Source organism: Lampris incognitus, chromosome 4, assembly GCF_029633865.1.
Source record: "Lampris incognitus isolate fLamInc1 chromosome 4, fLamInc1.hap2, whole genome shotgun sequence".
In the NCBI taxonomy this organism is placed as follows: domain Eukaryota; kingdom Metazoa; phylum Chordata; class Actinopteri; order Lampriformes; family Lampridae; genus Lampris; species Lampris incognitus.
This window is the reverse complement of record NC_079214.1, coordinates 11,428,371-11,497,926: the sequence shown is the minus strand read 5'-3', so window position 1 is coordinate 11,497,926 and position 69,556 is coordinate 11,428,371. Positions and strand designations below refer to the sequence as shown.

Sequence of the window (69,556 nt, the reverse complement as noted above, 5' to 3'; positions counted from 1 at the left end):
CTTCGAGCAGTCGACACACAATTTTCTCCACCTATAGCTGGTTGTCCCCACTGCCAGGAGACGTACACCGCCATTCTTATATGTTGTTTTCAGAAGGTCGAGAGCGCTGCTGTCATGGCTATGGACGTGTTAACCGGAATTAAAAACTGTCAATCATGTTTTTTCTGCCAACAGACGCAGTACAAACCTAACTAGTTGGAAGATACCCCCCGACCACCTCCTCTAGACAACCACTCTGTACTTGAAAATAACAATTTATTCTCTCTCAAAGCCAACGGGGTCTCATTTTCCCCCTCTCATCTTGATTAATTAAACGGGGCTGAAAACAACTGAACCGTTCTCCTCCATCCCTTTCTTCACTACACTCAGATTACAGAAGTCAAATGAAGGTGATATAACTCAACAGGAAACCAAAGCTGAGTTCCTTATCTAGTGCTGGAAACGTTATGATTGCCCCAACCCAATGCATATTTAATCACATCAAGCACTACCTTACTATCACCTCTGGTTTTTGGAGGGTCAAGTGCAAAATCCAATTTTTATTTGTGTTTGATACGGACCTGCTCAGTGACTGAAGTCTCTGTGGATAATGCCCCCCCCACACACACACACACACACCTCACAGCGGTGTGGAGAGAGGGTGCAGAATTCAGACACAACATTCATTTGCATTTTGGTTATATTTTCGTTTGACACACATACCTCGTCATTACTGAATTTAACGCTCGGTGGATGCATACGAATAACGCTCATGGCAAGTTTCGTTTGGGTTAGGGTCTCTAAACAATTAAAGCGTCACATTTTTTCCCCTTCAAATGGCCTGAAGTGATGTCGTCACGAGGGGGGTAAACACCGCTTTTATGCGGCCTCGGCCACTTGTGCTCTTTCAGTAAATTGTGCTTGGCTAATATAAACTGCCTGCAATTATTAGCGTTTGGGAAAGGTCGGAGGCTATTAGGGATTTCCATGTGAACAGTAAATTGATTCAGTGACAGGAACGGTGCTGCAGGAAAAAACCCCAGGGACTTTATGATGGTGGCTGATGTCTTACAGCTGTCAAGCTGAACCGTTACAAAGCTGGGACTGTTTTCGTCATCCGGGAGAAGTTTTATGGTAAGCATGTCTCTAGACAGTAAATAGTTTGACAGATGCCATTTTCGAGGGAACTAAAGGTTAATGAACTCGTGGAAAATGGACTAACAACTCGGGTGATCCAGCCTTGCATCATATCCGCGGGTTCGGGTAGTCAAGAAGTGACATGTGGTAGGTGGGGGGCAGTTTCTGAAGCCCTGTCGGTCTTGCTGGTGGCAACACGAGAAGATAAGGATCCTTAGTTACTGCAGCTATGTTTCAGAGTCCTCGTCCCCCCCCCCCCCCCCGGTATTGTCATTATGCATTGACCTCTGAGGAGGGTTGCGTTTTCTATTAACATTATCCGTAGAAAATATTTCAGGGTTTACAATGTGATGACCTTCTGAAACGGTGTCTTTAGTCTTTGTGCGTTATATTAGTATGCAGCAACACAGCCTCTTCAGTGCACATTTAAAAAAAAAAGTCTATTTCATTTTACTTGTACCCCGAGTTGTCATTTCCTGCAGCAAATTGTTGTTCCGAACCAAAAAAGAGCAGGTTTAACTGCTCAACGCATGAAATGGACATTTGACAGGGTACGTGCGTCATTCACATGCTATTTATGGCATCTCACTGAGAGCATAATCGTTCTTACATTTCAGACCAATCAGACAGGAAGCCGGAGATCTATGACGATTTTTTCTGAAAGAAGCAGCAAACATGCAGCGACAAAACGACTCATAATTTCAAGTTTTAGCGTCATCTTTGGAGACAGAGGCTAATGGAAAAGGCCTTTCCTCCGATTGCATTAGTGCCACTCAACGGTGACTGTGTTTTGCAAATATTACTCCCACTCTGCTGCCGTGATTTGATGTAGTGCCTAAAAAAAGTGACCATTCATCAGACGGCTTGTCGGTTTCTTACTAAAAGTTGCATGTTCTTTGGTGACGATGTGCAACACTGCCTTTCAATACACTTTCATTATCAATGAGCAATGCTCATTACCAACTCAGGCACAACCACAGTCTCTGTGGTTGATGAATGTTTTACCAAGAATCCCTCAGATTATTTCTTTGTCAAAGGGCAGAACGAATCGGGATGAAGGAAGTGGGAACAGCACCAGAGGGTCAAAGCTTCAGCTACTGGTCGATAGAGCGGTCACACAAGACTCTTAAGACCAGACAGACCAACCTGAGCACAGTCTGGATGACTACAAGAAAGCCTACGATTCAATGCCCGACACATGGTTGCTGGAGCGCTTGGCACTATACAAAGCCAACGGGACACCAATAGCCCGCATCAAGAACTCAATGTAGCAGTGGAAAACAACACTAGAGGCCAACTCAAAGACAACCACACAGGTAACCATCAAACGAGGCATATATCAAGGTGATGCACTATCCCCACGGCTGTTCTGCATAGGCCTGAACCCCCTCAGTCAGATCATCACATAGAGTGGATATGGATACAGGTTCAGAAGTGGAGTTACCATCAGCCACCTCCTATACATGGATGACATCAAGCTGTATGCCAGAAATGAGAGAGACATTGCCTCACTGATTCACCTCAACAGGATCCACAGCGAGGACATGGGCAGCACGGTGGCCCAGTAGTTAGCACTGTTGCGACGATGATGCGATGATGATGCTGATGTAAGGGTCTAAGGACAGGATGTTGCGTTGCTGTAAAGCCCCTTGAGGCAGATTTGTAATTTGTGATATTGGGCTATACAAATAAAATTGACTTGACTTGACTGTTGCTTCACAGCAAGAAGGTCCTGGGTTCGAACCCCGGGCCATCCCAGGTCCTTTCTGTGTAGCGTTTGCATGTTCTCCCCATGTCTGTTTGGGTTTGCTCCAGTTTCCTCCCACCATCGAAGACGTGCATGTTAGAGTTAATACTCCTGTCTGTGCCCCTGACCGAGGCGACGGCGACAAGAACAGGAGTTGGTCCCCGGGTGCTGCACAGCGGCTGCCCACTGCTTCCAGTGCGTTGTGGGATGGGTTAAATGCAGAGGATGAACTTCCCCACAGGGATTAACAAAAGCACATCCTCTTAAATATCTTAAAAGTTTCCTTCATGAATTTCTATCTTCCCATTTATTCAGAATCTATTTCCTCCACTGAGTGACGGAGAAATGTGAGCGAGGAGAGGTTCGGTGCACTCTTTAACAGGAGAGGTAAGACTGCATGACAAAGATGAAGTGTCCTGCATGTACATCTACTTCCTGGCTTCAGTCTGCTCCCTCTGCCTTGACATTTAATATCATTATGCTGCTGGTAGACGTTTCAGTTACTGTTAAAAGAGAGTCAAAGTGTTAACATTTTAGAGAAAGAATTCATTTCACAGGGATAGCGTAGTGGTCTATTCTGTTGCCTACCAGCACGGGGATCGCCGGTTCAAATCCCTGTGTTACCCCCGGCTTAGTCGGGCGTCCCTACAGACACAACTGGCCGTGTCTGCGGGTGGGAAGCCGGATGTGGGTATGTGTCCTGGTCGCTGCACTAGCGCCGCCTCTGGTCGGTCGGGGCACCTCTTCAGAGGGGAGGGGGAACTGGGGGAAATAGCGTGATCCTCCCACGTGCTACGTCCTCCTGGTGAAACTCCTCACAGTCAGGTGAAAAGAAGCAGCTGGCGACTCCACATGTATCGGAGGAGGCACGTGGTAGTCTGCAGCCCTCCCCAGATCGGCAGTGGGGGTGGGGCAGCAACCGGGACGGCTCAGAAGAGTGGGGTAATTGGCAGGGTACAATTGGGGAGAAAAAGGGGCAAAAAACTATTTAAAAAAAACATAATAATAAGAATAATAAGAATAATTTCATGCATTTGGCAAGAAACGGAAAAATAATCAGAATAAAAAATGCCGTGTAAATGTTTCTTCATATGTTTTTTTCTGATTTATGACAGCATCGAGACAGCTAGGCGTCGAGTTACTGTACATCTACTGTACCTTTCCTTCAAACCGGCAGTTATAAAACAGCAGCATACTGACTGAATTAAAATGTTGCACGTAGTAAACTCTCAACCGACCCACGCACACGATGTGCAGTGCCAAATAAACATTACCGAACTCCCGTCTGGGCAGCAACACATGCCTGACCAGATTCCTCCAACACAAACACAGATAAATTAAATATGGAGCTACGTATGTGCTGTGTGTGCATGTGCAATGCATACTATATGCATATATGCAGACACAAAGGCATGCACACATAAGGCATGCACAACCCCCCCCCCCCCCACCACCACCACCACCACCACACACGCACACATACACAACATTTATTACAGGGAAAAAAAAAACAATTACTGCAACTGTCAAAGTCATCGTGTTACAGACGCTTTGCAGGGACTCGTATTGTACAACTGGGCTGCCAAGGCGTTTCGTGTCAGATGATCAGGGTCACTGGTTTAATGTAACAATACCATGGGTACAACCAGTCACAAGTGAAAGAACTAGCCCACACACACACACACACACACACACGCACACACACAGAGTCCACCTACACTTAAGTGTTTCACAGAAGAGAGAGTACAGCAAGTGGGCTCTGACAGAGATTCATGAGCTTTTAGCAGTGTGGGATGTGATCTAACGTTCTTGCGTGGGCAGCCTCACCGTAAGAGGTTGTAAAACACGAAGAGATGAAAAGCACAAAAGCAAAGGGAGAAGAAATGAGAAGGAGAGAGCGAGAGAGAGAGAGAGAGAGAGAGAGAGCGAGAGAGAGAGAGAGAGAGGGAAAAAACAGTCTGGAACACAGTTTTTCCATCGACAAAAGCCCTTTGACCCCTTGACCGACTGCCTGTCATGTTCAGCACACAGGCCTGGGCAGGCTAAACCTCCCCGAGGAGCTGGACTGTCAGAGGCTTCAGCGTGATGGGCAGTCCCTGGAAGAACAGTTCCCAGAGCACCGCAGTCTTTAGGATTTAGATGTTTAGCTCAGTCGCTCAGTTTGCAACAATGTGCTTGAAGTTTTGCCAGCCAGCTACTCTCAGATTTCTAGTAAATCCAGTTATCCCCTCCCCGCCATTGACCCTCGCAGTGTAACAAACACCCTGTTACAAACACGAGAAAACACAAATACATGCATCAAAGAACTTTGAATCAGTTCGTCTGGATACAATGTTTATTGTCAATTTGTATCAAGATGAACTGATTCATTGAATCAATTCATCTGGATACAATGTTTACTGTCAATTTGTATCCAGATGAACTGATTCAATGAATCAGTTCATCTGGATACGACATTTATTGTCAATAAACATTGTATTCAGATGAACTGATTCAACCTTCTTTGATTTTATTATCTGGATTATCGAGCATGCATCAAGACACAAACGCATGCAACTATGCAAAATAACGCCAAGGAAGTGCAAAACGACACTGACGCACAACGCGGTCTGTCAAATCTCAGCTTCATACGTGAAATAGACATAATTAATGCAGTTGAAATGAACAGTCACGCGTAATGCTGTTACGTTGCTGGCAAAACAGCAGATGAACTCGCTCGCGGAGTTTGTGTCCTTGACAGCTGCAGAATTGAGAGGCTGGAGGTTTGAGAGCGTGACTGAGGGAGCCGGCGGTGTGGGAGGATACGTTGTGTTCTTCCACCGACCCAGTAGAAAATGCAAGGTCCCAAATACGAGGAAAAAGTGGTTGTTTTTTTTTTATCAACCAATGGCCGGAGGCTTTTTTCAATCTCGCTTTAATCAGCCTTGCGCTTCTAAAAATACTGCAATATCGTGGAAAAACATGCGCTTTCTGCTTTAATCTGATAGAACCGCAGATGTGGGTCTTTCTAATTTGACAAGCCCACAAATAGCAATGGCTCACGGGATGTGACAGTTGTAATACTGCCAATCATTATTTTATAATAATGGACGTGCTTATCTCTCAACGGACGAGAGCCCCCATAAACACTAAGTGGATGGAAAGAATCCGAGGGCGAGCCATTTAAGCGGCAGCTGCAGCGGGGGTTTGTTACTGTAAGGGACGCTGGCCGGCCGGCGCTGAAGGCCTGCCGACGACCGCTTTTTTACGCCCCAGCGCTTTCCAGCCACCGTGGCTGAGGGCCGGCCAGACATGTGACCTATTGAACAGTGACGGGAAAGCTTTGCAAGAGGTGCTGTCAACACCAGGACATAAATACAGCTAAAGATAGGGCAACGCAGCCACAGCCTGGCTTTCTGGTCAGCCGGAGCTTTTTATAGAAACCCTCCGGTTTATAAAAGGCTAACGGGCTATTTTTGACCCTGTGTGGTCGGGGGGATCGGGGGTCTTGGAAACTTGTGATGCCTCTGGGTGCATGACTGACCCCTCTGACTTGAATGTGTCCATGGCGGTAGGATGATGTGTTGAGGTAGATAGTAGCCGCAGTGAAGATGACAAGCCGCCTAATGTCCAGTGATGTGCTGGAGAGGGTCCAGCTAGAAATGCTGTCAACGAGCCAAACGTTTGGTGGGTTCAAATCCGAATAAAGTTTTGATTTACTTTGCTCGGGACGATTTTAAAAAAAAAAATCAACTGTATAATTGCTTTTATATCATGTGTCCTACGCTCTCTTTTGTTTATACCAGGGATTATAAAGTGGATAAACAAAGTAATGGCGTGCCTTCAGTTTATTCATTCCCATTAGTATTACTCATTACTTTCTTCTTTTATGGTGCCGTGTCGTCCGCGCCTGAACCTGAGTCAAAGACGAACAAGCACATGTCACCTTCTCATTCACCCTCATCATCTTTGTACTAATAGTGACAGGAATGAAATTAAATGAAATGCTACTGTGAACAGATGAGAGGTTTGGATGTAGGGTTTTCATGACAACATGGTGGCCCAGTGGTTAGCCCTGTTGCCTCACAGTGAGAAGGTCCTGGGTTCGAACCCCAGGCCATCCCAGGTCCTTTCTGTGTGGAGTTGGCATGTTCCACCCGTGTCTGCGTGGGTTTCCTCCCACCATGTCTTTTGGGATAATACTCCTGCCTGTGCCCCTGAGCAAGGCAATGGAAAGAAGAACTGGTGTTGGTGCTGCAGCTGCCCACTGCTCCTATACAATAGGATGGCTTAAATGAAGAGGATGCATTTCCCCACAGGGATTAATAAAGTACAATTTATCTCTTATAAATCTGCAAATAATGTTATCCAATAATATATCATAACTTAATAAATACATCAGGGCATCCTGGTGCCTCTGACGCATGTGACCTCAGCTCATGAATTAGAGGCTGATTCAGAATCATGTATGCGGTCTGGCGGCAGCCTCGCCTGGCGTTGACTGTGTTTTTAGTGTCATCGTGTGGAGTGCGGGGAGGTGTGTCGAAGGTGTCTGGCTGGGAGAGCTGGCACTGGATCGGCGGAGGAAGCCTGGTCTGCTGCGTCCGGTGGGCCCAAGGACCACGGCCCTGGCTGGAGCTGCACCTGAAGAGAAAACACCGAGGGCCGTCTGACAGGACGAGGAAATGGGGCAGGCTAAGCTAACTGCTAGCCCATGCAGACCTGCAATTCCGACAGTCATCCTGACTGGCGTTCATTCTCCTGGACAGTGAACTTCTTCTTTTTTTTTTTTCTTTTTTTTTTGGATATATGTGTCAGTTTGGATATGTGTGTTCTTGTAGTTTTCAGATATGTGTTTTGGTCTTTGTGTTGCAGTGCTGTGGGCTGGGGGAAACGACATTTTGTTTCATTTCATGTGCGCAAGTATACATGAAATGAAATGACAGTGTCCTGAATCCGGATTCCTGATTCCTGATGTTTACTGGCCATGTATGTTTGCACTTCATGGAGTTCCACTCCGGTTTCGTGGCTCTCTCAGGGTACAATTTAAAGTGAAAGTGCCATAAAAAAAAAGAAAGTTTTCTGGAGCCTAGCAATAATTTTTGTCACACTGGTGTTTGCTTGAGGAAATCCCCTTTATCTCCACATCTGGACAACCAACACTAGAAAAACATCATGGCTATGGGCTGATTTAAACTATGTTTTGCTCTGTTTCATGTCAATGGAGCAGTATTATCCTAGTCACCAAAACATTTTCCTGCAAAGACTAATACTTGTGTTGCATTGTAATTGCGGATTGTGGTTTTGATATCCCGCGTCTTAATTAAAAAATGCATTGGATGAAAAATCCTTAATATGATCAGTAATTGTTTTGATAGAAGTCAATGAAATCTGAGGTTTACTTTTGTAATTAGCTAGCCAAATGCTCATGGCAATGATTTTAAACAGACGCATATGAAACAAATAGGGGCTTACGGAGCGCCAGTGTTTTGTTGAGCGTGTCACTATAGAGACCCTATGCAAACACAGGAGCTTAAAAACTGACTCATGGGATTTTAGGGTCACCCTGTGTAAAGTCTCTGAAGTTCCCTGAAGGCTCAATGTTTGTCTGCTGCCAAGCCAACACATGCCATAGGGGGGTTAATGCTGGGTAATCATACACTGCCAGTGTCAGAAAGTCACACATGTCAGAGGTCAGGTTGTGGGTGACATTCCTCACATATATCCGCATCTCAGTCAGCATCTGTATTCACTATATATCATATATATATCACATATATCCACACATATATCACATATATCCACACAAATAGATCACATATACATCCACACATATATCACATATATCCACATCTCAGTCAGCATCTGCATTCACTATATATCACATATGTATACCACATATATCCACACATATATCACATAGATCCACACATATAACATATATCGCATATATCCACATCTCAGCCTGCATCTGCATTCACTATATATCACATATATCTCATATATCCACACATATATCACATATATCGCATATATCCACACATATATCACATATACCATATAGATCCACACATATATCGCATATATCCACACAAATATCACATATACCATATGGATCCACACATATATATAACATATATCACATATATCCACACATATATCACATATACCATATAGATCCACACATATATCACATATATCCACACACATATATTACATATACCACATATATCCAGACATATATCACATATATCCAGACATATATCACATATAGCCACACATATATCACATATATCACATATATACATACATATATCACATACTATATCACACATATATCACACATATACACACACACATATCAATATCCACATCTCAGTCAGCATCTGAATTCACTACACCAAGTGAGTAAATGCTACCAGCATATGGAGATGAAGCCATAGCATGAAACCAACAAAGAAACTGTTCGAATACATAAACACACACACACACACACACACACACACACACACACACACACACACACACACACACACACACTTGCACAAAGACACATACTGATATTTCTCTCCATAACAGTCAATAAAGTGTTTTACTGCATATCTGTTGACAGCGTTGGATAAAATTACACTAGTTCAAGGCACTTTGCACTCTTCCTTATTATCATAACCAAACAACAACAACAACAACGTGCCCCAGGAGGAGGATGCCTCATCTAGCCTTCTGATGTAAACGATAATCTACTCAAGAAACCGAGGGCCAGGCCTGCTGTCTGAATGCTTTATGGTGTGTATAAATGCACGGTAAAAGGTTTATATTACATCAAACGTTGTTGCCCCTGTAACCTAAACCCAGCAAAGGACTATGGGTAAAAGGCCGAGGGAGGTCTGCGGCGCTTGCTGATTAGGATGCGGATCATGGAGTTTCCAGCGTGTCGGGAATCAAGCTGAATCACTCAGCTGGACACAAACCCTCATATACGTATCGCTAAATAAAGCCCACCACACCATAGAGAAACACACACGTGTCAACGAAGAGGGGTATTCTGGGGGAAATAGGCACGAGTTATTTTTGTAGTTAAGACTTGTTTTCTGACAGGGTGACAGGGATGAATCACCGGCTCACAGAAGTAGGAGAGATATGAGTTGGCCGGCCATTTGTGTTGTGTTACATTTGCTGTTTGTATCCATGGCAACTGCATCATGTCACCTGATTCCAGATAGGGTCGCCGTCCAAGACAATACCGAGAATCCTAATGCGTTTAAAGATCTCGCCGTCCTGTTTTCCTCTTTGAAATTAATAGGTGAAGTGAATCACCCATTATAGACTAGGATGTCCTTGTATGGTGTACGAGATGTGAAGATGAGATAGTCTGCACTGGCCGTGCACCAAAAAGGCTGGATTTCATGGTTAAAGGGAAGAAATCATTGGTAGCCTGAGAGCTTCGCCATCCCTCTAGGTAAAAGAGAAACAGATTGGGAGGCCTCAACAGACAGACAGTTGTACGCTGGGAAGGTAATACGGGCTCATATTTCCCCAAGTTGATCAGAAGTTGCTGCCTAAAAAAACCCCCAGCATAACCAGCAGATAGATATCTCAATGCTAAAAATATATCTGACCAATCTGTTTGCGGTCTCTCCGCAGTCTCTTATTACACGGCACATTGATTGCAGCCATGGATGATGTGCTCGCTCAGGTAACTTCAGTCTCATTAAAGCCACCCGGATGCTATCTTGGGAGGATAGTCTCAGCGTCCATGTTAAATATATCTCACACGCCCACTTCCATTCTTTATTTATCACCTTACAAACAGTCAGTTTTCCTTGGTCATCAGCCGCGAGTCCAGAACAAAAGCAGACAGGGTAATGCAACACCTGGACTCATCCGGTGCCCAGACAAATGCCAAACAAGCATCGCTGCCAAGGTCAAACGTAATTATATACACGTTTATACTCGTCCCCTTACAGTTTATGTAAACACATGTAAGGATCTGTCGTTGAACGACCGGTGTTTTTTGCTCAAGTCATACTTAAAGAAACGAATTTATCCACACCCAAATGCTATATGAAATACTTCACAGCTGCCAATGATTCATTTTGGCGGTTTTCGACCTTGCTCCTGTTTGGCTGTGGCACATCTAGTGCAAAACACGGTGGATGCTGCCACCTAGTGGCTACTGTTTGTCCTCCCACTGAGTCGCAGACCTACTTCCTTCAGTACAGGAAATACCATGAAATCATGGATCTGTTTATACATGCGTCACATGTGTGATTAGTGTGTATTAAATAGTGTTCTACCTATACTCAGTTAGTCCGAATGGATCTCTATTTTGTAATTTCTTTTATATCTTATTTATCTTCCTCGCTGCGTTTTATTAAGGTTTCTCTTATTATTTTCCATTTTCTTCAGCGCTCGCCATGAGCAGGGGATCTCTGTAAGTGAGGTCAAAGGTTTTTGTTGTCCTGTTTTTTTGGACGAGTGTAGGCCTTCACTAATTACATATCAAATGAATATAATGAAGGATATAACCCCTCCATTTAACAGGATTTAACTGGCTGAAAGACACTTTAACAGTACCGGCGTGAGAAGACGGCGGCGCGAATTCTCGTTGGCGGAAGACTCACCCGGTGCCGCCCATGCTGCGTCTCCGTCCACGTCTGCGTCTGCGTCTGGTGGTCTTCGTTTGGCGCTGGGTCGTCCAGCGGGCCCTGGGACCGCGGTCCTGCCTGGAGCTGCGCCCGAAGAGGAGACACCGGGGGCGGTCTGACAGGACGCGGAAGCAGGACAGGCTAAGCTAACTGCTAGCCCACGCAGGCCGGCAGGTCCGATAACACCGAGGGCGGTTGCAGCTTTAAATTTTACTACAGCCGGTTTACGGCAGTCGGTTTACGGCAGTGACGCAAGACGTGGTTTATACTACACTGTACGTGTATATAACGTTTACCGTGGCAGCAATAAACACAGCTTGATTCACAGTCGTGGTCCGAGTTTTGCGGGACACAACAGCTGAGGGAGCCCGGTTCGCTGCATCCGGTGGGGCCCAAGTACCACGGCCCATCGCGGAGCTGCGCACGGAGAGGAAACGCCGAGGGCGGATGCGGAAGAGGAAACAGGCTAAGCTAACTGCTAGCCCACGCAGACCGGAAGTTCTGATAGTCATCCTGGATCGTATTAGTTCTCCTGGGCAGTGATTTTTTTTTTTTTTTAGTTTTTTTTTCGTAGTTTGGATATATGTGTTACTTTGGATATATGTGTTCTTGTAGTTTTTGAATGTGTGTTTTTGTCTTTGTGTTGCGCTGCTGTGGGCTGGGGGGGAGACAATGTTTTGCTTCATTTCGTGTGCGCAAGTGCGTGAAATGAAACGACAGAGAACGTGTTCCGGGTTTGCTGGATTATCTTGGTACGTATTGTTTTTGTTGAAATGACCCATGCATGAAAGGCCCAAAATGATCAGTATAAACAGAGTGTTTGGTCACAATAACCACATTGTTTAAACGGCGTTATAGCAATTCTGTCAGCTGACTTTTGAGCAGTATTAGCGGTTGATCGCTATAACCGTGATCACTATTTATAAGCGGTTTCCACTGTATTTATTCTGCCCATCGTTATCTTTTTCCACCTGTGCACTTTCCCTTAAAGTAAAGCGCGTTGCGTTGCAGTTTAATGTGCAAAATGTGCAGAGTAAATAACATTTGATTGACTGATGGATTTTTATCCATTAATGAAGATGAATATTTCTTTGCATGTTGAATGGGTAGAACTGAGCAGGTCACGTGGCAGGCCATGTGATGTCTGATGTGAGGCAAAGGTGCAGCGAGCCTTGCCATGCACATAGGCAGGCAGTGCCATCTCTGACCTTGCGCAGAGCAATTGATCCTCGTTTTGATGGGGCAGCTCTGAGAGACATGATCGTTTACCGTTACGTCGGTGTGCAGGGTCCCCTATAGAGGGCACGAAGAGAGACAGGGAAAATGACTGCACTTCTGTTGCACTCGCCTAGGCTGAGTGCACAAAGCGCTTTTACTGCGTTACATACAGGTGGACCCAAAGGGAATCATAACCCACATTTTTTGACAATGTAACTGCCATGACCAGGCACTCTATAATGGACCATACAAGAGACACTGGTGACACAGGAGCTCAGCACTTGCTTGAGGGGCAGTGTCCCGATTCGCTTACACCGCCCTGCTGACCCACCCATAACCTTTGAACTATACATATAGATTAGAGGAGATGAGATGAGATGAGAATATAGCATTGCATATGGGTTGGGGAGTTGTGGTATTGGTATATCAGGAATCAGAAACACTTCGTTGTTTCATTTCATGTACGCAACTACATGAAATGAAACGAAATATCGTTTCCCCCAGCCCACAGCAGTGCAACACAAAGACAAAAACACATATCTAAAAACTACACCACGAACTGAAAAATCACTGTCCAAGAGAACGAACACCAGGATGACTTCGGAACTGCATGGGCTAGCAGCGAGACACCCTCGACACACCTCCCCGCACTCCACACGACGACACCAAAAACACAGTCAACGCTAGTGAGGCCGCCACCAGACCGCCCACGGTGTTACTGGAACTGCCAGTCTCCATAGGTTAGCAGTTAGCTTAGCCTGACCCGCTTCCACGTCCTGTCCGACCACCCTCGGTGTTTCCTTTTCAGGTGCAGCTCCAGGCAAGGCCATGCGTGGTCCTTCAGCCCACAGGATGCAGCAGACCAAGCTCCCCCAGCTAATCCAGCGCCAGCTCTCCCAGCACTCAGACGAAGACGTGGCCAGATGAGGACAAAGACACTGCATGAATGGTACTGGGTGAGGCTGCCGCAAACGCAGGTTCATGCCGTCATCTTCCCACACCGGTACATACATGTATGATATAGTGTATTGGTAACATAGTATATAAGCAATAATGTATATGGGCATAGGTTGTTGATTATTCAACCATAACACAACTCTATATAGTAGTGACATACCTGTTGTGCATACATGCTTGCCTCCAATGTCCTGTCCTATTTCTTCTATTTTTTTTGTGTGAATAATGTTTGCAAGTGCTAGAAGCTACTGTGCACCAGAGTCAATTCCTCATGTGCGTAGACACAGTTGGCCAATAAAGTTGATTTTGATTCTGATTCTGATTCTGAAGAGGCTACTATATGCATCCAGAAATCAGCTGGTAATTTAATGTCTACATTGTAAGAGTCTGTTCCACATTATCGACAAAACAGACTCTCTGAAACGTCCATCCAGTGAAAACTGGTGGAAAATTATTGACAATGTGTCTGTCGTCTCCCAGTCACTCAGCCCCGGGGCCACTGCCTGGCTTCTGATTACCTCGTAGCAAGCCACCTTACTGGTGCAAGGTTCAGTTACAGCCACTATAACAAAAGGATGTGATTAAAGTGTGAAAGACGTTAATTACTCTACCGCTGACTAGTACTAGAGGAAATACAGTAGACTATTTTTGGACTACATTTAATTGTAGATGTGCATTTCTCTATGTCAACAACCACTAACTGCCTGAAGTTACCATTTGCCTGAGCTCAGACACGGCCCAGAAAAACAACCAGAATCCAAGGCTGTTGTGACACATGGCTGCAGCGAGTGATGTGGAGCGAGAGGAGAGGGAAGAGGTTTGAAGTGTGAGAATCCAAAAGCAAGACCAGGGACAGACAGAAATAATAAGCCAGCAGTCAAAAAAATAATCTTCTTCTTGTGGTCCGCATGACATGAGGAGGACACTACAGGTTTACTTTGCACTGTGCAGGAAACTGCACATTTGCATGTTTTCACTGCAGATTTATTACACTCACTTATATTGGTGTATGTTCTGTGCTGAGTCAGATTGCTGTGTGGCCAGTTCTGATTCCGATTCTGAGGAAGAGGCGAGGTGGCAAACTCACCGGCTACCTCCGTCATCAGGTCTGGAAAAATATGCAGACCTCAGAGCTCAGAAATGAACGGTAATCACTCCACATTGCCTTTACCAGTAAAGGTCAGCCTACATGAACATGAGGCTTATTTGTCTGAGCGAGGTACTCAGAAGGTCTGTGGTCTGAGCAACCTCTCTGGTCTGAGCAACGTCTCGACATATTTAACACCGGATGCCATTCCACAACGGGACTTTTGACGTCTTTTGGTTGGATGTTGATATTGAGAAGACTGAAATGTTATTTCTTTGTCCAAAGCAGATTAGAAACTAATTCAGTGATCCCACTCTGCACAACTTCACAAAACCCTTTTGAAACACATATCAACGATATTACAAAGATTACGAAGACTGCATATTTCCATTTACGGCACATTGCCAAGATTCGTCCCAATCTTTCCATGGCTGATGCTGAAACACACGTTCGTGCATTTGTCTCATCTAGGCTTGACTATTGTAACACCCTTTTCTCTGGTTTAACTAAATCAAGTCAGTTTTATTGGTATAGCCCAGTATCACAAATTACAAATTTGCCTCAGGGGGCTTTCCGGCAACACAACATCCCATCCTTAGACCCTCGCATTGGATGAGGAGCAACTCCCTAAAAAAAAAAACCTTTAACAGGGAGAAAAAATAGGATGAACCCTCAGGCAGAGCGACAGAGGAGGAATCTCTCCCCCAAGACGGACAACCTGCAATGGATGTTGTGTTTACAGAATAAAACACAATTTACACAATACACCACTGAAAGAGGACGGCAGAATTACAACGGAATGATAAGATGTATGAAGAATGTGACGAGGAGGATGCCAAGCGGTGTCCAGATGCCACCGGAACAGCCCAGGACCTGAGCCACATGACCGCCATCACCATGGAGACCCGACAGGAGGACAGACTACACATGCACACAGGGGAGGCTCGCATCACATCACACGCAAGGGAGAAGAGACAAGAAAAAACATTAGTCACGCACTGAGAGAGAGAGAAGGATACAACACTGAAACAGGAGAACGAAATTATACGGATTTATAAGATGTATAAAGAATGTTATTATCTTTGCCCTGTGATGGCATGGCGGCCTGTCCAGGGTGTCTCCCCGCCTGCCGCCCGATGACTGCTGGGATAGGCTCCAGCATCCCCGCGGCCCTGAGAGCAGGATAAGCAGTTTGGATAATGGATGGATGGATGGGTAAAGAATGTGATGAGGAGGATGCCAAGCAGCATCCAGGTGGGGACCACCGTCACCATGGAGACCTGGGAGGAGGAGGACAGACTGCACATGCACACGGTAGAGACTTACATCACACCATTCACACACACTGGAGAAGGAGAAGACATTAGTCACACATTGGAGAGAGAGAAGGATACGACTTTGAAACGGGATAATAGGATTATACGGATTTATAAGATATATAGAAAAAATGTGATGAGGATGCCAAGCAGCAAATTAACAATTAGCTAAATATAACGTGTACAAAATACTGCTGCTGGGACCAACACTAGAAAATCTCAACATATTACCCCTGTTCTTATTCTACTTTTAACTAACTATTACACAGACTTGCAGCATCCTACTTGTCACGTCTAGTCACTCCTCGTTTACCTGCTAGGGCTCTGTGATCACCAACAGCCGGTCTCCTGACTACTCCAGAAATACATACAGCGACAACAAAAGAACCATGAAAACTAATCAGTAGGTGGCGGGGCGTTGTCTTACCGAGCCCCTCTTCCTCTGGAGTCGTCCTCCTCTGCATTGGAGGGGCCGCTTCACTCGACTCGTTCAGAAGTAAACTCAAAACACTTCCACTTGCGTCAGCCTTCAGCCTCTCTTAGTCTGCCCTGAGTACCAGACCACACTTATCCAGCTTATATTCACTTTGACATGCACATGGTTACATGTATGTACTCTATGTTGCACATTTTTTTGTATCTTTTATATTGAATAGTTTTGCTTATGTTTTATATGTAGATTAGCTCACTTTTATACATTTTTATATGTTTTACTAATGTTGGTCGTTATTGTTTTATTATGTGCACAGCCCTTTGAGACATACTTTGTGATATCAAACTATAATTTCTTTTTTATCCCCCCCCAGTTGTATCCAGCTAATTACCCCACGCTTCCGAGTCCCGGTCAATGGCTCTACCCCCTCTGCTGATCCGGGGAGGGCTGTAGACTACCACATGCCTCCTCCGATACATGTGGAGTCGCCAGCCGCTTCTTTTCACCTGACAGTGAGGAGTTTCACCAGGGGGACGTAGCGCGTGGGAGGATCACGCTAACCCCCGAACAAGCGCCCCGACCAACCAACCAGAGGAGGCGTTAGTGCAGCGACCAGGACACCTACCCACATCCGGCTTCCCACCCGCAGACACGGCCAGTTGTGTCTGTAGGGATGCCCGACCAAGCCGGAGGCAACATGGGGATTCGAACCGGCGATCCCAGTGTTGGTAGGCAATGGAATAGACCAGACCGCCACGCCACCCGGACGCCCTGGCTATAATCAATTATGACTTGACTTGATGACGTAGACGGGTGGATGATGATCATAGGTGAATCAGATATAATATTAAGTCATAGCTATCAACTAATTAATTAGCTTGTATTATGCTGTGTGTATTGGCACTTATAAAACTAACATATAGAATTAAATAAAGCCTTCTAAAAGTTGCACAGATGTCACGTTAGTGCCTTTTTTCCATGATATAGTAAATAAGCCTCCTTGAGATGGAGCTAAAAACAGAGAACGCAAAATACAAAAGCAACAATAAGTGGATTGAATTTACACAAGGACTTCTTCTGTGGTTTTTGTTTTCTATGATGATGTCATGTCTCATCCATTTTTTCAATAGTTAGCCTTCTTCTTTCCTTTATGTCCTTTGTTCAAAGGCTCGCCTACATGATAAAAAAAAACCTTTGTAAAAAAAAAAAATGACAATGAATCCAATTCAATCCAAATTTTATTTATTTTGATTTTTACCATAAAGTTATTTCAACCACGCATAATTTAAATTTTGATTTCATTATCTCATTAACAACAATAGCATGAATACATTCATATCTGAGGTGCCATTTTCCACATTTGTACCATGCTGAATGGGCCCCCGCAGGAATTTGCATGCTAGCAAAAAAAACCAAGTCGATCTAAATAAGGAACGGCATTAAACAAAGCTGCCATAACTCACACACCTAGACACCAGGACCTCCATTAGGAATTACATAGGAGACTGCTGATCCGTTTTCTCTCGCAACTGCTGCTCCGGCGCTGAGCTATTATTCACAGCTTGCTTCACACACTCATACCTTTTAGCACAGTAAACACACGAGACCTCGAAATCTGAAACTGCACAGTTGGATGGTAGTCTCTCAGAGAACAAGAATTTTCAAACCAATCATCGCATTTCACTGCTCACAGCTGCAAAACAGACAAGATCCGATGGTCAGATTTCCTGGTTCCTTGTATAAAGCAATCAGCCAAAAAGATACCAAGAAACGTGGGCAGGGAGGAAGGGAGGAATCTGCTTGAAAGAAGAGAAGAACACTCTATTGGAGGTGTACATTCCAGCCTGCTGCTCTGTCACGGCCAAGCAGATGAGCCTACGCAGCCGCGGCACTAATCCGATCCCAACTCCAGATGGGATTACCCGGAGTGGAAGGGATCTACTATGGCCAGCAGGAATCCATGAGAAATAGGCTGGATAACCAGGGATCAGAAAAGAGAGGGAGACCTTGGATCTGCAGGGCTCACATGGTGAGGTCCCGAGAATGGCACGGCTATCAATCTTCTAATGATACCAGTTTACAATGGCAGATAGGGAGCGACCGACCAGAGGCCGTCCGACAACAGGAGAAGAAGAAAAGATGGGAGAAGACTTTAAGCAAAGAAACAGTCATCTTTTAACAGGGCCAAATTTCCTTGAACGGTCTGGATTTTTGGGTCCTTTCCATTCACATATAGATGAGGAACAAGTGTGATTTACAATGTCAAACTATGGACTGTTGAAAATTCTTAAACTGACTCACCACACAATAATTTTCCCCAAATGCACAGCAAGTTACAAAGCAAATGCGTAATTGAAAAGGGCTACGATTATTCTTTACAGTGCTTCATACAAGCCACTCGTTGGATTCTCCCACCCGACCACATTAAAACCCCTGACCAGTAGAGAGCAACATGCATCTCGGTGTATATTGGCAGTGACAAAAATAACGCTGAATACTCCCCTTTTTCCACGGGATCAGCAGAGGCTCCCTCAACAGGTTGCTATGATGTAAGAAATGCACCAAAACCCATTTATTTATATTGGTGTGTGATGGACTCCTTGTGTCGGACAGGCATGGGACCAGGCCACTTGTTGATAGTTGAAGGAGGCCTGCACTTTCCTGCCTTTCAGGGGCTGCGGGGGCCTGAAGTTGTTCTCCATGTGTGCCCTCTGACCCTCCTCCTCTCCACTGAACAGAAGCGTCCTGAACTTGCCCATCTGTGGAGGAAGCAGGGGTGAGGGGGGTGTTAATATCCCTGTGGTGTTTGCAACAGGACTGCAATCAGCTGCCGTTTTTGCTATACGATGGTGTTGCGGCCCACCTTCTTTCCATACTCTACACAGGGAAGCAACCAACCCTAATACCACTTCCACTCTTCATATAAAAGAAGGCACCAATACGAAGCACTATTGACCCTTTAAAATAGTATTTCGCTGTAGCCCGGGGTCTTACTGTTGGAGGAAAAACAAAATAATACCCTGTTACATAAGGGCTTTCCCCTGCTGCGTCTCCATGAAAGCATTTCTCATTTAAAAGCCCTACAAAACACACTTCTGCCCACCCAGTCATACATCCATCAGGATAATCAGCTGGAGGGGATCAAGGGCTTGAGGCCTGGAGTCACAGGTTGGGGGGCCAGTCGCCCGGCTTATATCCCACTCCCCCCGCCATGCCGCAGACATGGCCATGCAGGCGGCATGGTCATAACAGCGCCCCAGCTGACTGACTGATTTAAAAAAAAGAAGGCCCTGTTCCGCACAGGAAGATGTGGAGAGAGAGAGAGGAGATGGAGAGGAAGGGTGCTGGAGAGAGGAAGGGTGCCGCAGACGTCGTAACAGGACCAGCTATTGGGGAGACTACATCATGACCCGCCGTTAGGCAGTTTGTCAACTTTAGTTGTAAACAAGCCATGATTATCAGACTTGAGCCCTTCTACGTCTTAGTGAAGTGACACCATGCCACTATCTCAAAGGGGTTGGATACTGGTAAATAAAGCTGTGAGCAAGGGGACACCACCACCTTGCTATGATTTCCCAATCTAATGTTAACTCGTTAAAAGGGAGAGGCTGTTAGTTTGTAACCTAAGGCCTATTTTCCAATTGTTAGGAGTCTAACTGAGCGATGGGTAGTAGTATATTTTGAATCGATTCAGTATTTAGCAGATGGGTAGCAGGATATGTTAAATTAATTCTTCATTGAGCAAGCTAGCATCAGTTAGCTGCTCAACACAGAGCTGCCATTGTAATCCTTCAGGGCAATGGCGCGCTCCGATTATTATTTCTTCTTCCCTCCTCCTGGCTTGTTCCCTGTTTCTCAGGGGTCACCACAGCGGTTTTCACAGTTTCCATCGGTACCCTGTGAGGGCACAGCACCAATGGTGGCTGTTGTTAACCCAGGCATCGACCGACCTGGTATGGTCTTGTCAATCCGCTATCGGATGCCCTTCCTGACACAACCACTAACCCTATGGATGGGGGCACAGGTAAAGTGTTGGATGCCATCCCAGTATTCATGGACTTGTACCCGTGCCTGTCGCCAATGGTGCTCTCCCAATAACATCCAGTAAAACAACTCATTTTCTGGCACAAAACAGGTTCAAAATGTGATGATAAGTGCAACAGCAACTCGCCCCTTGTGGGTTTATAGAGCGAGACTTCTGTTCTGGATGAGAAATGGATTTGCATCAATATAATTCCATGATTGATATTGTAGCTGAGGCTCTTCAGACTCCTTGCAACATTTTAAGCCAGTTAGTGCCAAATAAAGAGCCCTTTTAGAGGATGTTATTTGGCAAGCACTATTACCCTGAAGGATTATATTGCAGCTTGGTGCGCAGCAGTTGACTAACGGCCGCTTGCTCAATACTGAATCAGTTTTATAGATTCGGCTACCCATTACCTGGGTTGACTCCCAACAATAGGAAAATAGGGCTTAGGTTAAAAAATACCAGAACATCCCTTTAAATACTGGATATTTCCAAAAAAAAACAAAAAACAAAACAAAAAAACAAATTTCCTTGGTGCTCCAAATTGTTTAATACATAGAGCTTAGTAGATTATAGCTTAAAAGGTAGAAAAGGAAACTGTGGTTTCAAGGGCGTATGGCTTGAAAGTTGATGGTGACACATGGGTGGGGTGGAATGTGTAGGAGGGAAGTAATAATACGGTTAATTTTGTAAACAAACTATAGTCGAGACCTGACAGGGTCAACAATTAAAGCAACACACCACAGACTCTTGGTTCTATTCTATCCATCCATCCGTCTGTGAATGTTCTCATCCATCCAGGTCATAGTTATCCAAAGGAATTGAATCAAGTGCAACTGGACTTGGTTATATATCAGTGAAGACGTTTCGCCTCTCATCCAAGAGGCTTCATCAGTTTGTGCCTTTCTGACTAGACCAAGCTAGTCTGACTGGCTGGTGATAAAACTCAGATATTTAGCCTCTTTGGAGTCGTTATCAGAGCTATTGATGTCAATGGCTCTTTAGTTTCATCACCAGCCAGTCAGACTAGCTTGGTCTAGTCAGAAAGGCACAAACTGATGAAGCCTCTTGGATGAGAGGCGAAACGTCTTCATGGATATATAACCAAGTCCAGTTGCACTTGATTCAATTCCTTTGGATATCCATCCATCCATTATCCAAGCCGCTTATCCCAACTGGGGTCGCCGGGATGCTGGAACCTATCCCAGCAGTCATTGGGCGGCAGGCAGGGAGACACCTTGTACAGACCACCAATGGTTCTATTCTAAATGTTACTTAATACATCATATTCTCAATGATGCTATTACATAGGATGTAATCGATCAGATTTACTTGTAGAGATCATGAATAGTGTAAAATAATTAACAAATTTAGAGGCTTTAATGTGGGTGTGCTTCACACATTTTCCTATCCTTGCAAGAACATTTTAAGCAACTTTCCTTACTCATATCTTGAAGGGGGAAAAAAAATCACAAAATAAAATCATGGAAATCTGTCTTAGGGAAAAAAAATATAAAAGCAACACCTCCCTGGTAATGACTCCCACCTGCTGTAAAGTGCCATCGTGTGTTCAGAGGTAGATGGGATCGGCCATCTTAAGTGGGTGTTTAGGAAAGCACAAAGGACAGGGTTGACGGTGTCAAAAAGGATGGGTTTACTGAACAATATATGTACATAGTATATACACTATATAAATATATACTAAAATGGCAACTGACTTCAAAATGAAAAGAAATAAAGATCACTAGATAAGCAAATAAACATACATAGGCTATTACCAGTACTTGGCTAAAACAAAATAGAAAATATCCAATGGCTACTAGTATGATTACACCTACAGATGAATTTTACATTAGCTACATAAGCTCTAAATTGGTTCTAGTTGACTTTTCTGAACTTCCCATATCACAAACATGCATGAAACTGGTTTATTTAAGGGAGACCATCACACGAATCGGGATTAAAGTTTAACAAAAAACTCTTGGCCTAGCTTGCTAAGCTAGCTAGCTAGCTAGCAAGCGTACACCCATATAGACATGCCTATAGCTTACTCTGGGTGAGAACACAGGGGAAAGCTGTCTGTTATTATTTTTTTCTAACCTTTTTCACTGTCAATGAGAAGGAGTAAAAAAGACAAAACAAGTCTTTCTCTTGGATTATAACCAAACTACAAACTCACCATCCATCAACTGTCTCCATCGATAGCTAGCTAGTACACAGACTGACGGGCTGGTGTTGAGCGACTGTGTTCATGTGCAGTTAGCTTGCCCTACAGAGTGCAGTGAGCCAGACTGTATGGACCATTAACCCTGTCTGGCTGAGGATGAAGCACACGACAGAGCCCAATGAATTGGATCAAATACAAAAAAAGTCTCTTTTAGCCACAAATCTACCACTACTTTCGGCTGTTCCCGTTAGGGGTCGCCACAGCGGATCATCCGTTTCCATCTCTTCCTGTCCTGTGCATCTTCCTCTGTCACACCAGCCACCTGCATGTCCTCCCTCACCACCTCCATAAACCTCCTCTTTGGCCTTCCTCTTTTCCTCCTCCTTGGCAGCTCCATATTCAGCATCCTTCTCCCAATATACCCAGCATCTCTCCTCCACACATGTCCAAACCATCTCAATCTCACCTCTCTTACTTTGTCTCCAAACCGTCCAACCTGAGCTGTCCCTCTAATATACTCGTTCCTAATTCTGTCCTTCTTCATCACTCCTAATGAAAATCTTATCTTCACCTCTGCCACCTCCAGCTCCGCCTCCTGTCTTTTCCTCAGTGCCACCGTCTCCAAACCAGCCTTCCCGAAAGTTGATAGGGACATGTCCCTACCATCCCTACCTAAATCTACACCTATGTGTGGTTTTGTGATTGATCGTTCATCACGGTGTGTGTCCAACTGTACAGCATCACAAAAAGTAGACACTGGAGGGAAACGATAGAGCAGTCAAAGCCGCACATCCACAACCGATGTGAATTCAGAGAAATCGAATAAGGATCACCTGAAATAATTCTGTTTGGGCCCGTCAGTGTCTTGCCTCTCTTTTTGACGACTCGACCATTTTCAAATTTGCACAACTTTTTATTCTCATGATATTGGTGTTTTAAAAAGTGAGGAACTTTTTAAACCACTGAGATGACATACTGTAGATGCACATACTTGTGGCTGGAGATGAACACAGGGAACAGACCTTTCTTAAAGGATGGGTTCACTTTTTTTCTACCCAGGCCTCATTAAAACATTGTCGGACCTCATTTAGAAATGCACAAATGAAATCGTCACCGATCGCTTCGCTGTCGAGAAAATTAACGCTTTGCTGAATCTTACTCGCCGGGCTTCAAAACGGGCCGATGAGACAATCTTATAAGCCTTCAAAAGCAACCGCGTACCTCTTTTTCCAAAAATGGGAAGCTTATAATACAACGTTAGATGTCTTAACATGTTGCACGAGGTGAGGTAAAGATTAATTTGTTTTGAACTTCTGCAAATACGTGTTCGTTGCTACATCTGCACGGCTAGTTTGCATCATACAGGTTTGCCAGGAGTTCCAGTTTTGAAAAGGAGAAATGTCACTGCCTTACTGGACTGCGCCGAAGCCCAGTACGGCGATTAAGCAAAGTGATGGGTTTCCCAATATTGAAGCACGCAATGCCATTTCTGATGAACTGTTAGGACTCGCAAGACTTGGCACCGGTGACTTTCCATTTCTTTTTCATTTTCAAGATCGGTCTCAAATTGTATCGATTTCTCTCCCCCGTAAGCCAGGATTCCTACTTGAATACTGACTTGCAAATCTGCACGTGTGATTCTTGTTGACTAACCACTGGAAAAGCATTGGCAGAGCATCATGGCCTGGTCAAGGAAAATGTAATGTGATCCTCTAAACCCAAAAATAATGTCCCTCCCCCCTAGCCTGAAGAAAAAAAGCCTGTTGTTATAGCATGGATTGGGATTACCATTATGCATCAATTGACTTTAACCGGGTGTCCGCGTAGTGTGGTGGTCTATTCCGTTGCCTACCAACGGAATAGAGGTAACACGGGGATCGCCGGTTCGAATCCCCGTGTTACCTCCGGCTTGGTCGGGCGTCCCTACAGACGCAATTGGCCGTGTCTGCGGGTGGGAAGCCGGATGTGGGTATGTGTCCTGGTCGCTGCACCTCCTCTGGTCGGTCGCGGCACCTGTTCGGGGGGGAGGGGGAACTGGGGGGGAACAGCAGGATCCTCCCACGCGCTACGTCCCCCTGGCGAAACTCCTCACTGTCAGGTGAAAAGAAACAGCTGGCGACTCCACATGTATCGGAGGAGGCATGTGGTAGTCTGCAGCCCTCCTCGGATCAGCAGAGGGGGTGGAGCAGCGACCGGGACGGCTTGAAAGAGTGGGGTAATTGGCCAGGCACAACTGAGGAGAGTAAAAAATAAATCAGTGTTTCCCTTCTAAAACATACTCCCTGTGGTTACCGGACTCACTCTTATCTGCTCTTGTCTCTCCAGCAGGATGAGACGTTGTAAGGATGGAGATGATGGAGATGACCAGTTTACCCAGTGCCTCGGGACAGTGGCTGTCAAACAGTAGTTCAACACTTTGGTCTTATATATTCTTATCTAACCTGTGATGGACTGGCGGCCTGTCCAGGGTGTCTCCCCGCCTGCCGCCCAGTGACTGCTGGGATAGGCTCCAGCATCCCGTGACCCCGACTGGATAATGGATGGATGGATGGATAATGGATGGATGGATGGATGGATGGATGGTGGATGGATGGATGGATAGTGGATGGATGGATGGATAATGGATGGATGGATGGATGGATGGATAGATAGATAGATAGTGGATGGATGGATGGATGGATAATGGATGGATGGATAGTGGATGGATAGTGGATGGATGGATGGATAGTGGATGAATGGATGGATGGATGGATGGATGGATGGATAGTGGATGGATGGATGGATAGTGGATGAATGGATGGATGAATGGATAATGGATGGATATGGCATGCATATCTCTCTTATGGTTTGAGTAACACCGTCCTGGCTCTCACCTGTTTCTCAGACACCATAATCGGCTCCTTCAGGACAATCCAGATGACGCTCTCGTGGAGCGGGGGTGTCGTCAGCGATCCGGGGTAGGTCCAGTAGTGGAGGCAGCTGGGTAGGAGGCACTTGGGGTTGAAACCTTTGAAATCAACAGCACTTCCCTGGCATAAGAGCACAAAGACAACGCCTCGATGTAATCGCCGGCGAGGCTTACGGCTGACCACAGACCAGATCCTACCAGCAAGCGGGAATACAAGGTACCGTTTACTCACCTTGAACTTCACCCTGTGCAGAGCATCCGTGATGCTGTGGAGCCACCTGTGGTCGTTTCCGGTCTGGCAATTGAAGATAAAACTGATATTAAGTGGTGATTTGTAAAGGAAGCCAAGATTCTGTTCATCCTTGCTTTGCTTTTGGGTCCTTTTCAAAAGGCAGTTTAAAGCATTGGTGCTCAAGCTGGGGGTCGGGACCCCGAAGGGGATCACTTCTAGGGGTCGGCAGGTGGTTGTGGAGGAGGGGGGGAAAAACTATTTTAGACCGGGGAATGGTTTTTACATTACATCGCCTGTACCAGCGATACAATTTGCCTTAGAGCAGATTGTAATGTGTGTGTGTGTGGTGCCGTTATTTCAATAAATCTAAAAACACTAATTTAAGCCAAAATTGAGGGTCTATTCCATTGCCTACCAACACAGGGACACCAGTTCGAATCCCCGGCTTGGTCGGGCGTCCCCACAGACACAATTGGCCGTGTCTGCGGGTGGGAAGCTGGATGTGGGTAGGTGTACTGATCGCTGCACTTGCGCCTCCTCTGGTCGGTCGGGGCGCCTGTTCGGTAATCTCTGAACAGTCTCAGGCAGGCAGGTTATGAGTGATCGGGGTGTTGTGAGTCAGTGTCCCAATGCAATTGGGGCGGGGGGGGGCACCTTAAAAATAATATCAGCTCATCCCGCCGGGGCCTTGGTGATCTCTGGCGATACTTTGGAATAAATTTAAATCCCTGCGTCGTCTGGACTGACTCAAAAAGCACGCAAGTTTCCCCCCCCCCCTCTTTATTTAGATAATATCTCCAGAAAAGAAAAAAATGGGTTTATTGTATCCACCTGACCCCTGGCTGTGATCCACCTAAGGGTCGCGACCCGCAGTCGGGAGAGCCGTTGTGCTCCGCCCGAAAGCTCTCACCTCTAAAAAGATGCCGAGAACAGCAAGACCGTCAGGAGCCGTGGCCGCCTCCCCCAACGTCTTGTATTGGGCAGCATTCCAGTGTACCAGATGAAGCTGGGTGATAATGTGAGAGCAGAGGCAGGAAGAATCTAAGGTTACCACAGTGCGCCAGTCATGCATCCTACGTGCACCGGGGGGGGGGGGGGGGACCCACAGCGTCTCAGGAGGAGGCGGAGCAGCTCGTCTGGCAACCGGAGGGTTGCCGGTTCGATCCTCGGCTCCTCCTTGCGTAAATGCCGAGGCGTCCTTGAGCAAGACACCTAACCCCTAACTGCTCCTGATGAGCTGGTTGCATGGCTGGTTGCATGGCTGGTTGTATGGCTGGTTGCATGGCTGGTTGCATGGCTGGTTGCACGTCTGGTTGCATGGCTGGTTGCACGGCTGGTTGCATGGCTTGTTGCACGTCTGGTTGCATGGCTGGTTGCATGTCTGGTTGCACGGCTGGTTGCACGGCTGGTTGCACGGCTGGTTGCACGGCTGGTTGCATGGCTTGTTGCATGGCTTGTTGCATGGCTGGTTGCACGGCTGGTTGCATGGCTTGTTGCACATCTGGTTGCATGGCTGGTTGCATGGCTGGTTGCACGGCTGGTTGCACGGCTAGTTGCACGGCTGGTTGCACGGCTGGTTGCATGGCTGGTTGCATGTCTGGTTGCACGGCTGGTTGCACGGCTGGTTGCACGGCTGGTTGCACGGCTGGTTGCATGGCTTGTTGCATGGCTTGTTGCATGGCTGGTTGCACGGCTGGTTGCATGGCTTGTTGCACATCTGGTTGCATGGCTGGTTGCATGGCTGGTTGCACGGCTGGTTGCACGGCTAGTTGCACGGCTGGTTGCACGGCTGGTTGCATGGCTGGTTGCATGTCTGGTTGCACGGCTGGTTGCACGGCTGGTTGCACGGCTGGTTGCACGGCTGGTTGCATGGCTTGTTGCATGGCTTGTTGCATGGCTGGTTGCACGGCTGGTTGCATGGCTTGTTGCACATCTGGTTGCATGGCCTGTTGCACGGCTGGTTGCACGGCTGGTTGCACGGCCGACACCGCCGCCGGTGTAGGAGTGTGTGGGTGAATGCGAGGCATTCACTGATTGTAAAGCACTCCGAGTGGCTGTTGCAGCCAGAAGGGCGCCGTAAAACGCAGCCCATTTACATCACACTGCTGACAGCTCACACTGTACAAACCAACCGGTCGTCCCTGTACTGCCGACTAAAGGCGTCCCTACACAACTCGTGTACCCGTTTACCATATCTCCATCTGCCATCATGTCCTCGAGGAAACTCTGCAGCCCCCTTCAACATTAGCCGTCCTATTTCGCTGGGCTACCAATGGGAATTTCTCAATGCTGCCTGACCCAGAACAAAGACAATGCTGTGCACGCACACACACACACACACGCACACACACACACACACACACACACACATGCACAGACAGACAGTCTATACTCGAGAGATGGGTGCATAGTGCATAGTGAAGGGTTTTTGTGTTACAATCTAGAATCTAGAAACTGGATTGCATGTGAATGGGTGTCGTTTCTCCCCCCCCCCCCCAGACATCGGCACACACTCGTTCCCACCGCACACACTGACCTCAGAGGCGTAGCACTTCCCCGCGACAGTGTGCTCAGAGCCGTGGCAGCTCTTCCCGCCCCAGTGGAAGTGGATCTGCTTCAGCCTGTAGGCCTGCTTAAGAGGGCCGCCCCTGATCACTGCAGAGGAGACAAGTAGTCGGTCAGCCGTTCACAAAGTGTGCGTCGTTGGTCGTACGCACTCGCACCCCGGTCGCTTTCGGGAGCGACGTCAACCGCCTTTCGGCGGCACGGCACGGGCGTCCCGCGGGCAGCGTTTACAGCGGCGCTACAGCGAAGGCAGTGCAGATATAGACACACAACACAACACAACACAACACAACACAGAGAGAATCAATCTTGCGACACCCTTCAGAATACAGTAAACTCATCTCTCGCAGAAGAGGCGAGCCCCGACACACAGGCAGCCTAAGCCGACCAATCGTTTCATTGGGTGTATGGAGCCTACAGGTATACCAACCTATGACATCATAAGCGTGACCAATATCAAAGCTAATTTTAGTTCACATTGCCACCACCAATTCAGTTCCATCCATCATCCGAACCGCTGATCCTGCTCTCAGGGTCGCGGGGATGCTGGAGCCCATCCCAGCAGCCACTGGGTGGCAGGCGGGGAGACACCCGGACAGGCCGCCAGGCCATCACAGGGCCCCCCCCCCCCACATTCACACCTAGGGACAATTTAGTATGGCCGATTCACCTGACCTACATGTCTTTGGACTGTGGGAGGAAACAGGAAACCCACACAGACACGGGGAGAACATGCAAACTCCACACAGAGGACGACCCAGGACGACCCCCCCCCCCCCAAGTTTGGACAACCCCGGGGCTCGAACCCAGGACCTTCTTGCTGTGAGGTGACCGCCCAATTCAGTTCCAGCTGTTTAAAATGCACGCCGTCGTGTCGGGCGTCTCACACCTGCAACCCAAAATCATGTCACAGGCGAGTCGCTGGGGAAATGGCTGCGTTCGGCACATAACGGATCCACCGCCGCACTCATCAGCCGGTGGACCGACGAGCACGTTAACGCCGGTCTACTGATGTATAACGTGATGCGGTGCAGGATCGGGGGCGGCGGAAACTGAATTCGTAGCATGCTGCCTGGCCTGTCGGGCGAGGATTTGGCCGTCGCCGTAATCTGACTGGGACTTATTGTGATGCGGCGGCGGCGGCGGACCGCTGGACAGGCAGGCCTCAGCGGCCTAAGAAAGGTTAGCTAAACAGGGCGGATCACCTTACAGAGGAGCTCAGATGAAGCGAGTGGTCGAAATACGCCGAATAACTTTGAGAAGGGGGTATAAAGAACTGGAAGAGACCCCGTTTTACCAGCACCTATTAGCATTCAAACAACAAGATAAACAAAGGCTTCACAGCCATGTGTGTGGCAAGTCTTTCGCATTGGGGTTATCAATGGAAATCAGGTCGTCACTAACGATAACAGGGTTTTCGACCATAGCGGCACCGGTAGTGTCGACAATGGCGATTGTGCGGGAACACGTCGCACCGACTGACATTTACGACCGGCCTTTGACCGACACGGCCCGCACTTTTGTTTGTCGATTCGTGCGACTTGCACGGTGTGTGCGCGAGTCTTTCTCACTCGCCGCAGGACAAAGCACACCTGTCAGAAATAGCAGCCACTTAATCTTCCTGATCTTCAATCGGCAACCAATCTGCAACTGAACCTACCTTGTGCAGTGAGGAGGAATGTGGAGTAGTGGATCACGGCTGCATTTTACAAACACACACACACACAAGTGTAACACATGCACATGTAAAAATGTAAACTGAGTATGCAGGGATGTGGAGATGCGCACAAAGCAAAAAAAAAAGGAAGTGTCAGGATGAATTACTGCAGAAAGTGCATCAGAATGGAGAATTCTGGGTATCGGTTTCCCTGCAGCAGAGGTTTACGCGGCCCGCCAAGTGTCTCGGACAAGCAGCCGCGCATTTCCGAGCGTAGCGTTGACGGTGATGGCGGGGCGGTTAACGCGGATCCACCCAGTGATAAACAGCAAACGGGGTCAAAATAACCACGGAGCGAACCTCCCTTATTACACACCCACCCCAGCAGGCAGGCAGACACACACTCGTCCGTTTAAATGCCGGTCTCACTTTCCTCCTGCATAATCACTGGGTTATCTGCTGCTTTGCTGACGTTACCTTTTTTTTTTTCTCCACCCACTACCTACACTTTACCTGCAAATTATCTCACTAATCCCACTTTAGGAGCATGCATGCACGCACACACACACACACACACACACACACACACACACACACACACACACACATATATATATATATACATACACATACACACACACATATATATATACATACATACATATATATGTATGTATGTATATATGTGTGTATGTGTGTGTGTGTGTGTGTATATATATATATATAAACTGTTTAAAGAAACACTCGATGGTAGGGAAAGTGCTCAACAAATAAGAAAAATAATCCATATACGTATATATATATATATATATATATACATACACACACACACACACACACACAATTTATTCATTTTTATTTTCATTGACGGTGCATTATAGAGCACAGTTAAGCCAACAAACCCTTAATTGTGATCTCAGTCAGCCACATGCAAATATTGCACATAGCTCAAAACCTCATACAGTATGCACAGCCCATACACACACAGTATGCACAGCCCATACACAGCATGCACAGCCCATACACACACAGTATGCACAGCCCATACACACACAGTATGCACAGCCCATACACAGCATGCACAGCCCATACACAGCATGCACAGCCCATACCATGTGTGAATTCATGCAAATGTCTGCGGTCCTTCAGTAAATCACACCTGGGTCTGAATGTAAATATAGATCATCTACGTAGATGCACAACCATCCCATTATGTTGAACTACCGGGCCAGATATGTTCGATTCTAAACCCCCAAATAATGAAGCGAGGTGGACACAGGGAGGGTGACCTTGCATACAGTCAGTGACAGGGCCAATGGACACAAATACACTCGCGCGCGTGCGCCTGCCAATTACCTGGGGGGGGGGCGCACGCGCGCGCGCACTAACTGACCTGATCTGTCATCCGAGTCGTCAAACTCCACCACCACGGAGTGGCCGTTGTTGGAGATGCTGATGGAGGTGCAGTGGTCGTAGCAGAGGAGAAACGGGGGGAGGCTGGCGTCGTATGACGCCTCGTGGGGGACGATGTCGATGGGTGACTGCCGGTCCCCCTTGGCGATGGGGAAGTCTTTATGCCACTCGGACGGACCTTGTCGTGGGTAGAGGACAAAAAGACAAACAAAGTGCACTATGCATGTAGGCTGGGGTCTCAAGTTGAGACGTACAGATCTTCTCCACCACATAATTAAGCAGACAACTGACAGGAGAACACACAAAAATAAACACACACACACACACACACACACACATTATTCCTTAGAGTCTAACAATCGTTTCCAGTTAGATATTGCACGTGGGGGGGGAAAAGTGGCTCATTCATAACCGAGACCGTGCCAGAAATAGAGCTCGAGGCTGTGACTCGCGACACATCCGTCTTGGTATCAAACCCAGAGTTCGGTGGTCCATTTCGCCACCGTCCGGCGGGACGAACCCCGGATTTCTGCTACTGCTGCAGACTTCATCACCAGCACACTACACCGCTGGCCCAGTTCCCCACATTACAACCCCCACCTACCCCACCCCCTCACACACCCCGCAGGACTTGGGAGAGTCGGTTGTGTCCGACCGAGGTGACAAACTGCCGTCCCCTTAACGGATAATCGGGATAATCTCTTATTAAACAGCTATCTGGACGTCTTCCGGCGCGCATCGATCACGCCGGTCTCAGCCATCAACACGCAAAGTCAGAGGTGCGCGGCGATGCGCGTGCTGAATAGGACGCGATCTTAATTGGTTCGGCGCCGCGACTGCCCCGCTCTTCCACGCGCGCACCAATCAAGGCTGGAGCGTAAAGCACGCGCTCCCATCCTATCCGACCTTACCGTTCTCGCCTCCGTATCCCCAGGGATTCCCTGTCATCGCGCCTCCGGCTCGGAGAACCCTGCTGGCTGGCTGGCTGGCGGGCGTCCGTCTCCTGCAGCCTGCAGCACACGTGTCGCGGTATCGATGAGGTTTGGCAGCGCTACACAAGCGGGGAGGCCAATTACCTTTGCTCGACGCGGACACGCCCCCCCTTTTAATCCCCCCCCCCCCACCACCACCTCCCATCTGCATCTTGACCTGTTATCCTGGACGTCGACTCGGGGGGGGAGAAACGCTCGGCACGGTTCACATTTAAAGTAGGCCAAGCTTTTTTTATTTGAAGGTGATTTTGCACAGTTGGTAATTAGCCCCACTCTATTCTATTCTATTCTATTCTATTCTATTCTATTCTACAGTATCTTTTTATATTCCTTGGTATTGGTGTGTAAAATATGGCCACACTGTTGCATCCATACCTGGTCACCCTACTGAGCATTTAATGTATGATGATTATTTTGCAAGCAATAAATAAATAAATAAATAAACAAGTAAATAAATAAATAGGCTGTCCCTCTGACGACTGCTTTGGCTCGGTCGTGACTTCTGGATTGTGATTCTGACCTATATTCAACAAAGGAAACCCCTTGCTTGGCTAAATGGAGAATAAAAATGAATAAGTCAGCGTGAGAGAAACTATACAAAATAAAAATTCAGAGTAAAAAAAAAAAAGAGTATTTTATTTTATTGTCATACAGGCTGCCTGGGAGCAGGATAGGCGGTTCGGGCAACGGGTGGACTGTTGTACGGTGCGGCAGACCACTAGAACTGGCGTCTGTGCGGCGGCCAATTACTCCGCCTGGCGATCGGAATTTGTGTCGAAACTACAGGTGCGAATTTTTTTGCTCCGGGCTTTTTGCGCCATGCACAGAACTTCAGTATTATAACATAACATTATGTGATATAAAGTAAAGTAATAACGACATCTATTGTTTCAGGTATGTTTAAACCGAAGGACTCTATTCACACTACCCTTACTGCAGCGTTACCCTGCGCACCCCCCTTTACGCATGCTCTAATTGCGCGCCATCATCACTAGCAGCGTTAGGGGCACACGCTTCCTCCTCGCATCTCTGTCTTTGAGGAGTAAAACTAAACTTTTAACCATCCTCAAGTCATGTTGTTCGTTGGACCGAACCGAAATTGGGTCGGTAACAAGCGCACTAATTGAACCCAGCCGCTGGGGGGATGCACAAGCCAGAGCGTTCTTAGTGCCGCTTCCAAGCCCGGATAAACGGGCAGAGTTAAGCCAGGAAGGGCGTCCGCCGTAAAAACCACTTTGCCAAATCAAATATGCAGAGCATAAATCACGACTTCCGCTCCGGATCGGTCGGTGCCCGGAAGACTTACGAGACTAATTGGAGCGTTTTATATATTTACGAGAAGAACCCCGCTACAATGTAGCGGTTTGGTTATCCACCCGTCCAAATCTCCCTCCTCTTCATCCTGCCGGCTGACCGCCTTCCCCCTGCCCCTAAACCCCCCCCCGCCTCCCCCACTCCAACTCCCTCCCCCCCAAATGCTCGGAATCATCTGAAATGCCGAGAAAAGTGGTTTTTAGCCATTTTTAGAAAAATGCATATTTTGCATATTTATGCATAATTATTTTAATTTTCTGCTATTTTTCTGGTCCTCTCTGAGACAATACCTACCACCTCCAAAAAAAAAATTAGGATCGTAAGTGCATTTTTGCAAAAATGCATTTATTTTGCATAATGCCAAAACATTTGTCCCAGAAATTTTTTTTTATATAGGTGAAAAAATCAAAGATCCCCAGAATCATCTGAAATGCCGAGAAAAGGGGTTTTTAGCCATTTTTAGAAAAATGCATGTTTTGCATATTTATGCATAATTATGCATCATTTTAATTTCTGGGATTTTTCCCTTACTCTCTGAGACAATACCTACCACCTCCAAAAAAAAATTAGGATCGTAAGTGCATTTTTGTAAAAATGCATTTATTTTGCATAATGCCAAAGCATTTTTAAGTCCCAGAAAACATTTTCTATATAGGTGAAAAAAATCAAAGATGCCCAGAATCGTCTGAAATGCCGAGAAAAGTGGTTTTTAGCCATTTTTTAGAAAAATGCATATTTTGCATATTTATGCATAATTGTGCATCATTTTAATTTCTGGGATTTTTCCCTCACTCTGAGACAATACCTACCACCTCCAAAAAAAAATAGGATCATAAATGCTTTAGTTTTCGATCCCGCTATCTACACTAACTAACACACACACACACACACACACACACAAACACACACTCACACACACACTAACACCACGCACACACACATTACGAAAATATGGGAGTTGATCGTCCACACTCCATACCAGTAGGTGGCGGTAATGCGCCGCTAAAGGCGTTTGCGAGCCTAAATACAAAATAACAAGAGGAAGGAACTGTGCCGAATCTAATGTTGCTAATGCCGAACTGAGCGAGCCGCAAACTTCGCCGGAAAGCTCGCTATGGCGGCCGTCAAAGAGCAGAAATATGACAGGCAACTGAGGTAAACCCGAACAGTCTGAGCTGAACTGCGGCCTAAACGTTGTTGTTCCGGCGTGTTAAACGTTTCATTATAGCAGCTATCGCGGCGCATAAACGTGTCAGTTAACCCTGCTATGTAACGGCGACTAGCTTAGCCTTGTTGGTTTGCGTCGCATCCTTAACCGGGCAGCCTATAAAATCGGCGTGTCGGTGATTTTCTTATTTGCCGGTATGTTTTAATAACGCCGGCCCGTTGTCTGCTCCCCGTGACTAGCGCGTTGAGTCAACGCGAGGTTACTTATAAGCTGTGTTTCTCTGACGACGGGGTTAACTGTGTGCAAGTCGCGTTTGGAAGAGGCAGGATACCTTCCTGTGTGACGTAGCTGTGTGGCTGTTTACAACTGATGGAGGCAAGCGTGTGTTCCTCAATGGATGATGTGTGCTTGCTTTCAGGCTGTGGGGCGATCACGGCCAGGAGACGCTTGAGAACGCGCATGTTTGTCTTATCAATGCCACAGCATCCGGAACAGAGATCTTGAAAAACCTCGTCCTCCCAGGTAACAAACAAGGTTTTGTGCTGCGGCCAATGCCCTGCATGCATCCCATAGCTTCATGTGGATAAGTGTCCAAATGCAGTTTCTTTCTCAAAGGAGTTGATCCCCTCCCCAGGTATCGGAGCATTCACCATTGTGGACGGACACACGGTCTCTGGGGAAGATGTTGGGAACAAGTGAGGCGGTGGTTTTGATGTCACTTTTTTGCAATTTGATTTTAGCGTCCTGTAGGCTGTGTTCTTGGTCCGAGTTTTTGTTGACCCATTGGTTCTCTCTTTTAGCTTTTTTCTCAGCAACAACAGTATTGGAAAGGTATGTTGCCCCGGTATGAATTTCTCTGTTTGTTGAACCTTACACACATTTTTAGAATGTTATTTCTCTCGCTTTGTCACCCGTCCTTGCCCCATCTATCTCCTTGCCAAATAGGACTCTCTTGAAAATGAGACGCCGTGTCTCAGTGACACCTTTCTAATTAAATAAAGGTTAAATAGATAAAGAAAATTCTCAATTTTCTTGGCCCAGGAAAATGTTAATATTGTTGTCATTTGTAACTGGAAACATATATTTATTAGCACATTTTTCATGATAAAAACGTTTATGTTTCAGAACAGAGCACAGGCTGCCACTGAGCTGCTACAGGAACTGAACAGTGATGTGTCTGGGAACTTTGTGGAGGAGGTTGATTGATTGTTTCTACTTTTTAAATGGTTCCGTAGTTGTCTTCTCATTAACCTCGTTTAGAGATTTGTATAGAATTTCATCGTCATATTAGTGGCCGTCAAATCTGTTCAAGTAGCAACTTTCCAAAAAACACCTTTGCTGATGGCAGAAACTGAAATGTGTTGGCTGTTGTCAGACATTAACAAAGAATCTTCATATATTATGTTTTACAACTGTAGATGCCAGACAGACTCCTGGACAGCAACCCAGAGTTTTTCCACAGGTTCACTCTGGTTATTGGTGTCCAGTTGCCAGAGAAGTATGCAAACTGATTTTGTTATTTTCTATTTGTTTCAGTAAAACTCCAAACCTATACTCAGAGCATTTCAGAGTAGCCCAGTTACATATTAAAGTTCATTTATGGTGTTATTGCTCTAGCAGAGTCCATTAAACTGTACAGTATAAGCCATGTGTTGATATTAAATTGCAGATATATTTCATTTAGAAGTCAAGTCAGTTTTATTTGTATAGCCCAATATTACAAATTTGCCCCAAGAAGCTGTCATTTTTATGTAATTATAAGTTTACAAGTAACACAACTATACTATATCTTGGTCATCAATCAAAATGATTGCCTAATGATGCATTGACCAGGTGTTACTGATAATTACAACAGTGTCGTCCAACTAAGCCTACATATTCTAGATGTTTGGGGTTTTCTTTTTTTTCTTTTTCTTTACTTTCAGTTGCAACACATTGTAAACTACGTCTTTTTAATTCTACAGCACGTGTTTGAGGCTTGGCTCAGTTCTGTGGAGTGCATGTGTTCCTTTTCTAGTATGTAGAACATACGGCCTCGTTGGCCACATGAGACTGGTGGTAAAAGAGCACACAGGTTAGTTGTACTAATTTTCGCACTTTATACCAGTTTTGACCAATTATTTACCGTGGATATAACCTGCACTGGGAAGTCAAGGCACTGTGTGTAGGACTTTGATGACTGCCATTCCTAGATCAAGGATAATCTCTAACGATCAAAAGTGATGGAAAAGTGGAAGTCTCACTTCTCCTGAGCGCCTCACTCAGATAACTCATGACAAATGTTTTCAAAGATACTTGTATGATAAAGGGTCATTTTATTATTCCACAGTAATTGAATCTCACCCAGACAATGCCTTGGAGGACCTGAGGTTAGATCGACCCTTTGCCGAACTGAAGAACCACATTCGGTCCTATGACCTGGACAGCATGACTAAAAAGGTACATATGTTTTGGCATGAATATGTGTGTAGAATTATCACCGATTTGCCGTGCTGATAACATTTCTCTCCTTCATTCATGGGATCTTTAGGATCATAGTCACACACCATGGCTAATCGTCGTCGCCAAATACTTGGAGAAGTGGCTTAGTGGGGTACAGTAAGACGATAATCCATGTGTGATGATCACTGCAGTAACCGAACTGAAATATTCTGCGGTGTTACCTTTTACAGCAACTATGAACATTCGTTTTGCTTCTGTCTTTGTAGCACAACTGTCAACCACCAAAAAACTACCGAGAGAAGGAGGCCTTCAGACAACTTATTCGGCAAGGTATCATGGCTTCACCTACTTGTTATAATTAATCCTCTGACTTTGTGTTACCAGAATATAGGTTTGAACTGTTCTCGTTTGTCTTTTGGTCAGGGATCTTGAAGAACGAAAACAATGTCCCCGAAGATGAGGAGAATTTTGAGGAGGCTATTAAGAACGTCAATACTGCTTTAAATCCTACAAAGGTACCAGATCCATTAGTTGTGTGTTTTATGGTTTTTCACCATGTCTCATCACCTTTTAAAAGCGCGATAACTGATTTTTATATACACTGGACCTTTTTCCAAAGTCACCATCACCGAGATAAAGTCAAGTTGGATTCTTTTTTTCCTTTGCTCTTATTTTGTTAGGTCCCTAGTGCTGTGGAAAACTTTTTCAATAGCCAACAGTGCAACGATCTCACATCACAGGTGAGTTTGACCCCTTAAAGCCATCTAAACTGCTCTGACCTTTCTCTTATCATATTCCCCCAACAAAAATCCCATCACATGACTATAGGAACTTTGGTAGGTAATTCGTTTCAGGATTGAAAAAGAAGAATGTCCCTTCTGCTATACCATATGTTGTGATTTCATAGAGTAATACTGATTGTAAATGCCAGGCATGTTCTGCGTACATGTTTGTATGTATTTGCACCAGAGCTCATCCTTCTGGGTGATGATGCGTGCCGTCAAGGAGTTTGTTCAGAATGAAGGAAATGGTAACCTGCCAGTGAGAGGAACCATCCCAGACATGATCGCAGATTCTCAGAAGTTCATCAATCTTCAGAACGTGTAGGTTTTGCGGTATGCTTTGCAGCCATGTTTTTGAGCCAAGGGAGTTTGTGGAAGACAGCAGATGGGCAGCTGAGAATGTGGTTGATTTAGGTGTCTGGGTAGCATAGTAGTCTATTTTGTTTCCTGTCAACATGTGGATCCTGGTTCGAATCCCCATGTTGCCTCCGGCTTGGTCGGGTGTCCCTACTGATACAATTGGCCGTGTTCCCGGATGGGAAGCCAGATGTGGGTATGTGTCCTGGTCGCTACACTAGTGCCTTCTCTGGTCGGGGGCAATAGCGTGATCCTCCCATGCGCTACGTCCCCATGGCGAAACTCCTCACTGTCAGGTGAAAAGAAGCGGCTGGTGACTCCACGTGTATCGGAGGAGGCATGTGGTAGTCTGCAGCCTTCCCCAAATCGGCAGAGGAGAAGGAGCAGTGACCGAGACGGCTCAGAAGAGTGGAGTAATTGGCTGGATACAATTGGGGAGAAAAGGGGGGGGGTTGAACGTTGGGTGTGTGGGGTGGGCATATTTCCTAACCAGGAGCTCCAGTGGTCATTATGGGCTATGTCTGTTGTCCTGTGGCCAGTTTCTCATACAGTATGTGAGTTGTTTTATATGATCATGTTTGCTGCCATGGTGCCATTCAGGGATGTGTTTCATCATCAGTTACAGGGAAAAGGCCCTGCAGGATGCTTCAGCGGTGACCAAGCATGTGGAGTGTCTCTTGCAGTCTGTGGGAAAGGTACATTTAAATTCAGCAAACAGGTCGTTCTCTGTACATTTGATCAAAAAATTTGATATTTCAGAAAGCAGTGGATATCAGGTTCAAATTGCCTTTCTTGTTCCTTTTCATTAGCCACCTGAGAACATACCTGAAAAAGATATCAAACTGTTCTGTAAGTATTCAGCTTTGCCATGTGGTACTCTGCTTCACATTCACATGTGCACACATGATCAGGGGTATGTTTACATAGACACTTATCTGATATCAACCTGGTAAGTGAATGACTTAAGTGAATGTCATGTGGAAGGTGAACACTGATTATCTTCAGATTAATGCTCTTATCAGTGAAGGCATAACCTGTTAAACACATGACCCCATTCCGCTTTGTATTTGGCCATGTGAACATCTCAGTTTGGGTTAGTTTTCTAATTTTAGTTTTAAAATGGCTCAAAATTCACATCCAAAATTTGCCCAGATGCAGTCTGTGTGTGTGTGTGTGTGTGTGTGTGTGTGTGGGTGTTAACACAAACGGCAGCATTTACACATCCCCTGCTGAATGAGCACACGGTGACCTCATCTTTCAGTTAACACTCTTTCACTTGTTCTGTAAGTGTGTGTGTGTGCGCGCAATCTGGCAATGTTTCTGTCTTATGATTTATTTTTTTTAGGGATGGGCCGATAACACTTTTTCACTGCTGATACTGATACTGAGTACAAATTAAGTGCTGGCCAATATGGAGTACTGATCCAATCCTTTACTTTTGCCAAAGAGTGCAGACGTAGACTAAGTCTGAGACCTAAATAACTGAGATGGAATCAGTTTTTTTTCCCAATATTAAAGAAATGCAAGCTTCCGTGTGCCAAAAATGCAGTAAATCAAGCCATTTTACTTTCCTTTATGACATGTTATTTGTGACTTTTGGTATCGAATTTTAGTCTTGGGTAACATTTCTAATACCGATACTCTTATTTGAACTTGGTAGTGACCCGATATCCAATACCGGTATTAATATTGGTGCACCCCTATTTTTTATGTCTGTTATAGTTGTCTGCAGTTTGGATGGCATTTCATCATTCTATTCAGTACCATTCATACTATACCAGACTGTCCAATACATGAATTTTGACAGAGATTATGGGGAACATTGTGGTACTTCAAACCCTGTAAATGCTTAGACTATTGCCTTAATATCATTACTGACAGCGAGCATCATGCAAACTCTCAGGTGTGCACACACACACACACACACACACACACACACACACACACACACACACACACACACACACACACATACACATGTCATATTTGTGAATTACGTGAAGATGCATGTTAGCAAAAATATTGTCGTTCAGTTGGCACAGACTAAGGGTTGTGTCAGTCAGGTGTTGCAGCAGCAAAGTATTTTCATATTTCTGATATTGTTGATCTGTAGTTTTGTAGGTTTGATTCTATGATAATTACTCTGTTATTTCTGAACCTGACAAAGTCTGTGTGCATGCACCATGTCTTGCACAGGTATCACACAATCTTGTCTTTCATTGCAGATACAATAGGTTGAACCCTATCTATTGTGTTTGTTTTTGGTGGGTAGGTAAGAATGCCGCCTTCCTCAGAGTGGTGCGCTGCAGATCTCTGGCTGATGAATACGGCGTGGATTCTGTAAATAAAGATGAAATCAGTGAGTCAGATATTTAACCAGCTCTTCTGTCCTTTGCATGCTAAATTCCTTCCTCATCCATTGTATGTAAACGCTCTTTACACCTTCTGAATCCAGGCAGCCACATGAAAGTGTCAGTCATGAGACAGTGTCCTACTGCTGAGGGTGCCTGTTCAAAGCGTCCTTGAGCACTTTCTTTTTTTCTCAGATAGGGGGCACTGTTCTTCAGCTGACCATAACATCCAACCCCTGGCTATTGAGGCAGCCAGCGAAAAGGGGATATCCCGGGAGAGAATAATGGCGTATTACAAGTTAATTTTTGTCTCCTCAGCCTCCTGTATGGACAGTCCAGATAGTGAGATGGTCCTCTACCTCATGCTGCGCGCTGTTGATCGCTTCTACCTGCAGCACTCCCGTTACCCAGGTCAGCCCAGAGCTAATGTCATGCCTAGTTTATGAAGAGGCTTTTTGAATATCATCTCATCTCCACTTAAAATTGTCACACAAAGAAGGATCATTAAACCATACACGTCACGGTCTCTGAAATTCTGCACAGGTATCCAAAGGAGTTGAATCAAGTGCAACTGGACTTGGTATATATCCGTGAAGATGTTTCGACTCTCATCCAAGAGGCTTCCTCAGTTCATGCCTTTCTGACTAGACCAAGCTAGTCTGACTGGCTGGTGATGAGACTCAGAATTTATCCTCTAGGAGTCGTTGTCAGAGCTATTGATATGCGTGGCTCTTTGTGATGCGATGTCTATGATCACAAAGAGCCATGCATATCAATATCTCTGACAACGACTCCTAGAGGATAAATTCTGAGTCTCATCACCAGCCAGTCAGACTAGCTTGGTCTAGTCAGAAAGGCACGAACTGAGGAAGCCTCTTGGGTGAGAGGCGAAACGTCTTCACGGATATATACCAAGTCCAGTTGCACTTGATTCAGCTCCTTTGGATAACCATGACCTGGATGAATGAGAACATTCACAGACATCTGCACAGGTAGTTTCAGTTAGTTTTTTCCTGTCTGCTTCTGTATGCAGGAACACAGTTGCTTGACATTAGATTCATTAATGCTATATGGAAATGATGTGCTGAGATCATCACCGATCTGATGAGAGAGGCCAGTGTGTTATACGCTGCGCGAGGCACGAGCATAACTTCCACCAAAACACTACTTCATGCCACCTATTTGTGTCTACTCATTAGCATCAAGGATAGCACTTTCAAATCAGGAACACTACGGACGTACATGAAATGAATTGAAATATTGTTTTCGACAGCAGTGCAACGCAAACAAAAACACATATTGAAAAACTACCAAGAACTTCCAGAATACACATACTAACACATATCTAGACTAACACACATATCCAAACTAAACAAAGAAAAAAAAAATCACGATGTGGTGAGAGGACATGCAGTTGGCTGGTGTGACAGAGGAAGGTGCAGAGGACAGGAAGAGATGGAAATGGATGATCGGCTGTGGTGAGCCCTAACGGGAGCAGCCGAAAGTAGTCGCAGTAGACTGTCCAGGAGAACGAACGCCAGCCAGGATGACTGTCGGAGCTGCCGGTCTGCATGGGCAAGCAGCTAGCGTAGCCTGCCCCGCATCCTGTCACACCGCCCTCAGTGATTCCTCCTCGGGCACAGCTCCAGGCAGGGGCCGTGGTCCTTGGGCCCACCGGATGCAGCACAGCAGGCTCCCTCAGCCAATCCAACACTAGCTCTCCCAGCCAGACACCCTCGACACACCTCCCCACACTCAACACGACGACACCAAAAACACCACAATCAACACCAGGCAAAGCCGCCACCAGACCACCCTCGGTGTTATCGGAACTGCCAGTCTGCGTGGGCTAGCAGTTAGCTTAGCCTGCCCCGTTTCCGCGTCCTGTCAGACCATCCTCGGTATTACTTTCTAAGTCGCAGCTTCAGGCAGGGCCGTGGTCCCACACCGGAAGCAGAAAAAAATTTGACACACGGATTAGCAGGTTGCTATGAGGAATTTGCCTCTAAGCCATCCCAAGAGAGGAATGCACAAATAAGCTCCTTTTATATGTTAGGTGTTCAGTTAAAGAACAGAATAAGTCTTACACACAGAAATGATTACTTGAACAGCTTTTTGAACGATATTCTTTAACTGTGTTCATCAAACATTGTGTGTCTTTGCTTGTTTTTATATCTACTGTTATAGCAACATTACCTCTCATGTATAAAAGGAGGTCTCAAAACCTCAAAAATTTCCAGGGCCCTCAGGGGAGGATGGCAAGCAGATCCCTAGACCTTGCCAAACCTCCCGTTTATTTATGCCAAGCCTCCCATCCTCTCTCGGTGTCCTCCTGGGTTGCAAAATTTCCTGTTTTTCTCCCCTTATGGAGCTCTCATTCAATTTAAAGAACATATATATATGTTTGATGTATATTATTTTGTCTCTTAAGCATATTCTTTCATTCTTTCATCTCAGGAGTTTACAATTACCAGGTGGAGGAGGACATCAGCAAGCTGAAGCTGTGTGTCAACAGCCTGCTACAGGAGTACAGCCTCAATGTCAACATCAAGGACGATTACATTCACGAGTTGTAAGTCACTGCTAGATTTATTCATTCAGGAATTCCTTAAAGCTACAATCCTGGAGACAAATGCTCTTTTTCCCAGTCGCTTCTCCACCCCCTCTGTCGATCCGGGGAGGGCTGCAGACTACCACATGCCTCCTCCGATACATGTGGAGTCGCCAGCCGCTTCTTTTCACCTGACAGTGAGGAGTTTGGCCAGGGGGACGTAGCGCATGGCAGGATCATACTATTGCCCCCCCAGGTTACCCCTCCCTCGAACAGGCGCCCCGACCGACCAGAGGAGGCGCTAGTGCAGCGACCAGGACACATACCCACACCCAGCTTCCCACCCGCAGACACGGCCAATTGTGTCTGTAGGGACGCCCGCCCAAGCCGGAGGTAACACGAGGATTCGAACTGGAGATCCCCATGTTGGTGGGCAACAGAATAGACCGCTACACTACCCGGCAGTGTTGTAGTCGTGTCACTAAAGCTCGAGGTCGAGTCTCGAGTCCCTGGTGTTCGAGTCCAAGTCCAAGTCCCCAAAGAAGAGTCCGAGTCAAGTCCCCATTACCACAGTCCGCGTCATCAAGGTTGAGTCTGAGTCGAGTTCCAAGATGGGCTCCGGTGCTCCACTCTGGCACCGTAAAAAAGCTGACATACAAATAATTATTACAGTTAAAAATTAATACAGCTATCAATATCGTATGCCAGATTATTAGAGTCTATTGCAAAAAAACTAACAAAAACAAAAAAAACAGTGTTTAACAATTAACAAGTCCGAGTCCTCATCTCCCAACTTCCGAGTCCAAATGCAGTCAATGCTTGAGTCCAAATCCGAATCATCAGTGCTCAAGTCCAAGTCGAGTCACGAGTCCTGGAAATCAGGACTCGAGTCGGACTCAAGTCTGAGCCCTGGACTCGAGTACTACAACACTGCTACCCGGAGGCCACAAATGCCCTTTTTTCGATTCATTCTGTCACTGGTATATTTTAAGGCAATAGCTAAACTGCAAACACCCACTGGTGACTCAAGAAGGTGTCGGTGGATTAAGCAAGAACAACAACCTTCAGGATGTAGCTTTAAGGCTATACCAGACGATGCCCTCTGTATGTCAGTTTTTCCTGAGGAAAAAAAAATTCCATATTCAGATAAAATCCGGTCACGGGTGTCTCTCTTCCCCTTTTTATTTCTTCCAGCTGTCGCTATGGTGCTGCAGAGCCACACACAGTCGCTGCGTTTTTGGGAGGTAGGCTTTGGCATTCTCCGGCAGGCATTTCATATACTGATATTCACTGCGTGTATCCTCATTCGCTGTTGTGCCAGTGTGCAGTGGATCCCAGTAATTTTGCTTGTCGTTGCCGTTTTAGGATCCGCTGCTCAGGAGGCCATCAAGATCATCAGCCATCAGTTTGTCCCGTTCAATAACACGTTCATATACAGTGCAATGTCACAGACCTCTGCTACGTTCCAGCTGTGAACACAACCTGCAAGAAGAATCCCTGGAATCCGAGCACGTTTGGTGTAAGAGGAGCAATTTACCAACTTACTCTGATCAGTCCATCAAATCAATTTTATTTGTGTAGCCCAATATTACAAATTTGCCTCAGTGGGCTTAACAGCAACACAACATCCTGTCCATCACCATATTCACATCCGTCTTTGGAATGAATACATCATGGCCATATTTGAATGTGGTTACCATTTCCTTCTAAACACGTGCAGTTGTTCCCCCTCACTGAATGAAGTCAAGTCAAGTCAATTTTATTTGTGTAGCCCAGTATCACAAATTACAAATTTGCCTCAAGGGGCTTTACAGCAACACGTCATCCTGCCCTTAGACCCTCGCAGCAGATAAGGAACAGCTCCCCAAAAGAACCCTTTAATAAACATCTCCTATGTGTATCTTCTTCCTGGTTTGTGTGTTAATGTGTGTATTTAGTGGCGTAAGTGCACTCCTTAGATTTAAGGCATTTTAAGTATTCCTGATTATTCCAAATTAAACCTGGTCTCCGTTTTAAAGGGTGCCGATGGAGGAGAAAATAAACAAGAGTTTACTCCGAATTTCTGGGCCGAACAGACAAGTGGGGGGAAAACGGCTGCAAGTGAATCTGGGGAATTTAATTTGGATGACACACAAAACTATTTGTATATGCGAAACTCCCTGTTTAAGAGGGAAGTACTGCAATGGGCCATGTTGTAGCTCCCATTTTTGGATTCCAGCTCTGGATCCTCTTGACTCCTGCGGTCACTACACCAAGATGGAGGCTTTTTGGATGGAAGTCTGAAGAAGCTCGAGTCATATCAGCATATTTTATGTGCTGAAGTTTCATTTTTCATGTGTCCCTATAAGGAGAACATTATCTCAGTTCTTGTTTGGTTTTTCCAAGTGTGGGGGGAAAAAATCTCTGTTATTACATGCATGTTGTGTGCAACAAAAAAAAAAAAGATACTTGCCCACAGCTTGTTTTCTGAGTGGAACCTCTTTAGTAATTAAATGATTTCACATCTGACTAGATGTAAGCCATCCTATGTAATTTGGCATTTGTATGACAAGTGGAAGTAAGGGACTAACTATTTAACAAATAAAACTGAGCTGGCTAGTCTCTGAGGTGCTCTAGATTCAGGGAAAAAAGGAGTTTCCCAGTAGGATCTTAACTTTGGTGCCACTTGCACAAGACCATCGTTGACCATCGTGCGACCTTACACTTAAAATGGAGAGGTTGCCCCTTTTCCTGCAACCCCATTTGTGTTTAATTTAGTTTCACTGCAAGATCCCATACAGGCGGGCGACGATTTAAAGGGAAAAGCCCAACATAAAGTGTCTTGGTGAGGTGTCGGGGCCACCACGAGCCTCCAGGACAGCTTCAGCGCTCGTTGTCACAGAGTCTACAAGTCTGAACTCTGCTGGAGGGATGAACACTAGTCATCCAAAAGATAGTCCCTCATCTGGTGTTTGGATGATGGTGGTGGCGAGTGCTGTCTAACACGTCGGTCCATCTGGGTTGAGGCCCGGTGACTGTGCAGGCCATAGCAGATGATTTACTTCATCCTCATCAAACCATTCAGTGACCCCCTCGTGCCCTGTGGATGGGGGGGGGGGGGCATTGTCCTCCTGGAAGAGGCCACCCCCCATCAGGATAGAGATGATCACTCAGAATAACTTGGTATTGATTTGCAGTGACCCTTCCCACTAAGGGGCAAGTGGACCCAAACCATGCCAGGAAAATATCCCCCACCCCCACACAGCATAACAGAGCCCCCGGACCCCCTCGCTGTAGGGGGTCAAACATTCGGGCTTTTACTTTCATCATTTACAGCCGTCTGTATATGAAACGGCTTTATAAAAGCCAGAACCTCCTCCTGGCATCCTATTCTAGTCTAGTCGGTTTTATTCTATTCTGACGCTATTCTAATCCGACAGTAGAGGGCGCTCGTCTCATTTGTTTGCGCGCGTTAATGGGTTGATGGCGGGAAGGGTTGTGAGCGCTAATAGAATACAGATTGAATACAGTGAGCAATCGGATGGTAATGAAGTGTTGCGTGGGTTCGATGCCCTCCTGCTGGATCCTGGTAGCTGCGTCCCAGCTGCTGACTAATGCAGATGCCATCGGAGGCCATGCTTATTGCTAACATATGACCTTACATCTATTGCAGGGCGCTTTTGTCAGAGAATGTGTGTGTTCTTGTGTGTGTGTGTGTGTGTGTGTGTGTGTGTGTGTGTGTGTGTGTGTGTACAGAGGGCTATTGTTACGTAACTGTTGGGCACTGCTATGTTTTTCATTTGCTCATGTTCTTCCTGCAGATTTTGGCTGAATGGAAATTTGCCCTCAGCAGATTTTTCCCTTGTAAGACTCCCAGCCCCTTAGCCCCCCCCCCCACTCTCTCTCTCTCTCTCTCTCTCTCTCTCTCTCTCTCTCTCTCTCTCTCTCTCTCTCTCTCTCTCTCGCTCTCTCTCTGAGAAGGACGGAGCACGTCTGCCAAGAAGTTCTCTGACCAGTTCTCATGTGAAGATTTCATCTACAGCCTCTTTAAGATTTTGCATGCTTGCGATGCCATGTTTATGAAGCCCAGACCGGAGTGTTATCTGCGCATAAAGTTGGGGAAAGGACCCCGCGGACTACTGAAAGAAAACAAGAACTTTAGTCCAATAAAATCGCGTAAGATTAGAATCAGATTGTGTTTTAGGAGATGGTGTAGCAATTAAGATCTGAGCCTCTGGAGCCACATGTGCCCTTGCTGGCCAAGCACCTAATCCTGCCAGAATGTGCTCCTCCGTCCCCCCCCCCCGTCCCCGTCCCCCCGTTTCTGTCTGCGCTCAGCTGTCCTCAGACACTCTCACAAACCCCCCCCCCCAAAAAAAGCCAAAATAATCAGAGGCAGGGGTCTGTAAAAAGCAGCAGAGAAAACCCAACAACATCCAGTTAAAAGATGTAATTGGTCGTTAAATGCTTTTAATTTTTCAGCGTGGCGCATGACACAGACACGGGTGAAGCTGGACGGGGTTTATCCTCTGACTCAGTGACGGTCTACCGGCGCAGTTTCAAGGATTAAAGACTCTGCCAGTCTGCCTTGGTAATCGCTCCGCCGTTAGCAGTGTTCCTTATTGTGCTCAGGTACGAGCCCCCCCACCACCACCACCACCTACCTCCACCTCACTGCTTTACAGGTGTGACACACTGCCAATCTCCTACGGGCAACCTCCAAAAAACAACATTTATAACCAAACCCACCCTGACCCAATGTAGCGTTACAACGCTGTCCGGTCCTGTTTGAGGAGGAAGATCCTGAGCGTCCACTTACTTAGAACGGGTTGTCCAACAGCTCACGAGGAGGCGCGAAGCCACGTCGCGCCGGACGCTGAGCAGTCGCGCGCACGTGCCCGTGTCCGGCCATATCCCATCATGCAGCCGTGCAAACATCTGCACATGCGCCGTCCTACCCAGGCCACTTCAGACACACCAGTAGGACGTTCGTCGTGATGCATTCTCTGCGCTGTATTTTCTCGCTGCTGTCAGGGGGGGTCCCGACTGGGGTGCAGCCCCCCCCCCCCCAAGACCTTCATAGTGTAACGTGCATGGATAAGAAGACACGCTGGCCGCTGGCTGGCGGGTCTGACCCTTTAGTCTAGCGGTTAGCGATGCCTCCTGCGGTGCGGGCGATACGGGTTCGCGTCCCGGCCGCGGCAGTTCCTGTGGTTGCGTTGTCCCCCCCGAATTCGCTACAATACCAATGGGGCACTGAGGAAGAAACTTGGCCCACTGAGTGAAAAGATGCACTGCGCTGTGTGCAAGTTTAAACCGGACCATTACTCGAGTCTGAAACATGGCTTACTCGTGGACGAGGCTCATTCCGTGAAGGTGAAAGCAGCCCCCCGCGTCTGCCAAACACATTTGACTCTCACCCCTAAATAGTGACGTGTAATTCACTTGGAAAGAGCACCTGAAGGGAAACTGGAAATTCCCCCCAACGATCTCCTTTGCTGGTGGTGTATTGCACAGGAGTAGTCCGCGGTTTCGTGCAGTTTATGCGGCAGTAAGAGGACCACCTCCGTGCTTACTGGCACCTCTGCAAGAAACGCTTTTGCAATCATTGGCCCTGTATCCGCTTCGTGTGTGGAACGGTGTGGGAAGATGGTGCGACGGCCTCACCCAGTGCCGTCCATGCAGCGTCTTTGTCCACGTCTAAATGTCTTTTGTCTTCGTTTGATGGCTGGGAGAGCTGGCGCTGGATCGGTTGGGAGAGCCTGGTCTGCCGCGCCCGGTGGGCCCAGGGACCACGGCCCTGCCTGGAGCTGCGCCCGAAGAGGAAACACCGAGGGCGGTCTGACAGGACGCGGGAGCGGGGGCAGGCTAAGCTAACTGCTAGCCCATGCAGACCGGCGGTTCCGATAACACCGAGGGCGGTGACTGTGTCGTCGTGTGGAGAACGTGGAGAGGTGTCAAAGTTGTCTGGCTGGGAGATTCGGTGTTGGATCTGCTGGGGGAGCCTGGTCTGCCGCGCCCGGTGGGCCCAGGGACCACGGCCCTGACCGGAGCTGCGCCCGAAGAGGAAACACCGAGGGCGGTCTGACAGGACGCGGAAGCGGGGGCAGGCTAAGCTAACTGCTAGCCCACGCAGACCGGCGGTTCCGACAGTCATGCTGGCTGGCGTTCCTTCTCTTGGACAGTGGATTTTTTTTGGATTGTGTTGCACAGGGTGGACTGTGTTGTTAACGTTTTGGGGGGGGGGGGGGGTTGTGCTTTGTTTTCTGTTTTTGTATGTTTTTGTGAAATTTGGGATGTGTGTTTTTGTCTTTTGTGTCACACTCTGCTGTGGGCCGGGGGAAAGCGGAATTACGCGAAAGAAATGACAATAATTTGTTCCTGATTCCCGATTTGTTCATGCTTAAAGATTGTTGTAACGTGCATGGATAAGTAGACACGTTGGTCCTTGGCTAACGGGTCGGACTCTTTAGTCCAGTGTTTCTCAACCGGGGGGTCCGCGGACCCCTAGTGGTCCGTGGTGTAATTGCAAGGGGTCCGTGAAAATAAAATATCTTTAAAAAAAAGATCCTATGACATTTATAGAAATAGGATTCTTTTACTCAAATGTGACCGAGACCTTTATCTACCTAAACTATAAAGGGTAACAGGACTTTTTTCTCTAATTACATCTGTTTCACAAGTGTAATTTATTGTATTTTAATAAGAGATCTCGCTCCCGTTTGCATTGTTAAAAGTTACTGCGTAGAAATTCTGTTGTTACATATATCTGAAAGTTACTGAATACATATTCTGTTTTGTTACATATATCTGAAAGTTACTGAATACATATTCTGTTTTGTTACATATATCTGAAAGTTACTGAATACATATTCTGTTTTGTTACATATATCTGAAAGTTACTGAATACATATTCTGTTTTGTTACATATATCTGAAAGTTACTGAATACATATTCTGTTTTGTTACATATATCTGAAAGTTACTGAATACATATTCTGTTTTGTTACATATATCTGAAAGTTACTGAATACATATTCTGTTTTGTTACATATATCTGAAAGTTACTGAATACATATTCTGTTTTGTTACATATATCTGAAAGTTACTGCATAAGAATTCTGTTTTGTTAACTATATCTAAGTCACAACTGAAAGCTCTTATTTTTGCCCCAAAGAGTGAATAAATGCTACAATGCAATTTAAAATGCGGTTTCTACTGTTTCTACAAATTGCAACCCCCCTCCCCCAAGATCAGGTGGAGGGGTCCTCAGGGTAGATCAAAAATACGCAGGGGGTCCAGCACCCCAAAAAGGTTGAGAACCACTGCTTTAGTCCACTGGTTAACGTTGGCGCTTGCGGAGCGGGAGACACGGGTTCGCGTCCCGGCTGCGGCGACGGTTCCCGCGGCTGCCCCCCTAATTCGCTACATCATATTGAGCCTTGAATCGTGAACACCCAATATCGACTTTGAAAAGCCACATAAAAAAATAACATAAAATAAAACAGATCCTCCGTATCTCCGTTCTGTCACGGCTCTTACTGGATCCGCGTGCACGCTGTCAGCCTCGTGGTTCCAGCGCGACTACGGGACGACGCAGCTTCTCTTCATTAATATGGAGAACCGGAGCCAAGACCACGCCCGGCCTCACAGGACGCACACCGAGTACGCAGAGGACAAAGACGTTACACAAGTTGCCACTCTGGAAGGTCTTTGGGCTGATGCTTGTTCTGACTCTTCTAAGACGAGGGATGACGGCGGCATGATCAAAGACTTATGCAAATTTCTTTCTTCTCAAATTCACATCCAGGTGGTTTATTGGCATGACGTACGTTGTTGAAAACAAACATACTACAGTAAAGAAATATAGTACAGCAAAGAAACAGGACAAAACTAAAGGATATACCGTCATCGAATATATGACGGCATCGAATCTCTGACGGGACCCCCACTGCGACAACACAGGTCGCTGTCAGCTGACTGCCACTCACTGTGCCTCACTTTATGGCAGGCAGCAACATAGACTGCTGCTAACTTACACTCACTGTCCCTCACTTTATGGCAGGCAGCAACATAGACTGCTGCTAACTTACACTCACTGTCCCTCACTTTACGGCAGGCAGCAGCATAGACTGCTGCTAACTTACACTCACGGTCCCTCACTTTATGGCAGGCAGCAACATAGACTGCTGCTAACTTACACTCACGGTCCCTCACTTTATGGCAGGCAGCAGCATAGACTGCTGCTAACTTACACTCACGGTCCCTGACTTTATGGCAGGCAGCAGCATAGACTGCTGCTAACTTACACTCACTGTCTGTGCCTCACTTTATGGCAGGCAGCAACATAGACTGCTGCTAACTCACACTCACTCTCCCTCACTTTATGGCAGGCAGCAACATAGACTGCTGCTAACTTACACTCACTGTCTGTGCCTCACTTTATGGCAGGCAGCAACACAGACTGCTGCTAACTTACACTGACTGTCCCTCACTTTATGGCAGGCAGCAGCATAGACTGCTGCTAACTCACACTCACTGTCCCTCACTATATGGCAGGCAGCAACATAGACTACTGTTAACTTACACTCACTGTCCCTCACTGTATGGCAGGCAGCAACATAGACTGCTGCTAACTTACACTCACTGTCCCTCACTTTATGGCGGGCAGCAACATAGACTGCTGCTAACTTACACTCACTGTGCCTCACTTTATGGCAGGCAGCAACATAGACTACTGTTAACTTACACTCACTGTGCCTAACTTTATGGCAGGCAGCAACATAGACTGCTGCTAACTTACACTCACTGTCCCTCACTTTATGGCAGGCAGCAACATAGACTGCTGCTAACTCACACTCACTGGCCCTCACTTTATGGCAGGCAGCAACATAGACTGCTGCTAACTTACACTCACTGTCCCTCACTTTATGGCGGGCAGCAACATAGACTGCTGCTAACTTACACTCACTGTGCCTAACTTTATGGCAGGCAGCAACATAGACTGCTGCTAACTTACACTCACTGTCCCTCACTTTATGGCAGGCAGCAACATAGACTGCTGCTAACTCACACTCACTGGCCCTCACTTTATGGCAGGCAGCAGCATAGACTGCTGCTAACTTACACTCACTGTCCCTCACTTTATGGCAGGCAGCAACATAGACTGCTGCTAACTCACACTCACTGGCCCTCACTTTATGGCAGGCAGCAGCATAGACTGCTGCTAACTTACACTCACTGTCCCTCACTTTATGGCAGGCAGCAACACAGACTGCTGCTAACTCACACTCACTGTCCCTCACTTTATGGCAGGCAGCAACATAGACTGCTGCTAACTCACACTCACTGTCCCTCACTTTATGGCAGGCAGCAACATAGACTGCTGCTAACTCCCACTCACTGTCCCTCACTTTATGGCAGGCAGCAACATAGACTGCTGCTAACTCCCACTCACTGTGCCTCACTTTATGGCAGGCAGCAACATAGACTGCTGCTAACTTACACTCACTGTGCCTCACTTTATGGCAGGCAGCAACATAGACTGCTGCTAACTTACACTCACTGTCCCTCACTTTATGGCAGGCAGCAACATAGACTGCTGCTAACTTACACTCACTGTCTGTCCCTCACTTTATGGCAGGCAGCAACATAGACTGCTGCTAACTCACACTCACTGTCACTCACTTTATGGCAGGCAGCAACATAGACTGCTGCTAACTCACACTCACTGTCCCTCACTTTATGGCAGGCAGCAACATAGACTGCTGCTAACTCACACTCACTGTCCCTCACTTTATGGCAGGCAGCAACACAGACTGCTGCTAACTCCCACTCACTGTCCCTCACTTTATGGCAGGCAGCAACATAGACTGCTGCTAACTCACACTCACTGTCCCTCACTTTATGGCAGGCAGCAACATAGAATACTGTTAACTTACACTCACAGTCCCTCACTTTATGGCAGGCAGCAACATAGACTGCTGCTAACTTACACTCACTGTCCCTCACTTTATGGCAGGCAGCAACATAGACTGCTGCTAACTCCCACTCACTGTGCCTCACTTTATGGCAGGCAGCAACATAGACTGCTGCTAACTTACACTCACGGTCCCTCACTATATGGCAGGCAGCAACACAGACTGCTGCTAACTGACAGCTCTTTGGGTCTTCCCCTAGTAGGACTGGTAGTTTTTCTTCATCTGTTAGGTTAAGAAAACCTTTTGTTCAAATTGTTTAAAATGTGCTTCTCTAAGATGTTGATATTTTCCACATTTGGTGAGGAAGTGTATGTAGCTCTGTTTCAGGCTCACTGAGGGCGCTTCTCTTACATGCAAGGAGTCTCGGATCCATCACTCTTTCGTGTTTTTTTTTTTATCTTGACAGGAAATGTCACATTTTATACGCGCTATTGTTCAAACAGGTAATAAATCTAATCTGATGGCATCTTTATGGGCTACTCTCCTCACATGCCGCTCCATGCTGAATAATTAAGATGGTAATGCAGCTGTATGTGTCGCAAAAAAAACAACAACTATCTCATATCTTAGCGTGGGCCCTATAGATTTATCCCCCAGCGCTCTGTTAACTGAAAGTGTTTGAGTGCCAGTGCAACCAGTAAAACGGGTCCGAATCTGCCGCGGCATTTCTAATAGCAGGGACATCCACCCACCTGACTGCACCGTGCACATTATGATATAAAACAACAGCTCACGGGTGAAAGTGAAGAAATAAAAGCAGCTGGTCTGTGGTTGAATGTTTGTTTGGGTTTTTTTTTTTCACTACGTGAGACAAAGCCCTCCACAGAGGCGGCGCCGCAACACATTAGAAACCATTTTCAGGGAAACAGAAGCTTCGATTGAGGGTCAGCCAGCCAGTACGACTCCTGGGGCAGGGGATAAATAACTTGCTCGCGGGTACTTTAACAGGAGTAGGCACACCGGGCACTCTGGTCGGGGCCTTCGGAGATTAAAATTTTCCATCAGAAGGAAACGAGCGGAGGTGCCAGAGGCTGGACAAGAGGCCTCATTCATGCGACGCATGCAGTTTACCACCGAGCTACAGGTATTTAGCTACAAATACCTGCTACATACCTTTAGCAGGTATTCATCCCAGCCAGTCGACGTGCTAGCTAGCGTGCTAACTCCGCTCCGGTTAAAGGTGGGGGAAGCCGGCTGCGTGTTGGCGGGAAATGGCGCCGAATATTCTTGAACATTCTTGGCGCTATGCAGTAAATCTGGGTCGAACGCCCCTCTGCTGTAAGCCATTGTAAAGCAGACGGGATTCTGGGTGGGTGGATGCTTGATGGCATCACCATTAAAAAACTTTCGGGATTCTTGACCTGGCCCGGGTCCAGGTAGCTCTGCTAGTTCTGCCCACGCTTTTTTTTTTTTTTTGGTCATGAGACCCGGGAGGAGCCAGGCTGAATTAAAACAGGCCCCGTTTGAGCCGAGCCCAGCGGAGCTTTAAGGCTCTTTACTGGGAGACTGCATGCTTAAAACCTCACGGGGGTCCGCTGAAGGGCTCAGATTTTTCCCATTAACAGATGGAGGCCATGACAGAAGAATGCGTACACATGTGCAATGCATACAAGGCCCGGAGAACATAAAGGGAGCGCCGGCTTTAAGAAACAGGCGTTTCTGAATCCCGCTCGGCACAGTTTTCGAACTCGTGGACTTTGAGGCGTCTTCCCCGGGGACCGATCGCTGTCCCACGGCGTTCAGATCAGTGCACGGCGGTGCTTATGGTTGACTTTGTAACCCATTTTAGCGGGACTTTGTAACCCATTTTAGCACACGAGTAGACTGCCCTGCACCTATCAGAGGAAGCTGCCCCGTAGTTCACAGTGTCCGAGGCACCTGAGGGGCGCCCAGGGTGTGAGGAAGGAAAAGTTTTCACTAGAACGACCAAGGCGGTCATTTTGACCGTTATGGATCCTCAGAGTTTCATAACTTTGTGGGAAAAATTGTTTTTGTCTATTTTGTTAAAAACTACTAGAACGACCAAGGCGGTCATTTTGACCGTTATGGATCCTCAGAGTTTCATAACTTTGTGGGGAAAAATTGTTTTTGTCTATTTTGTTAAAAACCACTAGAACGACCGTGGGCGGTCATTTTGACCGTTATGGATCCTCAGAGTTTCATAACTTTGTGGGAAAAATTGTTTTTGTCTATTTTGTTAAAAACTACTAGAACGACCAAGGCGGTCATTTTGACCGTTATGGATCCTCAGAGTTTCATAACTTTGTGGGAAAAATTGTTTTTGTCTATTTTGTTAAAAACTACTAGAACGACCGTGGGCGGTCATTTTGACCGTTATGGATTCTCAGAGTTTCATAACTTTGTGGGAAAAATTGTTTTTGTCTATTTTGTTAAAAACTACTAGAACGACCAAGGCGGTCATTTTGACCGTTATGGATCCTCAGAGTTTCATAACTTTGTGGGAAAAATTGTTTTTGTCTATATTGTTAAAAACTACTAGAACGACCGTGGGCGGTCATTTCGACCGCCCACGGTCGTTCTAGTAGTTTTTAAGTTCCGGTCCTTGTTTGGGACTGTTTCAATATATATTTTAGTTCTTTTTTTTTACATTTCACGTTTTATATGCCGCGTCACGTTGTGTAGATGAGCAATATTGTGTTGTCTGTTTCGTTTTTCAGGTAATATTTTCACTTTTTCCAATTTTGCTATTCGAGTTCGGCCACGTGTCTCTCAAGTTTAAGTAGTTTGAAAAATAGTATTATAGCTGTTAAAATGTTGACTGCGGTGTCAGTCGTTTCCTAACAGACATACTAACATATGCAATGCATTAATATCTCATTAATATCTCAGCCTTGGCAGAATATAGAGTTTAAAACCCCGGCGGTCATTTTGACCGCCCGTGGTCGTTTTAGGTAGGCGTGTAATACCGGTCGTTCTCGCTTAATGCAGATACTGATGGCGTAATGCTTTCTTGTCAAGTCGAGTCAATTTTACTTGTATAGCCCGATAATGCAAATGACAAATGTACCTCAAGGGGCTTTACAGCAACACAACACCCTGTCCTCAGACCCTCGCATCGGATAAGGAACACACACACACAACAAAACAAAAACACAACCCTAAACAAAATGTGCTGATGGAGTCACGCTGTGCACGTGATATCTGATACGCTATGCACGAGTCCCACTTCATTTGGGACGTACCGGCCTTGCTTCACCCGGTTCGACTGCATTCATCCTCCCTATCCACAGCAGTTCAGTCCTGGCTGGCTTGACGCCGGGGATGTTGCGCAACAAATTTCCTGAAAAACTCGAAATGTCCTCCTGGCAATACAGGTAGGGCAGGATCGGGACTTGTAGTCTTGCAAAAACTAGTGATGACGCACGTTATCTGTTTAAGCATCGGCGGATGGATCTGCCCGAGGTAATACATGTGATCAGAGTGCTCACGCGAGGCTCACGTGCGGTCATCTGACACGTACTTGGATTAGCCTGGTGTTCGGCATGTTAGAGACCCCGCCGGATCCTGGATCTGAATCCAGACCAGCCGGGGAGTGGAGGTGACGGCGCCCTTGTCAGATGTGTTGTTTACGATCAGCCCATTGAACTCGCGCGCGCGCGAGCACGCGCACACACACATACACACAGGAGGGGTGGCGTCCAATTTACTGATGGAGGGGAAAACGAGGACAAATACCATAACTCCTGAAAACGCCCAAGTACCGGAACACAAGTTCACCTATTCCTGCAGACCAATAAAAAGACACACACACACACACACACACACACACACACACACACACACACACACACACACACACACACACACACACACAAACTATGTATTCAGGAATCAGGAATACTGCCTACATGAAATGAAACGAAACGTTTCCCCCAGACAGCAGTGCAACACAAAGACAAAAACACATCAAAAAATCTACAAGAACACACATATCCAGACTAACACATATATCCAGACTAACACACATATCCAGACTAACACACAAATCCAGACTAACACATATATACAGACTAACACATATATCCAGACTAACACACATATCCAGACTAACACATATCCAGACTAACACATATATCCAGACTAACACACATATCCAGACTAACACATATATCCAGACTAACACACAAATCCAGACTAACACACAAATCCAGACTAACACACATATCCAGACTAACACACATATCCAGACTAACACACATATCCAGACTAACACACATATCCAGACTAACAAACATATCCAGACTAACACACAAATCCAGACTAACACATATATCCAGACTAACACACATATCCAGACTAACATATATCCAGACTAACACACAAATCCAGACTAACACATATCCAGACTAACACACATATCCAGACTAACACACATATCCAGACTAACATATATCCAGACTAACACACAAATCCAGACTAACACACAAATCCAGACTAACACACATATCCAGACTAACACATATATCCAGACTAACACACAAATCCAGACTAACATATATCCAGACTAACACAAATATCCAGACTAACACATCCAGACTAAACAGGAAACAACAACAACAAAAATCACTGTCCAAGGGAACGAACGCCAGCCGGGATGACCGTCGGGACTGGCGGCGGTCTGCGTGGGCTAGCAGTTAGCTTAGCCTGCCCCGCTCCCGCGTCCTGTGAGACTGCCCTCGGTGTTTCCTCCTCGGGCGCAGCTCCAGGCAGGGGCCGTGGTCCTTGGGCCCACAGGACGCAGCAGACCAGGCCTCTCCCAGCCGATCCAGCGCCAGCTCTCCCAGCCATCAAACGAAGACACAACCTAGACGCAGATGTGGACAAAGACCCTGCACGGACGGCACTGGGCGAGGCCGCCGCAAACGTGAACTGGCGCCGCCATCTCCCCACACCGGAAGCGGAAGGAGGATTGTAGCTGTATGGTGCGTTGGCCAACTAAGCAGACTTTGTCAGTCACGGTTGAATTTGATTCAGTCGTGTGTGTGTGTGTGTGCGTGCGCGTGTGTGCGTGTGCGCGCGTGCGTAATGTCTCAGTTGTAAATCTGTAGTTTACGGTGGCATGAGCTAATGGGCGTGGGAGTGTAGTATTTTGGTAAACTGCAGCGCCTCCTCTAGGCCGTCTGTGAGAGCGCTCCGTTCTGTACTTTTTTTGGGGGGGGGGGTTCATTGTCTGTATACCTCCGCCGTGCGTTTGTGTGGGGCTCCAGCAGCAGGCAGTCCTTTAATGAGTCTCTAAGCCCGTCCAGATGATGGGGTCAGAGTCCTCTCGCCCCTCGGTCCCCTCTGCAAAGGCCGGGTGTCAGATAACAGCCCACAATACGCCGACACACTTGAGGTAAAGTACACACACGCTCACCTACATATGCACCAGCAAGGCGGACGACACACACACACACACACACACACACACACACACACACACACACACACACACACACACACACACTCAGTACACAATCCGCAGTCAGCCTCTTCTCTCAGCACATAAACAGCTGAAGGACGGTGATATGTTCCGAATCCTGCAGAAATATTTCAGGCATGGTGAAAAAGAAGCTTGAAGTACACACACATGTAGTGCAGACGGCGGGCGTTAAACAGCGCGCTGCTGCACAGCGCAACGCAGCGCAGCGCAGCACAGCACAGCACAGCGCGCTGTTCAGCAGACGCCTCGTCGTCTCCATATCGTCGTGATGTTTGGGGGATGTTGGCATCTACTGCGCGCTCACTCCGTGTGTCACTATGTATTTAAGATAGTGAAGCACATAGAAGTAGAGATGTGTGTGCGTGTGCGTGAGTGCGTGTGTGGGTGGGTGGGTGAATGGATGGATGGGAGATTGGGTTGTGTGTGTATATATGTGTGTGCGTGCGTGTATGTGTATGTGGGTGTGTCTGTGTGTGTGCGTATATGTGTGTCTGTTTGTGTGCGCGTATATGTGTGTTTGTGTGTATCTGTGTGTGTGTGTGTGTGTGCGTACGTGCGTGTGGGTGGGTGAGTAGATGGATGGATGGGGGATTGGGTTGGATGTGTGTGTGTGTCTGCATATGTGTGTGCACGTGTGTGCATATGTGTGTGCATATATGTGTGTGTGTGCATATGTGTGTGCATACGTGTGTGCATATATGTGTGTGTGTGCATATGTGTGTGTGTGTGCATATGTGTGTGCATACGTGTGTGCATATATGTGTGTGTGTGCATATGTGTGTGCATACGTGTGTGCATATATGTGTGTGTGTGCATATGTGTGTGTGTGTGTGTGCATATGTGTGTGCATGTGCATATGTGTGTGCATATGTGTGTGTGTGTGCATGTGTGTGCATATGTGTGTGTGTGCATATGTGTGTGTGTGTGCATATGTGTGTGTGTGTGCATATGTGTGTGTGTGTGCATATGTGTGTGCATACGTGTGTGCATATATGTGTGTGTGCATATGTGTGTGCATACGTGTGTGCATATATGTGTGTGTGTGCATATGTGTGTGTGTGTCTGCATATGTGTGTGCATGTGCATATGTGTGTGCATATGTGTGTGTGTGTGTGCATATGTGTGTGTGTGTGCATATGTGTGTGCATATGTGTGTGTGTGTGCATATGTGTGTGCATACGTGTGTGCATATATGTGTGCATGTGCATATGTGTGTGCGCGTGCGCGCGCGGGCGGGCGGTTGGATGGGGGATTAGGTGTGTGTGTGTGTGTGTGTGTGTGTCGTATATCATTAACTTGAAGCGCAGGAGCTCGCGCTCGCTGCACATTCCCCGGGTGCCATTTCTACCTCTTGACTCTGTTCTCCGGCATTCCCTCCATCTTCACCAGGCGACCTGGAATCCAGCCTGAGGGGAACACCGGAAGCTTCTTCTTCTTCTTTGGGTTTTTTTTTTGTTGTTTTTTTAGCGGTACTGTCTACGTGACTGCGCGTCCGTCTGCCAAACAAGATGCGTTGCTCTCTTATAACGTCCCCCCTTCGAATACACGACAAATACACAACAGGACTCACTAGACACTCCAATCATTCACCTGCCGCTCCTTTACTGAGAAACCAGCGCCCGGGCCTCTGTCGTCCTGCCTGCACAACACAGGAGGGAAGGAGGGGGGAAGGAGGGGGGGGGTTATGCTGCTATGCTGGTCTGTGCGTGTTTGGATATATGGATACACAACACACACACACACACACACACACACACACACACACACACACACAGAGTTCCTCCCAGAGGTAAACTGTTTGACCCCTTGCTCTGTGGAAAGTAAACAGAGGCCCCTGTCGGTGGGAAAGGGAGGTCGGCTGGAGCAGCCAGCAGTTTCCAGACACAAGATCCCCATCCCGGTTCCCTTTGCCGCGCGCAGGAATCTCAGGCGGCGGCGCTCTCTCCGCGCGGCGCTCCGCACAACCGCCGACACGCACGTGACGTTCGACTCACGCCCTTTTAACTACGGACACATGCTTGGCGGTCTGTGATTAGTACCACCTGTTTGTCGACGCCCCCCCCTCCACCCCCCCTCCACCCCCCAACGCCCCCCAAAACATGGCGGCGATGTGAGCCGTTTACAGAATTTTCTCCTCGGCGGTATTTGTGACCCATTTTTGGAAATGGAATGCCGGACACGGCGAGGCCCGGGGTGCCCCCCCCTCCCCCCCGCCCCCACCCCCGTTCTCTGCTTTCTTCGATTCGTTAAACAAACCCCGCGACAAACCATAAAGGAGGACGAGGAGGAGGAGGAGGAGGAGGAAGGTGGCGTGCTCTGCAGGGTGGTGTTGATGAAGAGGAGTCACTCAAGGTGCATTCCGCAGATAAGTGTCGTGGCCTTTTTGCTGCTCCGTGTAAGGGAGGGAGGGGGCGGAGGGGGATGGAGGGGGGGGGGGCGCACAGGACACCAGAGAGCGACACACACACACACACACATTACATACGGTGACCCTTACACAAACACAGGGCCGGGGGTGTGGGGGGGTGGGGTGGGGGGAGAGGCCTTGCTACACGCGCAACATGCCGCGGTTATTACACGCCATGATTTAGCGAGTGATGACAAAATGTGGTACACAAACGAGACCGAGTGTGAGGGAGCGACTGTGCAGCCGAGGTTCGGTTTTCCTTATTTACACATCCATCCATGCGTCCTCCAAACCCGCTTATCCTGCTGCCGGGGTCGCGGGAGCCTGTCCCGGCAGCCACCGGGCGGCAGGCGGGGAGGCACCCCGGACAGGCCGCCGCAGGGCACGTCGTCCAAAAGGAAGGGGAAGGAGAGTTGCCTAAAAAACCCTGCAGGGGCTCGAAAAGTGGCGTTCTCCAGGCAGCACGCGACGAGAGGCGGTTACGGCAACGCTGCGTACGCACAACTTGTACGTATGACTCACAATTTGTACGCCTAAATCACAACAACATAAGCAAGGGACGGAGACACAGTTCGGGACGGCGTCAGACAGCGGCGCATCCCATAAACACAGGTTACACAAATACCGTGAATCAGTCAGTCGCAAGACACACACACACACACACACACACACACACACACACACACACACACACACACACACACACACACAAACATCAAGAACACTCGTTCACGAATGAACCCGCTGTGAACACGCGGGTCCATTTTATATTCCAGAATCTTTTTACCATCAGGCTCGTGCAGATGTGCCCCACGTGGTTACAAAGTACATACATTAAAAGAAGCGAAAGACAAGGAAGCAATAGCAACGACACTGGTAATAGTGATTTAAAATAAGCCAGCCCTTCCCTCCCACCCCCACCCCCACCCCTCCCACCCCTTTGATTGTCCAGAGTAGCTTTAAGGCGCACTATTTAGCAATAAATAAATAACAAGTAAAGCCGCAGCTATTTCCATGATGTCAGTTGTTATTTTTATGTCGAGGTCCATTTTGAAGGGCTGAAAACTGCTGCAAGTTGTGTCTTCACTAGCCAGCCTGACACCGAGCAGGCACCTCGGTTCTGAACTGCACAAGTTGGGTCTTCACTAGCCAGCCTGACACCGAGCAGGAACCTCGGTTCTGAACTGCACAAATTGTGTCTTCACTAACCAGCCTGACACCGAGCAGGAACCTCGGTTCTGAACTGCGCAAGTTGGGTCTTCACTAGCCAGCCTGACACCGAGCAGGAACCTCGGTTCTGAACTGCGCAAGTTGGGTCTTCACTAGCCAGCCTGACACCGAGCAGGGACCTCGGTCCTGAACTGCACAAGTTGTGTCTTCACTAACCAGCCTGACACCGAGCAGGGACCTCGGTCCTGAACTGCACAAGTTGTGTCTTCACTAACCAGCCTGACACCGAGCAGGAACCTCGGTTCTGAACTGCACAAGTTGTGTCTTCACTAACCAGCCTGACACCGAGCAGGAACCTCGGTTCTGAACTGCGCAAGTTGGGTCTTCACTAGCCAGCCTGACACCGAGCAGGAACCTCGGTTCTGAACTGCGCAAGTTGGGTCTTCACTAGCCAGCCTGACACCGAGCAGGAACCTCGGTTCTGAACTACACAAGTTGGGTCTTCACTAACCAGCCTGACACCGAGCAGGAACCTCGGTTCTGAACTGCGCAAGTTGGGTCTTCACTAGCCAGCCTGACACCGAGCAGGAACCTCTGTTCTGAGCTGCGCAAGTTGGGTCTTCACTAGCCAGCCTGACACCGAGCAGGAACCTCGGTTCTGAACTGCGCAAGTTGGGTCTTCACTAGCCAGCCTGACACCGAGCAGGAACCTCGGTTCTGAACTGCACAAGTTGTGTCTTCACTAACCAGCCTGACACCGAGCAGGGACCTCGGTCCTGAACTGCACAAGTTGTGTCTTCACTAACCAGCCTGACACCGAGCAGGAACCTCGGTTCTGAACTGCACAAGTTGTGTCTTCACTAACCAGTCTGACACCGAGCAGGAACCTCGGTTCTGAACTGCGCAAGTTGGGTCTTCACTAGCCAGCCTGACACCGAGCAGGAACCTTGGTTCTGAACTGCACAAGTTGTGGAAATACCGAGAACATCCTGAGAGCTGCCCCACAAAAAAAAAAGAAGTATCATCCAAAAGCAAAGTGGAAAGAATGTACACACAAACACACAACACTAAAGCCCCCTGGGGGGAGGAGGGAGGGGGGGTAAATCAGCTTGCCGGGGCCCTATATATGTGTACGTGGTGTCAGGCCCAACTCAGATCTGCGCATTCTCCAGATTCCTGGCTGTAATTACGCTGGCAGGTCTGATTCAGCCTTATGTCTGGTATCAGCAAACAGGAAGGATGGTGCTGATCATCATCAGATCCACATTAGTCAGTCCACTGTGCAAACACACACACACACACACAAGCATGCAAGCGTGAGCGCGCGCGCACACACACACGCACACACACACGCAGACAAAGACAGAAAATTATTGATGGGAAGCGAACCGGACTTATCCATTACTACTTTATAACCACTTAAAAGTAAAGCACTTTGAGCACAACAAGCATTTTAGTGTGTGTGCGCGCGCGCTTACGTGCGCGAGCACATACGCATGTTTATGAACATATATGTACCTATCTATGTTTGGATGCATGTGATTTCTTTCGTTTGTGAGAGTACAAACGTGCACGTGTGCACGTCTGTGTTTTCGTGCACGTGTGCGCACACGTGTGTGTGTATTTGCATGGTTAGTTGACTATGCACGCGCGTGCATGTGGTCTGTGCTTTGTTTATGTCAGCAGGCCAGGAGGTACTCTGCGCGAGCACTAAACCAGAGACCCATAACACAGCAGTGTGCCTGTCTCGAGAGTGGAGGAGGGGCCTCGGAGTCGAAGAGAGAGGGGGGGTACAGAGAGAGAGAGAGAGAGAGAGAGAGAGAGAGAGAGAGAGAGAGAGAGAGAGAGAAAGGGGGGGGGGACCTCCTTCAGGGGACCAGTGAAAATATTTGGTCTTGTTCCCGCATCAAACGGCAGGGGGCGTGTGGCGAAACAGTACACGAGTAGAGGGTTTCGCTTCCATCTCGGGAGACTGGGGCCTGGCAAAGCACGAGGGAGGATGTCTGTGGCTGGAAGAATACTTTCTACGCGCGCGCGCGCGCACGCACACGCACGACACACACGCTCAAAATTACCCACAAACCAATATCCCAAATTCAGTTTCACACATCTCAGAGAGATTCTCTGTCCAGCTTTGAGACATATGTGTAAGCAAGCGCACACACACACACACGCACGCACACGCACACACACACACACACACACACACAAGGAAAAATGAAATGGAAACCGATGGCTACACGGACAGAAGCTCACACCAAAAAATCAACACAAAGAATCTAAGATTTGCAGATGCAACAACTCCCCTTGTTTCTTCCGTCTCTTTTTCCGTCTCAATTGCCATCCCCCCCCTCCCCCCCTCCCCTCCCCACCCCCCACCCCCCCATCTTTATGTCCGTCTCTACCCACACTGTTTTTCTGCATGCCAACCGAGCCTCTTCCTCTTGCCTCTGTGGTTGTTTTTTTTTTTTTTCTTTGAAGAAAAACACAGGATGTCTCATCTTAAAGTGGCCTTCCATTTTCCATAGCGAGCTTTGTGCGTGTCTCAGGACGATGGAATGCCTCTCGCTTAAGTTGCGTTACAAGGATATCTCATTAACAATCTAAGAGGGTTAACCACACATAATCTCATATCAAGGAGATTTTCCAGCAGACCCACACCACATACACACACATATCCGAGCATGCACACACACGCAAACACACACACACACACGCACGCACATATATGCAGTAACACAAACACACACACACACAAATCTTATCATTCTCCTCAAGCCTCCTTGTTGAAGAAACATTGTGGTGAGGTCAGGAGAAAGTCAAGCAGGTTGCACTGTGGACCTACACCGAGTTTATGAAGGATAACTTATTGTTATTGTTCGGGAGGTAACTTATTGCGAGGCTGACCGGGAGATGCCCCCTAGTTAGAGGTACACAAAATACACACACACACACACACACACACTCGCTGAGACGTACAGGCACTACCCCCCATCCCACTCAGTTCCTGCCTTCCCTTGGGCATCAGCCGAGTGTGCGTTCTTGCTAAGTACCACCGGGGAGCCGTCCCTTGCCCTGCCTCTGCACGTCAGTAATAGTTTGGTGGGACGGCGGGCTTTGACCTGCTTTGGGTGACGCATCTCCATCAGATATCCCGAGTGGGGGATCTGGGTCATATCCCCAGTGCCTGGCCCGGAGTCGCTCGGCCGGCTCTACCTGTTACGGTGGACCAGAACTCGCCGACTCCCTCGAACTCACTCGTTCTCTTTTCCCAACTTCATCTCTTCATAGTGGTATGGTTCTCGGCCCTTGTCCGTGAATGTCTTGTTCCAGCAGCCCGTTTCTCATCAGGTTGCCCCGGCTACCAAACACCCCACGTGGACCTTGATAACCCGGGTGACGGCCGAGCCGGTACGACTCTCTTTGTGTTACTTTCGCTCGTATCTGAGGTGGCTGGGCTTGTATAGCATTAGGAATCTAGGCCACGGACTCTTACTGGACACTGGTCCCAACCGGGATTTGAACCCCTCATCTCCGACGGGAAAACCCAGCATTCTTACCTACTGAGCTCTCCAGCTGCTCAGCTGCCGGGTACGCCACAGGCACATGGAAACCACGAGGAGGCGGCAAGTTGGTCAGCTACAGCCAAATACCTCCAGAGAATGAGGCGAGTCCCGAGGAGCCAGCTCAATGGGAAGAATAAGATACAGGCCGTCAACACATATGCCCTACCAGTCATCACATCCCCAGCTGGAATAATAAACAGGCCAAAGAAGACGATAAAGGCCACAGATATCAGGACATGGAAACTCCTCACAATACACGGGGGGTCCACTAGCCTGAGACTGTAATGATAGGCAAAAAGATGAGGGCCGAGGGTTAGTGAGTGAGTGTCAGGGCCACTATCCGGGATGAAACAGGGATCATCCACGAGTACATCAGAAAGGGGGCCCCCCGGGACCAACTGCTGAGTGAGTACCTCAGGCAGCAGAAGATGGAGAGTGGGGAGGGAGAAGAAGAGGAGGTGTCGTGGAAGATAGAAGCAACAGATTGAAGACATAGCTGACAGAGAGAGATCCTACCTGTGGCTAGAAAAGGCTGGACTGAAGGACAGCACAGAGGCTCTGATCCTAGCAGCACAAGAACAGGCACTCGGCACCAGGTCGGTTGGGGCAGGGGTCTACCACACCAGACAAGACTCAAGATGCAGGCCGAGCAAAGCCGCCCCTGAGACAGTCCAGCACTTAGCAGCAGGGTATAAAATGCTAGCTGGGAAAGCGTACACTCAATGGCATAACCAAGTGGCTGGGATAGGGTACAGGAATATCTGTCCTGAATACAGACTGGAAGTCCCCAAGCCCAAATGGGAGACACCGCCAAAGGTGCTTGAGAATGGCAGAGCTAAGATCCCCTGTGGGACTTCAAGTTCCAGACTGACAAGCAGGTTCTGGCTAACAGACCAGACATTGTGGTGGTTGCCAAGGAACAGAAGACAGCGGTTGTGATCGATGCAGCAATCCTGAGCGATGACAACACCAGGAAGAAAGAGCGTGAGAAGCTAGAGAAATACCAAGGGCTGAAGGAGGCACTAGCTCGGATGTGGAAGGTGAAATTCACAGTAGTCCCAGTGGTAATAGGAGCACTAGGGGCTGTGACCCCCAGACTGGGAGAGTAGCTCCAGCAGATTGCAGGAACAAGATCGGAGGTCTCTGTCCAGAAGAGTGGAGTCCTAGGAACAGCTAAGATACTGCACCGAACCCTCAAACTCCCAGGACTATAGATAGATAGATAGATAGATAGATAGATAGATAGATAGATAGATAGATAGATAGATAGATAGATAGATAGATAGATAGATAGATAGATAGATAGATTAGATAGATAGATAGATAGATAGATAGATAGATAGATAGATAGATAGATAGATAGATAGATAGATAGATAGATAGATAGATAGATAGATAGATAGATAGATAGATAGATAGATAGATAGATTAGATAGATAGATAGATAGATAGATAGATAGATAGATAGATAGATAGATAGATAGATAGATAGATAGATAGATAGATAGATAGATAGATAGATAGATAGATAGATAGATAGATAGATAGATAGATAGATAGATAGATAGATAGATAGATAGATAGATAGATAGATAGATAGATAGATAGATAGATAGATAGATAGATAATTAGATACAGACAGGTGACAAATGAAAGTAAAAGCCTGAATACTTGACCCCTACAGTGAGGGGGTCCGGGGGCTCTGCTATGGTGTGGGGGGGCATTTTCCTGGCATGGTTTGGGTCCACTTGTCCCCTTAGAGGGAAAGGGTCGCTGCAGAACAATACAACTTTATGTTGAGCGATCACCTTCATTCTACGATGGAACATCTCTATCCTGATGGGAGGGGTCTCTTCCAGGATGACAATGCCCCCATCCACAGGGCACGAGGGGGGAAAATGATGACAGGATGAAAATGACGTACATCCTATGTTATGGCCTTCACAGTCACCAGATCTCCACCCACCCGAACGCCTATGGGAGGTTTTGGACCGACGTGTTGGACCGAACTCCCCACCCCCATCAAAGCACCAGATGAGGGACTGTCTTTTGGAAGAACGGTGTCCATCCCTGCAGTAGAGTTCAGAGACTTGTAGAATCTATACCCGCGGCGAGCCTCGTTAACTGCGGCCTCCACGTCTACTTCATGTGTCATTGAGTTTATACGCGGAGGGAGAGAGTTCTCCACGTCACGGCATCGCAGAAACCCTTGCCCGTCGGCTTTGAGTGGTGCCAAATTTGTACGGAAGTGCACGCGGCACCGGTATTAATCTTCTCTCTGTGTAGAAACATGCTGATGCGTTGGTAAGATGGCGCCCAAAATACACGGTACCTAGATCACACGTCCACAGCTTTGGTTGCGCCATTCTGCCTGTTGCAGTGTGCAAAATAAATAAATGAATAAATAAAAATTTTGCAACGACTGAAGAAATTTGTAAAGTTTTGGGTGTTTCTTCATATAAGTAGCTACAGGATGGTGTGAACAGCCATCTTTCACAAAAGTCTGGCGTCCTTTCTGTTGGCCCGCCAGTCATAGCTTGGAGTTTCTGTTCTGGGTGCCGAGTAGCTGCCAGTCCTTGTGTGGTGGACATATGGCATCGCTGAGAGCCGGGGGCACTGTGGGTGTGGAGGGAGCGGGCGGTGGGGGGGTGGGGTGGGGGTGGGGGTGGGGTGGGGGGGGTATCAGTGAAGGAGTTAAAGGATTTAATGAGCCATACAGTGGGTCAGTGACAGAGGGGGCTGGGGGTCCTGGGCACAAGACTAGTGATTCCCACTTAATACATCTGAAGGAGGGGGGGCTTGTTTAAAGTGCCTGTTCCTCTGATAAATTCCCCACCCCACCCTACCCCACCCTACCCTACCCCACCCCACCCTACCCCACTCCACCCACGCTTTCGCTCGGCTCTTTGTTCAGCTGCCTTTGTGCTTCGGTCGGTTTTCTATTCGCAGACAAACTTGCACACACAAACATAAACCAGGGAACACGCATAAAACGCACGCACACACACACTCACCCAGGAGCACGCGCACGCAAAAACAACAGGTGGGAAACACACACGCATGCACGCAACACACACACACAAATACACGTGTATGGTACACAAGTACACAATCGGTTAATCTCAGTGTCTTCATTCTTTCATCCTCGTCCTCATCATCCTCATCCTCATCCTCATCATCCTCATCCTCATCATCGTCATCCTCGTCGTTATCATCGCCGTTGTGGTAAGCAGGCTGGCTGTGAAGGGTGGACCTCTCTGCCCACTTTACTGCCTCCCCAGTTTACTACCGCATGACGTTATTTGCTGTGGGACCAAAAATAAGGAGCGCTTTTAAACATTACGATGAAATCCAGCAGTCTACAACCAGGATGGCAGCGTGCGTGCGTGTGTGTGCGCGCGCGCGCGTGTGCGTGCGTGCGTGTGTGTGTGTGTGTGTGTGTATCCAGGTTGGTGGAATTTCATTTTTATGAGCCCCTGCTTGTCTAATCTTGAAAACAACTTCCAAGGAATGTTTTCTCGTGCAAAATGAGCCATATGCAAAGTAACGTGCTCCCCATGCACATGGTTCAGATATGAGAAATTC

General features: G+C 47.2%; 2 protein-coding genes across 2 annotated transcripts; one reads left to right on the top strand and one right to left on the bottom strand.

Annotated features, from left to right (window-relative positions):
- Positions 1–19,077: 19,077 nt before the first annotated feature.
- On the bottom strand, positions 19,078–32,418 carry ca7 (carbonic anhydrase VII). The gene is made up of 7 exons (XM_056278828.1): positions 32,382–32,418; positions 31,451–31,648; positions 28,372–28,490; positions 26,746–26,841; positions 25,836–25,898; positions 25,569–25,724; positions 19,078–19,260 (listed from the first exon to the last, which is right to left on the bottom strand). Exons 1-7 carry the CDS (start codon positions 32,416–32,418, stop codon positions 19,078–19,080), a joined length of 852 nt encoding a protein of 283 aa, XP_056134803.1.
- A 2,401-nt stretch (positions 32,419–34,819) lies between these two features.
- On the top strand, positions 34,820–45,499 carry nae1 (nedd8 activating enzyme E1 subunit 1). The gene is made up of 20 exons (XM_056278472.1): positions 34,820–34,931; positions 35,363–35,466; positions 35,579–35,639; positions 35,745–35,775; positions 36,070–36,141; positions 36,363–36,442; positions 36,909–37,018; positions 37,274–37,383; positions 37,475–37,537; positions 37,653–37,716; positions 37,810–37,901; positions 38,067–38,126; positions 38,356–38,489; positions 39,145–39,220; positions 39,335–39,374; positions 40,798–40,884; positions 41,195–41,287; positions 43,334–43,448; positions 44,622–44,671; positions 44,793–45,499. The coding sequence occupies exons 1-20, from the start codon at positions 34,891–34,893 to the stop codon at positions 44,900–44,902; spliced, it is 1,593 nt and encodes a 530-aa protein (XP_056134447.1). The 5' UTR covers positions 34,820–34,890; the 3' UTR covers positions 44,903–45,499.
- Positions 45,500–69,556: the final 24,057 nt, after the last annotated feature.

Bases quoted from the DNA above. Each gene is read 5' to 3' on its own strand.
- ca7 (XM_056278828.1), bottom strand. From the start codon at position 32,418: ATGACAGGGAATCCCTGGGGATACGGAGGCGAGAACG. The intron at 26,842-28,371 runs GTCAGTGTGTGC...ATTATCACCCAG, and splicing joins GGAAGTGCTACGCCTCTGAG to CTTCATCTGGTACACTGGAA. The intron at 25,725-25,835 runs GTGAGTAAACGG...CTCTTATGCCAG, and splicing joins TGCACAGGGTGAAGTTCAAG to GGAAGTGCTGTTGATTTCAA.
- nae1 (XM_056278472.1), top strand. From the start codon at position 34,891: ATGGCGGCCGTCAAAGAGCAGAAATATGACAGGCAACTGAG. The intron at 34,932-35,362 runs GTAAACCCGAAC...GCTTGCTTTCAG, and splicing joins AAATATGACAGGCAACTGAG to GCTGTGGGGCGATCACGGCC. The intron at 44,672-44,792 runs GTAGGCTTTGGC...TTGCCGTTTTAG, and splicing joins AGTCGCTGCGTTTTTGGGAG to GATCCGCTGCTCAGGAGGCC.